Source organism: Ixodes scapularis, unplaced genomic scaffold (assembly GCF_016920785.2).
Source record: "Ixodes scapularis isolate PalLabHiFi unplaced genomic scaffold, ASM1692078v2 PGA_scaffold4__175_contigs__length_147842914, whole genome shotgun sequence".
Lineage (NCBI taxonomy): Eukaryota > Metazoa > Arthropoda > Arachnida > Ixodida > Ixodidae > Ixodes > Ixodes scapularis.
Genome location: NW_024609879.1, coordinates 15719716 through 15780663, shown reverse-complemented (window position 1 = coordinate 15780663; position 60948 = coordinate 15719716). Strand labels below are relative to the sequence as shown.

At 47.0% G+C, this 60948-nt stretch overlaps 1 protein-coding gene across 1 annotated transcript; it reads left to right on the top strand.

The window, feature by feature from the left end:
- Positions 1-17103: 17103 nt before the first annotated feature.
- LOC120846167 lies at positions 17104-21093 on the top strand. Its single transcript, XM_040217850.1, has 4 exons — positions 17104-17176; positions 19609-19900; positions 20635-20838; positions 20910-21093. The coding sequence occupies exons 1-4, from the start codon at positions 17104-17106 to the stop codon at positions 21091-21093; spliced, it is 753 nt and encodes a 250-aa protein (XP_040073784.1).
- The last annotated feature ends 39855 nt before the right edge of the window (positions 21094-60948 follow it).

Here is a 60948-nt window from a genome sequence, read left to right as displayed (position 1 = left end):
GTCCTCGGTGTGTGTTGATGACCAGGAGCTTGCTGGTTTCTTTATCAACGAGTACTTGGTTGTATGCTTCACGGAAGTCTAGTTTCGAAAACTTGACTCCTCCTTGCAGAGAAGCAAAGATGTCTTCCACTTTGGGCAGTGGGTACTGGGTTGTCATCACTGCAGGATTCACACCCAACTTGTAGTCCCGCAAATCCTGACACTTTTGCCATCGGCTTTTAGCACTGGTACGATGGGGGATGCCCAATCAGAGTGGTCTATGGCCGTGATGATGCCTTCTTCTTCAAGTCGTTGGAGTTCCAGTTCCACCTTGTCCCTCAGTGCATATGGTACTGATCGGGCTCTGTAGTACCGTGGTTGGGCGTCGGGTAGAACGTCCACATGCACCGGTGGTCCTTTGAATGCACCGCAACCTGGTTTGAAGACCTCTTCAAATTCCTGGAGTGTTTCCAGTACCCCTCGGTCGGTTGCAGTTTCTCCCAGTTGAGTGGAGTTTACTTGCCGTGGAAGCAGGTCAAATGCTGCCATCCATTCCCTGCCACAAAGGTTAGGGCTCTCGCAAGAAACAACCAGAAGTGTCTGTTGACTTTTGGTCTCGCCGAGACTTACGTTTACAGTCAAAGTCCCTTGTAGAGGAATGGGTCCACGGATGCATTTGAGCTTGATGTCTGTTTCAGCTGGTCTAGGCAAACTTCCCTGATGGCTCAGGTATGTATCCTCGGAGATCAGCGAGACGGGGGATCCTGAATCTAGCTCCATCTCAATTGGAAGTCCATTTACCATGAATGTTACCGTGATTGGTTTCACAGTTGAGTTTGCTTGCAATGCATGCAAGTAGTACTCGGACGGTCCACCAACTGACTCCAGCACGTTCACTTGTTTTGTGGACTGCTTCTTTGGTTTATCAGTCTTTGACAAACAGCAACTTGCCAGGTGTCCAACTTTTTCGCAGTTGTAGCACTTTGTGTTGATGTGGGGACACTCCGGGGGCTTGTGATCCCGGGAAACACAATGAATGCAGGCACTTGCTTTATCTTGTGGTCCTGGCTTCTTTTTTGCTGTGGCCTTTGGATCCTTCCATTTTTGACCTTTAGGTCCCTGTTGACCATTTTTCTTTCTGTGGAACTTGAGATGATTAGTGGTACCTTCTTGGTTTCCCGAAGTGGTCGCGTCCACGTCGCCTCTTTGTAACTCGGTCGCGTTGCGTTCCACTGCTTCCGCCGACCTCGAGATTTCGACAGCCTTCTCCAGGGTTAGGTTTTTCTCTACCAACAGTCTTTGCTGCACAGTTTTGTCCCGTATCCCACACACGAGGCGGTCCCTCAGCATGCGGTTGAGAGCTGCTCCGAAGTTGCAGTGTTCTGCCATCTGCCGAAGTTCGGCGACGAACGTAGCGACGCTTTCGTTCTCGAGCTGTACTCGTGTGTTGAAGCGAAAACTCTCGGCGATTTCGGACGGTGGAGGGCTGAAGTGACTGTTCAAGGTAGTCATAAGGTCCTTTTACTTCTTTTCTTTTGGCTTCGCAGGAGCTAGCAGACTCCGGAGTGTCGCGTAAGTGCTGGTCCCGACAGTTGATAAGAAGATCCATTTCTTCTTCTCGTCGTCTTCGATGCCGTTTGCATTGAAGAACGCGTCAACTCTTTCCATGTAGGATAACCAGGGCTCCTTATTGTCGTATTCTTCTAGCTTGCCAAAAGTCGTCATTTCTATAGTTTCGGAATTCACGCGCGGAAGTTCACGCAGTGTAGAATTCCTACCGGGTCATCCCGTGGTGCTGCTGCTTGGCGGCTTCTCCGGCTTGTCGTCGATCCGTTTCTCATCGTCAGTTGTTATGTACTTCGGATACTTCGGGTTCCGTATAACAATAACACTTTATTAACACAAGCGGCCGGAATGGCAGCAGCCTTCCTGGGTGCGGTTCCCGAGTCGGCTTGATGCCCAAACTCAAACTTGTCTGAAATGCTGGAAACGTACGGATTGGTTTATTATGGAGTAACCAACATGATCGTGTCATACAATGCTGTTCGTTGTTACATGGTCACAAGGCGGCAAGCAGAAAGGGACAAAGCCCGCAGCCATTGGGCGGGAAAGTATTCTGAAACACTGGCACCCTGATGGCCAGATCCATTAGTAAGATTGCATTTATTTTTTTGTAATGAGGTGAAAGCTTTGTAGATTGTTCAGGTGGATGAATCTCAAAGCTTTTCGTCATTCCACGGCATTCATGTTATCTAACTGTTCTTAACAGCTATTTCCTGTGGTAATAGAGATGAATCTAGCAAGCTAGATTCAAACATGACCAGACCCTTAGATGAAATGCTGAACGAAAAGGCTCTTTTTTGGATCCTGCACTATTATATGTGCTATCATAACCAATATGATCTGGAACGCCAGGATGTATACTGTGCCATAATATCGGAGTCGCCTGTGTCGTATTGTTTTGCTAACTTTGATGCACGCCGATGCCGACGAGGTATGGGGGGAAGGGGGGACTTAAAGTGTTAAACTCGCAGCTGAATGCGACCCCTCCTGGCCACTGCCATATACATTTGTCTACTCATCACGTGACCATACAACCAATTTTGTGACGATAACAGCGAAAAGATGGCGGGGCCCAGTATATCAAAAGCAAACTTACTGGGTGCCAAAATATTTGTGTGGCCATCATCACATATTTTGTCAGGTCACATGACAAGTAGTCAAGAAAATGTGCAACATGGTGGTTGCTGGGGTGGGACGCTTTTTTGCCTGATAAACGGGATATCAGTTTATCCCTTTAAGTTTTTCTACCTCGTTGGATGAAACTGAGACAAATCGGCCCCTTTGCTCATTGCACCACTCTATATTTCTGCGCTGTCTGCTAGCAAGGTAGCAGTACTGTTCAGGTGGGCGCATCATCAAGTTGCGGAGATCTGGCACCGAGTGCGAAATATTCAGCAATTTACAGGCCAAACCTTTTTGATTTCAACAGAATTTAAATAAAAGGTTGCGAGAGTTATGGAGCTACCATTTCACTGTGCTTGTGGAGCTCAATGGACATTAGATAATGGGTTAGCCTAGGAACTTCAGTTCGTCATAGGCGAACCGACATTTGGATGGCTTGAGGATGAGGCCGGCGATTTGTATAACTTGGAGAACAGCTCGGAGTTGGCGCAAGTGCTCGTCGAAGTCGCTTGAAAACACTACGACATTGTCAAGGTTGGCGAGATAGCTTTGCCATTTTAGTCCAGTCAGTACGGTGTCCACGACACGCTGGAAAGTTGCTGGTGCCATGCATAGTCCAAAGAGCATCACCTTCAACTCGTACAGTCCATCCGGCGTGACGAAGGCTGTCTTCCCTCCGTCCCGTTCGTCGACTTCGATCTGCCAGTAGCCACTTTTCAGGTCCATTGATGAAAAATATTGAGAGTGGCGCAACCGGTCTAGCCTGTCGTTTATGCGGGGGAATGGGTGGGCGTCTTTCTTCGTCACCCCGTTCAGCTGCGGGTAGTCCACGCTGAACCTAAGCGTTCCGTCCTTCTTAACCAATACGACTGGAGAGGCCCACGGACTGCTTAAAGGCTGGATGATGTCGTCGTTCAGCATTTCTTGCACTTGCTCCTGGATGACCTCCCTTTCTTTTACGAAGGCTCGGTATGGCTATCGATGCACAGAAAGCACGTCGTCCTCGGCAACGATGCGATGCTTCGCAACAGTAGTTTGGCACACCTTCGACGACGTCACGAAGCAGTCGCTGTATTGGGCGAGGAAGTCACTCAGCTGCCGTTGTTTTGGGCCTGGACGCTGAGGGTCAATTTCGAGCTGCGCTGGCGACGTAACGTCTTGCTGAGGCAGCGAGGATTCTTCAATAATCGTGGCGATTTCGGCAGAGTTTCGGAATTCCTCGATGTGGCCCGGAGCTGCACCTTCAGTAAGGTGTTGTGTTTCTTCTCTGAAGTTTGTCACGAGGACCACAGTGCGCCCATCCTGAAGTTTAGCTACTCCTATTGTGACACATATTCCTCTTCTCAGGAGTAATTGAAGATTTCCTTCCAGAACAACTTCACCGCTGGTAGCTGCATCGGTCATGACGGTTACGACAACACTTGATTGCGGCAGCAGGTTAACGTGGGAAGCAGCGACTCGCTGACGCTGTTTGGGGTTTCTTTGAAGGTGGGACAGGTGTCCGCAGCGTCGACTGGTTTGCTCCAAGGTCGATGACGGCACCGTATTCACACAGAAAGTTCATGCCGAGAATTACATCTCTGGCAGTCTTGTAGAATGACGAATTTCACAGGACAGGTCTCGGCGTGAATTTTGACGCGAGGAGTGCACCTTTTGACAGGCGTGATGAGGTGTCCTCCGGCGGTTCGTATCTGTGGCCCATCCCAAGGTGTTGTCACTTTTTGAAGACTGCGAGAGCGCCTCCCACTCAAGACTGAGTTGTCCGCTGCAGTGTCCACGACTGCCGATGCATTGTGGCCGTCGATAACAATGTTTAGTTGTTGGATACCGTTGCCAGAGTGTCGTGATGCGTGGCGTCGAGAGAGTGGGAGCGCTCAGGCGTTTGTGGAGGCTCTTTACGTCGTCCGTCCACGGCACCTTTACCTCCATGAGTTGCCGCGCTTAGTTTTCCCGGCGAAACAAAAGCAACAAGCTCTCACAACGGGGTCAGTGCATCGGCGAAGCTGGATGTTGTGGTGACGGTGACTGAGACCAGCGGCAAGGTGCAGGCGGAGGAAACTGAAGTTGTCGAAGGTGCCCTTCAATCTCCTGTAGTGGCTCATTGTAGCATGGGCATGGGTTGCTTGGGTGGAAGCCATGCAGCCCTTTTTGCTGGTAGGGGCAACAGCGGTAGATATAGTCGGCTTTTCCGCAGTGGTAGCACAACGGACGTCGATCGGCTGTCTCCATACGTCGGTCTTCCTCGGCTCCGGGTGGACATTCTGGACTCGTCCTTCCTGGCGTCGAGGATACTGCGGCATCGGAGGGTCTCATCGGAGTGTGGCCGTGGCCTGGTGGCTAGCTTGCTGCGATAGTCCGGCCATGGCAGCGTAGCTCAACGTCAGTTCCTCAAGCGTCGTCGTGTTGATGGGAACTTCAGGCTGGACGGCTCGGTAAGCTGGACGGCTCAGTGAACCTCCTCTCGGACAACCTTGGTGAGCAATAGTGAGGACGGGCTTATCCGCGGCGGGGAGCATCTTGTGGAACCCTTCCGGACGACTTCACGGATGATGTCGCGATTGCTGGGGATGCTAGGACTGATGTCGTAGCCCAATGCGGAAGAAGCAGCGATGCTCGAGTGCCAATGGCAGTGGCTGGCTCTTGCAAAGAGGGCACGTTCCATGTTCGTGGCTTTCGTGACGAAATCTTTGAGAGTGGATGGGGGGTTGCGAACAAGACCACCGAAGATGTCATCCTTTACACCTCGCATCAGGATCTGCAGCTTCTTTTCATCGGCGGCTTGAGGGTCGACACGAGCGATCAGGCACAAAACATTCTCGACAAAACTGGTGAGAGTCTCGTTTGCGCCCTGGGTCCTCATTCAAAGAAGGTCCTCGGCCCTTTCCCGTTGATATTGGTTGGTGAATGTCCGTCTCAGCGCATCCTTGCAGGCAGTCAACAAGGTCAGGGAAGTTTCGCGATTCTCGAACCAGTTCCTGGCCGTTCCTGGAGCGCGAAGTAAAAACTCTGCAGGCGCTGTTCGTCCGTCCATCGTTTGTGCTGGGTCACTCGTTCGTACTTCTGGAGTCAGTCCTCGACATCTTCATGAGGCTCACTATGCAGGGATGTGGGAGTATGGGCAGCAATGCGTAGAACAACAACGGGTGGAGTGGTCATCGTCGCGGTCTTCTTCTTTAGCCTTTGCGGCAGGATTCCGAATTTCGGGGGCTCTTTGGAACGTTTGTTTGTTGGGGCTTCTGAGTCTTCGGCGAAGGGTAGCCTTCCGGGTCTGAGCACCTCACTTGGCCGGGCTGTCTTCGGAAGGATACGCTTTACGGGCCTGTAATGCTATCCCTGCACCTCCACCAAAATGTCACGAATGAGAAATGATGAGGCAGTGAATTAACTGAAGAATCTAAATGTTTAATTGGGTCAACTTGTGCCCAAAGCAAATTAGAAAAAGGCTAGCGTCGACGGCGGCAAAACAGCACGGTCGAACGCTGGGGCAAGACTGGCTCCGGCTCGTCATGCAGAGTCCCTTATGTACCCGCATAGGTTTCGTGAATATTCGGCGTAGAACGTTCGGTGCATAGAGCATTCATACCTCGATCAGACGACAAGGTTCTCAAACTTACGAGAACGCTAAATTGAAAGGATAATTAAATACACACCATTCCCAGGAATCGAACCTGGGGCCTCCACACAAAAGCCAAACACGGTAACCACTTGGCCACACAGGCGCTTGCTCGGCAACGTGGGTGGCAATATCTGATATGAACAATTGCAGAAGTGCCTATAACATGATGGTAGGCCAGGATTAGCAAGTTTCAACGATGGTGGTACCGCGGTGTGACCATGATGTTTCCTAGCTCCTGGATGATAAACTTCAAAAATAGTCTCACAAGCGCTTCTTTAATACGAAATAAGATGAAAAATATTCAATATCGCTCATATCTAAAAAACATTTTTAAAAAAAGGAGTCGGCCGCACATCTCAAACCCTGGCACTTCCACCTGTACTACGTCGATCATCCAGACGGAAGTCATTTTGATATGTGCCGAGATATCGACCTAGCAAACAAAGGTTTGTTTACACTATCCTGTTGCCGCCTCTCGTGCTAGCATAATTTATCGGGAACTAGAAAGCATAAGTTGGCCTACATTCACAGTCGTAGCAAGAAACCTTCAAGAGTAGTTAGCAGTATTTCCGAATGATGGATCATGCATTCATGTCCTTGTATTTTTTCAGGGTGGGGATGATTACCTAGGCTGGAGTCCCAAAACCTTCTGGAAAAGCTAGAAAATACAGGAGCCTTTAAATGAGCAAACAATAACAAGCTGTTTGTGCAGTGGCTTCGGTAACAGAGGCTGTGCCTTATAGACCACGGTAATGTGCAAGCCCCGTTCAAAGCAATATATAATGCCGAAGACTTTATTAGATAACTGATGTTTCTGAAGGACAAAGTTTGGAGATATCAGTAGCATTTTTGCATGGTGCTAACATAATAAATCTTAATAGATCATGAAAAATTTAGTCAAACTGCAAAAGACAACGCATGATGACAGCAACCTTTAAAGGGAAGTTTCCTTTCTTAACTATGTGCGATTGCGCGGGAAAGTATGGCATGTAAGAACGCATTTTAACATCCGTTGCTCTTGCAAGACGCATGCAAAGCAAAGGATCTGAGGATGTAACCTCGAATATTTTTCCTTGCAAGCATAGAGCTGCAAAGTGTACTCATGTAAAACGGTTTCACCGACCAATGTTCTTTAGCAGAAGACCTGGCAATGTAGAGTGGCATGACAAGAGCAGATGGGGATAGGAAAAATGTGTCTCGGCCTCAGTATGCATCAATGTTTGCAGATAGTTCCTTTGAGCATGCTTGTGGCATTTCAGCTAATATTGGCCTTGATAGTACAGGATAGCCTGAAAAGTTGGGAGTTAAGTGGGTACAGGATAGCCTGAAAAGTTAAGTGGGTACTTCCTCGGACAATTTGAGCTGAAACACTCACTCCAGGCTTTGGCTGGTTCTGCACTTTACACAAGCTTCATTCTACCTCGATTTCTAAAAGATTTGAAGGAGTAAGACCTAAGCTTGTTGTTTTGGCCCCTGTGTGCACCATAGTTTCTTAGAACACTGACAAGTAAGCCTTGCAGCGTGCTTTTACATGTATTTTTCAGTTTGCAGATTACTAAGAATAAATGCATTGATCCGAACAATTCATACCATTACTAAACTTGAGGCGCAGGAAGACAGAGGAGACTCGGAATAAGGGGGACAACATACACCATCTTAGAAAGTGTTGTCACTTTATTTTGTGTCTCCTCTCTTCATGCTTCTCAGGTTTAGTAATTCTTAGAATCTACCATCTTGCCTGTACCCTTACTCTTCCTTTGCATCTTATAATGCATCTTACTTTGTCAAAGTGACTGGAGTAATCACTATCTGCTACATCATGATTAAAGAAAGGGGCTTCATAGCACCTGATTTACATTGACATGCAATAGTGTTTGAAATGTTTTGGACCTGTATATAAGCCACAATCGAAATGTATGAATTATAGAAGGCATATTGTATATTCTGAAATGTCTTTCATAACCTTTACTATGATTTACCTAATTAAAGCAGTAATGACTGCTAAGTATTCATGTTTTTAACTTTCTGTGTTGCATGGCACATAATTTTGGTGTATTTATATAATAACCTTCAGGGCAGCTAGTGACCAGGGTCTTTGTGCTGTGATGTGATATATGTATTAATGCTATTTGCAACTCTAAAGGGACGTCTGGATTGCCAAGCCGACAAAGGTAAGGTTCTCCAACCAAGAAGAAAATGTTGGAACCGTTCACTCCTATTTTGTTTGATAAATTATTATTTAGACGTGTGCTTATATTTTCGATTTTTGAATAACGAATCGAATATCGACCTATTAGATTCGGTGTCTGAATCAAATGGTTGCTAAAAGTTTCTGAATAGCCGGAACCAGATTTGGGACAGTTCAGCACAGCAAATATTGCTTCACAGGCACTTCTGTACGCCTAATATACGTACAGGAAAATGCCATTATTGAGTTGGGTGCCATACTGACCTGACAAAAAGTCTGTGTAGGCTCCTTACTCTTCAGGCATGGTCATTATTACCAGTCCCCCCAATGTGTGTGTATGTGTACGGTGTTGTTTTATTTGTAGCTGCTCACTTTTCAGAAAACTCCTCCTGTATGTTTTGGATCATAATCTTTAACTGCTTCTGTCCCCATCTGGTCTGTGGGCAGGGAGATGATTAAAAGTAACACTCATTTTTTTGCTACAAAGCTTTTTGAGAACTGATATAGAACTTGATCTCACAATCTGCATTTTAAAGCTACTGGTTTTCCTGTTTCACTCGCATAGTTTCTATTCATAATAATAATAATTGGGGTTGTGGGGTAACTCGCTGTAGATGAGCAATTTAGCCAGTGCAGCACAACCGCTAGCCTGAGGTCTTTAACGTGCACCCCGCAGTAGTGGTACACGAGTGCACGCCGGTGTGATGCTCATCCAGATCGAAACGTGCAGCGGCGGGCATTGAACCCAGGATCTCCGAGTTCTAGTTTCTGTTCCCTGTTCTCAAGCAGCTGTCTTCATGTACTCCTTTGGCAATTTATGTGATGCCAAGATCCTGCTGTAGCTGACAAACATCCACATTCTGAAAGTTTGTTTATATTTAATAATACCCTTTAATTACTCATTTTCTCCTAGTCTTGTGTTCTTACAACAGCTTCTAGAAAACCATATTATATTTTATTCTTTTTAATAAAGAATGGACTTAATAAATAAACAATATATCAACTATTCGAAAGCTCTTTGAAAATTATTCAATTTGTATTTGATTCAGTATGAAATATCTCTATTTGCACACTCCTAGAATTATTCCTTTTAGCAGAAGAGCCCTCGAAAGTAAACCACAGGAAACACTAAATACTGTGGACAGGTTTACTATTTCCACTAGGGCCGATTTTGGTGGGGCACGTTCCATATATAGTCTGTCTGTTTGCAGCGCTTTGGAGGACGTGCCTATCTTCATCCCGGCATTTTAGTTCTATGAGGTGTCTATAGGACAATGGCATACTTGGAGTCTAGTGAAAAAGGAAACGAAAAACAAGGCACATGAAAGCTATGGGACACTTAAGGATGCCGATGGTAGCACTCGAGATGAGTATATTAGCTCATTCAGTAGCCTATATTAGACTGGTACTCGTTTGATACTGTGTGAGCTATGTAGTAATTCTCTTCCTCTCAGAATATGTTGTGTACCTTCTGTGAATGACTCAAAATAAACTTCTGTACTGGTACTACTGTGTTTTTATTTGTGTGGCACTGCTTCATACTGCCACACTGCATTCTAGACTGGCAACATCCTAACACTCAGGGCAAGGCACTGGGTATGTACCGTTTTTTCAAGAGCCAGGAGCACATTTTTCATGGAGGTGCTACAAAAAATGTCTGCCACTAGGCATGTGTTAGTGGAAAGTTACCAGCCCATCCCGCCTTTTGGACAGAAGGCAAACGTAAAAGGTAATTAGGAAATGAACTGCGCAACTTCCAGCACATGAGAGTAAGGTATTCGCACTATAAGAAAAAGGGTAAGACATCTAACACAAGCCTCTTATTGGCCTAAGCAAATTTAATTTTCAGTCTGATATGCAAATATGTGGGCTTTGTTCATGTTCAGTTTGTGCAAGCACATGCAAATAATACACCAGCTAAATATGTTGACTGCTGATAGTTAAAATGTTTTATTGCAATAGCAAATAGATACATTCTTCAGTTATTACATATATTGCCATTAGCGCCACAATCTCGTAACCTATACTATTTATGCTGCTGTGCACCCAGGTTGCCCAGGTGTTGAGATAGCAGTTCGAACTCTACACTGACTCAAAGATAAGAGATTTTTTTTTTTTATTTATATTCTAAACGGTAGAGTGCCTTATTGGTGTAACATTTATGCAAAAGTTAATCTTTAAGGGACTATAACTAATTCCAGCTTCTTTGCCCCAGGTTTATTCGCGCAAATAGTCTGCCGAACATAATGAAAGCAGTGTCATCGTAGCATGCGAAAACGGCTCTCATTTCAAGTGTATAAAGCCTGAAACAGCTCCATAGGAAGTATGCCAAGTCGGTCAATGCGTCAGAAATATAAGTCTGTAAACAGCAAATTCTGTGCTGGCACATCCCTTATATTTAAACAAAACGAGAGCAGCCGGATGACCCCTGGCCCAGTTGAAACTGCGTAAATTAGACGGGACCAAACAACAAGCTTGTGTGACTCCATTTCTGGTACCACTCATCCGTGCGTAAACAAGTTCCGTGATAGACTCTCCTCGTTCGCAACAGAGAAGCCAGACAGTTCGCACGGTTCCTAGCTCGTTGTTTCTTCACTTGCCGCTCCGGCAAGCAAGAGAATCACGCAACACGGGAAAATGGTATTTATACTTCGACCAAACATGGACTAACCGCAGAGACTGCAAGTGCGAGCTGGTAGCTTCGAAAGATTCTTCCCCAGTACGAACACTTGAGCGGCGGAGCAGGGAACAGAAGCGGGTGCTCACACTCGCAGGATAGCATGACACCAGTGAGTTGCATGTTTCTTTTCACTGCGCTCTGCGAAACCGGGTGTCAGCGAAGATCCCGACGTCTTCTCTTCGATTAGGTTGGCGCTCCCTCACCAGTCGTATTTTTATCCAGAAAGAAGCTCGGAAGCGGGACTACTGTCTCGATTATTAGCTCGATTTGAATAGTTCCTCGGTATTCTCAGTCAAGGCGTCCACGCCTTGGTCACCCAACGATCACTGCTGCTCACTTGCGATTGACGCCATTGTCAACGAGACGGCGAGATTGAACGATTCTATTTCCCGATTTGAATGTCGTTTTCAATATTGTGACGTCGCGGTTCGCCGATTGGTGAACGTGTTGTCACAAATTTAGTTTACGCTCTAAGCGCGGGGGGGATATTCGGCGCTGGCGGCGGCCTTTGCTCCGCCTATTGGCCAAACTCTCCCAATAAACGGCTCTGGGCAAAGACGGCTCGTAGCGTCGGCTGCGGTAAATCGGCGCAACGCGCTCCTTTGCTACGGAGCAGGGGCTGTGTCCGATCAGCGGAATAGCCTAGCAGACGACGCTCCCCGGAAAGGCCTTTGTTCGCAAGCGCTTAATCTCTCTCTTGACGCTGCATTTCTCCGCGGCACGGCACTGCCCGTCCTGGCTTTCGACGCTCGCGTGATATTATTAAAACATTGGGTGACTGTACATTAGATATTTTAATAAGTTGTGCCATTCGACTATCAAGGCGCTCGTGGAAGTTGGAACCGTCCTTTGACGTCAGTGCGCTGTACGCCAATCTCAAATTTTGGGATATGTGACAAGGGATGTTCGAATATCCCCTTTTTTCCTGAGAGTGTGAAAGACAAGGCCCGCGCCGTTCTCCCTCATATGTAATTACTAGGAGATCCACGTAGCGCCGCCTAGTTTGCTTGAGCACCGCCACCTGTACGTCTCATAGCATATTGAATTCGACACACCGCACAAGAAACGAAGACTAATTCGACACAGGACAAGCGCTTACTCTCAACTGAAGGTTTTATTGAAAAAAAATGTCGAAGTAAACCACAGCATTCCACTCTCAGGGCCCATTTAGCACGTGTCGAGATAACATATCTCTGGTATTTAGAAGGACCAATGTTGGGCTTACACATTGCCCAGTTCCTTCTTTTTGGATCGTGTAGGCCTCGAAAATTTTCTTAGTGAGCTGATCTCCCCTCTTTCAGCAGTTGTGACGAGATGTAAGACGGGGCTGGCATCCACAATCTGCACAATGAAGCGGCAAGTATCGTCCCCGTCCCCGCCCCCCCCCCCCCCCCCACCCTGTCGACCGCAGAGACCAAGCATGCTTACGCAATCTTTCATTTACACATCGGCCCATTTGGCCAACGTGTCCAACTTTGCCGCAAGTCAGCGGAATCTTATGCAGGACGCCCATCGTACATTTCACATATTTGTTCCCATGTTTGACTGAGCAAATAAATGCGCTTGGATTCACCTTTGTTGCCAACTCTTGGGAATAATTGAGCGAGTTTGATAGTTGCAGAAAACAACAATGGCACGTCATATCTCTGCGCCACTTTTTCGACATTGTGGGATAATTTATAAAGGTAGGGAATTACTATCGTTCTCTTGCTTGGCCTATCTTTTTCACTCTGTAGCCCTCCTTTCACTTTTCTTTAAGCAGCGACTCTGCAACAGGTGCCAACAACGATGTGGGGAATACGGCCGCAATCAGTCGCTCCACCTGCCGGCCGTAAGTTGCATGCATTACATGGTGCCACGATTCCTCCAAAGCCACATGCAGGCAAGATGGAGCAATGCCTCTTTTTACGAACTTAGTATCCGAGGAGTCGAAGTGGAGGAGACCCTTTTTCGATTGTGGTTTTTACGACCAACAGATATGACTGCCTGTGAATGTTAACCGGAGGTCTAGAAATTGCAAAAAGCGACCATCCGGAAGTTTGTGCGCGAATAGAAGCCCCTCGGAGCACCCTGCGAAAGCATTCAAAACTGTCGTGACAGTTCTTTCCTCCGAAACACACTCAGACCCTCTTATAACAACCACGTAGTCGTCTATATATCGAAAGACCTTGCATACTTGTTCATCATCTAGGTGGTCGCAGATGGGGAAGTCGCATTTGGATAAGAAAATGTCACATATCACGGGAGCCACACAAGACCCAATAAAAATGCCTTCTTTTTTCGCATAAAAGCTGACGTAATACATAATAAGAGTGGCTTCGAGGTAAAACTGCAGCAGCTCCAAAAACCCAACAACAGAAACGCCGGAAGCGTTCAGGAAGGCTATGGTGCCATTCCTTTCTATACATTCACGCACCGAAACAAACGCCGCGCTGTGGAGAACCGAGTAAAACATGTCCTCTACATCGATGGAGAAATCTAAAGAATCCGCGTACACGCACACCGATACCATCGTGACCAACGGCAACTGGTTAACCAGGTGACGGAATTTTTGTGGCAGCTTGTGAGGGCGGGGATGCCCAAGCAACAAAGTGCATCGGCTTGCTCTCGGGGGGAAGTCTACACAATAAAAAACAAAAAGAAAAAACAAGGGACCTGGTAATGTGTAAGCCAAACATGTGTCATTCTTAATAGCAAAGAGATATGTTACCTCGTGAACTGCTGAAGTGGCAAGATGGTGTGAAATGCTGTTGTAGTAGTTCGGTGTTTGTTTTCTTTTTCAATAAAAACTTCAGTTGAGCGTAAGCGCTTGTCCTATGTACACCCTTCTACTTTGTCTTCTTTTCTTGTGTGATGTATCGAACCACTAAGCATGACCGAAATAGCCCGCATCGCCTCTCTAATTAATCTTATACCCTCTCGCAATGAGCGCGATGTTAGCACGTGGTGACGCCAAGACAGACGCGTCTGCCCTTTGGCGAAATGTCTTCGAGCTTCTGCGTTTTTGCTGCTTCGGGTAGATCGGGGATCCACTGCCGATCACGTCATGTGCAGGCCTCGTTTTCTAGGGGGTATAGTGCTGACACGTAAGAAGCGCTGAAAAAATGACCCTATATGGTTGAGCCTCGATAGACCTTTTTCACAAGGGCGCCGCCATCTTGAAATATCGTCACTTCCAGTGTGGGCGAAAACATTGCTTTGCCGTCGCCACGCCAATAGAATGCATTTAGGAGATAAGCGTAACCGTCACCCGTTCTCGTTTTGTCTTCCCTCTATTTTTTTACTATTTGCAGGTTGAAACATACTGATATTTTTTCGTCGCCCATACCCGATATGCCTACTTGGCGGTCGGGGGCGAGAGTAAGCGGAAAAGGTCTATACACCGTTCCAACTAGGTCGATGCAGAAAGAGAAAAACACTCTCAAACCAGAGCGCAGCGCCAACGCTCCGCTTACCCTTTCCCTCAAAACCTCGTCTGCCTCACGAAGTGGACTGTTAGAAAGCACGCGCGCGACATGGCCTATGCAAGAAAAGAATCGGCCGGACAGCACTGCGCTACAATTGGTTGTACAAATACCCCCCCCCCCCCCCCCCCCGCCCAAAAAAACGTACAATGAACACCGATTTAGTGTACGAGACCCACGCTGTCAAAGAGGATGAATGTGGGTGCGGCATGTTTATGCTGCACCCGTTCCCCGCTGCTCCGGACCTACGACGCCGGTGGCTGGCGAATTTAAACAGGAAAGACTTCTTGCCATCGAAGAGCAGTCGTGTGTGCTCCGACCATTTCTTCGACGGCCGGCGAACTGCGGAGAACCCCGTGCCGTTCCTTCGCCTGGGCTACAACCGAAAGGTACGCGGAGGGCGGCTTAGACATTGAAAAAGAAAACAGTTGCGTGACTCCTGGTCTACTGATTTAGTAGACGCCGCGACACAGTTTGCGCACAAAAAATTCTCACACGAGGCGATTACAGGAAGGCACATCAATGTGCCAATATTGTGACAGTAGATTCCAAATCAGAAAAAAAAACGGATCCGTCGCACTTGCTATTAGTAATCGGTATTTATATATCGATTCATATTTAAATTCGATGTTTCTACTATTTGAATTAAAGCAGACGTGGCAGCGCAGGTCTGAGCCGCTAACCGCGCAGTTCAAATGTTCCCGGCGCCCCCAAGCTCTGACAACTTGAGTTCAGAGCAAATTCACATGCCGTAGTTCGTGCTATCCTGGCTTCGTCCACTCCTCAATTTCACTAGCGATCCCCAATTTCGCTAGCGATCGAAGCGCCGAGTTCGGTTTGGGAGCGACGACTGCCCCAGAACCGCGCTAAAAATTACCGACAAAAAGATGCCAGGAAAGTCATTCGGGCGGGTTCAGATTCTCCCAAATGTCCGGATGAGGGTAGGCAGCGCTACACTCGTTAAAATGTCGCCGGCTAGGAAGCCCAACTTGGAACGGTGTTGCACAGTTCCTGCGTGTGAACACAGGAGGTCCGTGCTGCAAGTATAGGGTTTGCTACGGTCCTTTTACCACAGATGTTTGCGCACGCTTACGGAAACTTTATTCTTTACCCGTAGATGTCACCGACGTAGTGTCACTCAATGCTCTTCAGTGTGCCCGAGCGGGTGTACGGCAACTTTTCACCTAATTATTGGGGACGCATACTCCATCTACGCAATTTCCGTGGATGATTCTGCCGCCCTAAAAAGGACAAGACAAATAAAATACTGTTACAACCATATGTTGAGTAAAGTACTCCAATGTCTAATAACCTTTTGCAGAACTCAACGGTTCTTTGCCATTCATCAACAAAAAATTGCGTGTAAAAGAACGCCTTTTATCACTCGATATCCAAAAAGCATGATAAATGCATTTTGCACTTTGACACAAAGTATACAGCATTGTCAAAGTGACTGGCGCATTGTTAATGTGGGGACATGGAATGAAAATCTACCGATATGGTTCATTCTTGCTTCCATATCCGTGGCATGCTTGTAGGGAGTATTCAGATGGCGTCATGATGCAGTCCAGACCTGCTATCTGCATTTCCGAGTTCTACGTTGGCTGTACGCTTGGTTTCCGCTTCTAATCGTGCGGAAACACATTTCTACCTGCCCTTTTTTTTTTGTTTGTTCCCGTGTTTCTCTCTTGGTATGCATATTTATTTAGGAAAGTAGTCACTGCGCGTGTTCTAACGTCCATGTGCTCGATGAGCGAGCGTGCCTGAGTACGGCTCTCTGAAGGCGACCAACGTTACTAGATCACTTTTCATTTGTCAAACTCCGGCGTGGCGTGTGTAGCATTTCCGTGGCGCGCTGTGAGGGGCGCGCGCGACGGACTTTGCCCGGTTTGCTCCTGCTCGCCCGATCGTCCAGCCCGACTCGCCGCCCGTTGTTCGCACGTTTCGGTCTGATGTGACCAAATTTGTGCGCATTGTCATCGAGAACTTCTGGAATGTGCTGATCTGCCATGCCAGTGACGTTAAAGAAAATGCCGAGTTGCTTTGTGCCAGGATGCAAAAACGGTTACCATTCCTAGGAATCTGCTTCTGCGGTCGAAAAGAGGCATTTCTTTAAACCACCCGACACTGAAGGCCTTCGGAAGTGGCAACGTGCTATTCAAAGAAAGGAAAAGGAGCTTTCAAGCCCTTGTTCAGTTTCTGATTTGCATTTCCGTGAGGATGATATCACGAAGAACTTCGTGCACAGCATTCGTGCTGACGTGGTCGTGATCCCTCGCGACAAGTGGGCCCTGGAAGACGACGTCGTGCCTCGTTTGTTTCCAAATTGCCCGAAATACTTATCAAAACCGACACGGAAACGTAAGCCACCTACTGAGCGACCGCCCAGAGGGAACCAAAACGTTGTAAAGGACAAGGCGAAGGTAACCAAGGAGGCACAGACCCCAACCTCGACGATTTTAACGAAAGAATCTGTTTCGCGGACGGCAGCATGCTACCCGACGGTGCCCCACCGCTATACGGCGAGATTTTTCTCATGGCTCAAGCGGGCCAAAGGTTACAAAGTAGGTCCATCAAAGGTATTGATGCCGCAATCGTCTTGTACAGACTCGAAATGAGAAATGCTGTTCCTTAAGTCAAGAAGGCTGTGTCAGATCTCCAGCAGCTTTAGCTTGTCTGTCGGTGCTAGGGGTCGGGTAGTGCCGTCAAGCGTGTACGCCAGGGAATTAGCTGTGGAGTTAACGTCAATTGATGACTTGAAATGTTTCCTTGTATACACAAAAAAGCTGACACTTTGCGAGGGTTGTCCCGTGAAGAACCGAGCGGCCGTGCACGGAGCGGCCGAGACCACGGGTAGAGGCGATGAGCGTCAGATAAGCGAAACGGAAACCGGACAAACCGCGACACGCGTGCCACACGGTGAGCGGAAACTGAAAGGGACCATGTCTAGCGCCGATTTGCGGCGGAGTTTGACCACTGAAAAGTGATCTAGTAACGTTGCCCTCAATAAACTTCGTAGTTTCAACCAGACTTGTACGTAATCCGTTACTAGTAACGAAATTACTTGTAATCCGTTACATTTATCTGTAATTTTGTAACGGATTCGTTACATATTTTCTAGGGTAATTGTAAAGTAATTTTAGTTACTTATTTCTGTAAGGGATTACTTGTAATTCGTTACTTTTTTTAATTTGCGGCGGAAAAAGCGGGAAATTTGAACGCAGGAAAAAACATCTTCAGTTTCTGGAAAAAAGAAGTGTTCCGGTAAGCTCAACTGCAAACCTGCCGTCGCTCGCGCGCGCACACCCACATACAAAGAGCTGTCGAAGCTTTTCTTTGCATTGCCTAAACCCTAAAAGCCCTTTTTTATCTTGATTCTTTAGATTGCTTGCCTACGACGAGGGGAAGCACACTGATGGGTAGAACCGGACTCGGTACGAAAACAAGACATTCTAAAACCTGCATAAACGCATAAAAAAATGAAAAGAATATATTACTTTTGCCACTTTGCTCACGCTACTGTTTTTTGCTATTGAAAATCCATCTTCTTTCTACTTCCCTCCAACTAGAGCCACGTCCGCCTTTCCTTCCTTCAATCTTTCTTCGCTATCCTCAATGAAGGGGAGAGGAACACATACTGCCCTCCAGAAGCTGGAGTTTGTATGAACATAATAGACAGCAATTACCAACGTCTCAACGCCGGAGAAGCGAGACGCTCCTTTTTTCGTTCAACCCGGAAATTGACTAAAAGCAATGTTCCAATAACTGGAGGTGTTGCAGTAACAAGCATTCTCGCTCCATGCTGTTTGAAAGATATTAGTGGGGCACTTCCTATCTTTTTATCGAGAAGAGGGTTTTGACTCGTTTTTGTCCTGCTTTTTGCGGAATCCTACCGCGACCGAGTTTTTTTAGAAGCTTTTCCGTTTTTTTTTTTTTAGTTACGTTTTTAGCGCTGGCTCATATGAGAATAACCACATACGGCCTGTGGGTGCCATGTTGCCTACATCCGTGTCGCATCTTTTTTATGCATAAGGTTTCTTAGAGCTCTCCGGAGCTCTTTGGTCTTTTGTGCTTTTTTTTTTTTACTTGCTGTTTTTATTATAATAAAGGACAGCCACTTACGCCTGCAGGTGCGATTTTTGTTGCCTACAACCAGTACTTTTGTTTTTATTTTTGTATTTCTGCTTCTACAACAAAAAAATGTATTATCACTCCAACAAGGATCTCAAAATAAAACTTACCGCTGTTTTTTTTTTTTTTTTTTTTCTAAAAATATCTAACCAGCATATGATGGCTCAACTAGGCTCGTAAGCTGTGACAATAGGAGTGGAGATTCCGGACTTGAGGCGAGAGGCCTGCTGGTTCTACAGTGAATCACCACCGATGGTATATAAACCGGGGGTGGCGTCATGAACCCTGTCTTTTGCGTTCGCCATGGAGGACCGCTGCCCGAAATCGCCGTGGCCTCAGCTAGTTTCTATGTTTTCAGTGAGCGAAATGAGGAGTGACGGTAACATCACCTTTGAATGTTTGCTTTGCAAACCAAAACAGAAGCTCTTGTCATGCGCGAAGTCGACCAACGCCAACTTGAGGAAACACGTTCAGGTAAGTTCACCTTGATTAGTTTCATAACGAATATCCTACACACGCATCTCATTTCCCTTGGGTCAATATTTATTGTAATTTGGAAGGTGTCAGTTTCGCGAATATTTTGGTAGCACTAAATGTTTTCAGGGGGGTGCTATGCAATGTATTCAACATTGTAAACTTGTTTTTTTTTTTTTGTAATCGCTTTTAATTGCGTATTTGCAAAAATTAGGACCTTCTAATATTAATCCTGTAGAAAGTAATCAATTTCCCACCTGCAATTTGGGGTATACTGATGTAGTGTTGTTTTTGCTCTTTTTTTTTTCTTTTTAGCGGCAACACCCTAGCCAGCTGTCTGGCTTTGAAAGTCTCCTAAAAAAAAGGAAGGCACCCGAGTCCCCATTGACAGTTCAGAAGCAGCTGACAATTGGTTTTGAGAGAGGTGCAGTGTCGCAAAGCAAGCTTGACGACCTTATTCTGACATTCGTTGTGGACACGTCACAAGCATTTTCAGTTGTTGAAGCACCGAGCTTTGTGAAAATGGTGAAATCGCTGGCGCCGAAGTGCAGCGTTTTGACTCGAAGAATGCTTATGACGCGAATGGAGGCCAGCTGTGACGCAATGAAGCTGCGGCTCAAGGCAACTTTGGGAGATGTGACATACGTGACGGTGACAGCGGACTGCTGGACGACCTTTCGACGGTAAGGGTTTTTGGTCACCTGCCTGTAGAAAGCGCACACATTTTTATAGCACTGATTCTTGCTGCTGTGTTGTAGGCACAACTTCCCAAATGACAGTTATTTACTGAACCCTGAATTTTAGTATGCGTTGATCGATTTTTAACAAGCAGTAGCTGCTTTCTAATAATGCCGTATGTCTTCAGCTTGTTTCATAATAGCTTGGAAAACAGTTCAAGCTATCAGCGTGAGCTCAAATAATGTGTTTCTAAACTGCCTTTAAAGCAGACGTGACATATGGTGTCTTCCCCAAAGCACCGATCACTTTCGTCGTTTTCTGAGTCATACGGGGGGCGTGCCTTTACAGTGTTTCACTACTTATCTAAACCGTATTTCGGCTATGCCTGAGCTGCATGCTTTCAATTTGAGGCCTCGTGTAGCTCCAGCACTCGCTAGCTGCCTGCAGTAGTGCTTAGGCTGTGCGTGCCAGCTCGAAGGTCACAAGACTAAGCGTTACAAGAGGTAGACAGCCCTTGCTAAAGGTTGGGCAGCTGGACGGTCTCCCTGACGTCTTTACCACCTTGAAGCAGACCAGTTTTTGGCCAACTGATCTTGTCGTTTTTGACAATTTTTTTTCTTTTTTATTTGTGCTTCTGTAGTTAAATGCTATTAAAACACGGCGTGTCTGGTATTGACTTGACGGAGCAAAATTGGCGACATATACGGGTTATCTTCTATACACCATTTCTTCATTACAGGAGCTACCTGGCGGCTACCGTTTCCTGGCTTGAGCCCTCCCTCAGCAGGAAATCCGCCGTTCTCCTCTGCCGTCGCATGACTGGACGAGTCACCTATGACAAAATTGCAGACACCCTCCAGAAATCCTTTGACGACTACGGTCTGCGAGGAAAGGTTACGAAGGTGATAACGGACAACGGTGCAAACTTCGTCAAAGCCTTCAGGTATGTCAATCGCACTTTAATTTTGTGGGCGCAAGTTCGGTTCAAACATTTCTGTTTACTTTTTTGTGCAGACTTTTTGGCGAAAAGGATGTCGAAGACGCGCATCACGACGAAGATGACGACGCCTTCACCGAGGCCGTGGAGGTGGCGCCTTTGCTAAACAACGTACCCGCAGGCGAGGCCCGCCTTCCTCCTCATCATCGGTGCTCTGCACACCTTGAACTTGGTAGCGACGGCGGATGCGTCGGAGGCTGAGCGGCACGAGATTTTTTCAAGGCCCCTTAGATCGGTCCTCGGCACGTGTCGTGCATTATGGTGCAAACAAGGGCAGTCGGCCATCGCAGCGGAAACCATCATGAAGTACTGCGGGAAGAGCCTCCTGAGACCAGTCTCTACGCGGTGGAATTCGTTTTTTGACGCCCTAGACTGCCTTACTGCCCAGGACTGCGATGGGAAGGACATCGACGGACTGTGCAGGGCGCTGCATGTGCCGCAGTTCCAGCGACCGCGAGACCTTCTGTTCATGAAGGAATACTGTGAGGTAAGAAAAATATTCTTATTTAATTTTTACCAGTGTACGACATTGAAAGGCAATGTACGACATCGGTGTGCCACTTGAAAGCACGTGTTTTTCAGCCCACGTATGTTTGAATGCACAGGTTAGCCATAGCGATCAGCTACGTTTCGTTTGTGCGCAAACGCCTCTCAAAGCGTTTACAAGGGAAATCGGTGGCCGAGTGGATTAGCGCACCTCAGCTCGGAACACGTAGTGAAAACTCTCGCTGCAGAATTTCTACCCCTGCCCGTTTCGATTTGGATAGCATATCGTGGCGGCGAACGGTCGTGTATCACTACTGCGAGGTGCACGTTAAATACCCTAGGCTAACAGCTGTACTGCACTGGCTAAATTGCTCATCTACAGCTGATATACCAGATGTCCATTATAATGACTAACTTCCGACTGCATAAGGATACATACAAGACAAGCAGGCACGTAGCCAGGATTTTGTTTCGGCGGGTGGGGGGGCTCGCCCATGGACAAAATGTTGTATGAGGGGCACGTAGCCATGGGCCTTTCCCCTGGCTACGTGCCTGAACACAAGTATTATTTTCAAGGCACCTTGAAATGCTGCAATACAATATTTCTAAGCAAATCCATATGCGCGTTTACGTCCGCTGGTGCGAAGGAAACCGCGGTGTTGCATTCTTGCGTCTGGCGCGTCTATTGCATGAGAGCTAAGGGTGCATAATTGAGCTGTGAAATATTAATGATCAGAACCGCTCAAGGCTGCATGCTCACAATAGAAGCCCGTATCTCAGAACATATTTTTATAACAGACCGTAATCTCGATTATATAATATATAGGGACCTTTAAATATATTTTTTCGGCGGGAAGTTAACTGGAAATATTAATCTCGGCATCCAGTGCAGGTTCCCTTGAATACTAATTTTCGTGAACGCTAGGTTTTATGAACAAAAAATTGCAGTGCGAAAACTAGAATAAATATATTGTGGTCACAATTCGACATGCACTTATGAATAATCTATATGTGGTTTAAACTTATTACTTAATATTTGGTACTCTTGGGAAATGGCGTTACCCCAATGTCGGCTTAAATTGTGAAGATATATTTATTTGTGTATTCCTACGGAGTAAACAGGTCCTGAAAGTAATGCGGATTGAATCCGTATCGCATAATGCAAAATAAAACAGCGCAACAACTAAGAAACGGAGACAAAATTAACAAAAAGGCCGAGACACAGGGCTGTGCCTGTTAGTGCCTTCCTTGTTTCTCCTGTCTCATTTTTTTTTTTTTTTTTGCGGTGTTTTAATTTGTAAGATGATCAACCAACTCTCACAACTTTCTGCCTCGCTGCCGTATGGCATGCTTAATAATATGTTTTTTACTGCTACGTAACTCGTGCAGGTCATGAAACCTCTGGCGTGCGCCATAGACGTGATACAGAAAGACGAGAGCATGTACATCGGGTATTTGCTCCCAACAATAACCGTCTTACAACTGCGTCTTCGCCACCTGGATAACACTGGACTGCAGTTCTGCCGGCCCCTGGTCCATGCGCTTTTAAACGGCATAAAGAAGCGGTAAGTATGGCATACGTGCGCCTACATTTACTTGTTTTAACATTCGGTCTATATGTGGGAGCGCCCTAATGTTTGCATTGGTTGTGTGTAATAATATTAAAATCAGATTTTTGTTTCACATTTGCAACGCACATTTTGAAAACAGCTTCGCTACCGGCGTCTTGACCGAGGTTCATTCTCTTCAAATTGGCGATATTTGTGAAATGATTTATATGTAGATGCACATATTGGTCTTCCAGGTTTGATCACTTGCACGGCGACCGGGAGCTCCTGCTGGCCTCAGCGCTCATCCCGCGCTTCAAAGCGAACTGGGTCACCGACCTCGCGAGGCGTGAAGCTCTCGCCGAGCAGCTGACGGACGAGCTGAGTCGCCCTTGCTATAGGAGTACCACTGCGATTGGCACGCCATCTACCCAGGAAGACGGCGCGGACCACTCCTCCGGCGATTACTTCAGCTTTGCAATGACAACGGCGTCAAGCTCCATCTCCCAGAATGAAGCTTCGCGTTTCCTCCGGGACGCAGAGTGCACTTCCATCGCCTCACTTCAGAGGTACGATGCCGTGCGTCAAGCATTTGTGCGCTATAATACTGCGCTCCCATCCAGTGCCTCAGTGGAGAGGGTATTCAGCGTGGCGGCTGACATCTTTACAAAGAAGCGGGGAAAGATGTCGGATGCAACTTTTGAGAGTCAGCTACTGCTGAAGATCAACAAAGTGTGACTTGATCAAACAATAAACAATTTTATAATCTATAATGTTCTTCGTTTGTTTCCTATTAATAGTGCAGTAAAGTTGAAAGTAACGGCCGCGAAAGTAACGGATTACTTTTCGGAGTAACGGTCACTTACTTTTACGGAAGGGTAATTGTAATTGTAATAAATTACATTTGAGACCTGAGTAACTGTTACTGTAATTCCTTACTTTTTTTTAGTAACGTGTACAAGTCTGGTTTCAACCAGCCGGACGTGATAGCACGGAGTGTCGGCAAACCGGGCGTGCAGCTCTATGACATGTCGAAGGTAGAGTAAATCGAAATTAACTATTACCTCATGCGTGAAACGACTAGATTAATATGTAACACTACCCGTTAACCGCCTTCCCATTTGCGATCGTAAAATCAAGACGTGCGCCAAGTGTCGGTTACATACGCATGGCGTTCGCAGTGCAGGCTATTTTACTATCTAACCGATGATACATTTTCTATTGTTGTAGGTTACCTCGTAGACAATAGTATCGGTATGCGTTAAAAATTAATTTAATATTGAAATATTAATATTTGTCTCTTTGAAGTAGGCTTGAGTTCCGAACCCATGTACGTTGCGCAATTTAGGCGTCGTTCTTTCTTTTCGATGACAAATGTAGGAGTCATTGATGTAAAAGGCTATTTACAAGAAGAATGCATAGTATTCTGTCAGGTGCTAGCCATTTGGGAACACAAAATCGATCCGATTACTTGGCGCCCGTTAACGAAGCCTCTCGGCACGACGACCTGCCTATATTTTTATCTTAATTTTTGATTCCGCTGAACAGATGGGACTTTCAATAGGAAATAAAAGTGAATTGAAGGAACGAAATATTGATGTGTTTGCTCTTGTGTTTCGTGTATGTTTTTTTTTTTAATTTATATTTTGTATTACTTGCCCGTTGACTGCTGTGAAGGGGCTGTTGGACAAATGAGAAGACTGCGTGTTCTTTTGCCGCTGCGCCCTACACGCAGGAATGTCTTAAACCATATTTGGTATTAATGTGATTGTTTTCAAACTGCCGCTTGGAAGCTAACCCTGCACAGCACCTGCCTCGAATTCCCGCTTTGCCTATGCCAATGGTGTTCGGAAAACAATTTCTCTTCCCATGACCCATCGCTTCGAGCTGACTGAATAACTCCTATAAGGGTGCGTCAATCCGGCGTTGGGTTTGCGGGATTAAATTAGCTGTTTGTTTTTACACCTCTCCGATTTGAATAGTGTTATTTTTTACGCTAGGAGTAAGTGATTTTTGAGGGAGGGGCAATACTTTTCTTTTCTGTGGTAATTGGTTCGCCGTGATTTCCGAAGTGGTGGACGGCTCTAATTCCGCGAGAGTTGTGTGTTCGGCGGCGTTTACAGTGAGTACTGACGTCACTACACATGCACACTCAATTTGTTGGCAAACTAAGGAGTCGTGTTCTCCTTCGGAACGCGCGAATCTTTGCCCGAACGGTGGTGAATAAAGGAAAGTCACAAGATGGCGGTCATGATGGAAACCTTTCCAGAGCGGAAGTTTAGGACAGCACAATTGTGATAGCCTACACCTAAACACATTTCGTCTCTTCAGGGGCTCCAACATGTCCTATCGAGGATGCCTCGGGATGTCGAGCAATACTGAAGTAAATAGGCACGTTAAGAAAACTGGCCATTGTGAGAAGCTGTGGAATCCCTGCACAATGGCGAACTCCATCACCAACGTCAGGGCACACTTTATGCGTTTAGTTGTATTAGAAGAAGAAAAACACAAAAAAGGTGAAGAACGAAGTGACGTTGCACTTTCGACGTTTGATTGGCTGGTCGGGTCCCAGCGTTGGCCGCGCTTCAGTGTTCGCTATCTTATGAAATCACTCGCACGTTCTACGACTTCAGTTGATCCGCCATTGTGCAGTGGTTCCGACCTTCAAATGATCGGCACGTGACTTTCAAAAAGGGTCCACTGTTACGAGCCATGCTGATTATAGTCTGCCTCAGCCTGATTTTTCAAAGAGCGAAGACTGTGGCCCTATCGAGCCAATCAGAGTAAAGGAGCAAAGTACGCAAGGGCCTTCTCTACGAGAAGGGCCAACACCACTAAGATTAAAATAACCTATGAACAGGCTTCTTTACATGCACGTAAGGTCGTCACACAAGGATGCCGCCATTGCGGCGATTGGGCCCAAGCCCGACGTCGAGGTTACCTCGACGTATTGGTCGGAGACAAGGCCCAGCCCCAGGTTGACGCAACACACCTACCTATTTGTGTCTCCCTCGCGCTCAAAGTTATGGCGCATAAGCTGTACCATACCACTTTACATATCGCAGGTTGTGTTGGAAGGGCACACCGACAATGCGTTGTCACGTGTCCTCCTCCGACGTTCTGATTGGCTGGCTGGGGCCGTAACTTTATCCCTTTCCACTAGTTATGGTGAAATGAAGTAGTATTGACAAGAGGTTTCATTTCCGCCCTCATATGGTTTTCGTCTGTGACGTGACATCCAGGATTTGCCTCGCCATGATGTCACGAGTTATGAGCTTGGCTACTTATTATCAGCAGCGACGACAAGATCGATGGTGCGTGTAAGAAGCACTGTAGAAACTTGAAGTCAGCGCGAGCTTAAACCGACACCGTCAAAGTTGGAAGGCTGATATTTCTGTTATTTCTGTTCATCAACGCAGAAATAATCTTCCTAAACACATCGCCGTGAGCTTGGGGCCAATCTGAAACGCAGCGACGTCTATACTTCTAGTGGCCCACGTCGCTCATTGCCGTGCCACTCGCGAGAAGACTCAGCCCGAGGATAAATGGCTCTTCATCTTCTCCGAGAAACTTCCAAGCGCACTATTCTTTATGTTTCTTCCAATCTACAATTACTCATTTATAAATGTTGTCGGTCAGTGTTCTATACCCATTGTTCGATGTAGGGAAGCGTTGTCGCCTTTATGTTCAGAATGGCACATTGGCCATCATCATATTCGACACAAAAACGCTGGTCTTACGACGCATTAAAAAGGTCACTTTCCCAGAAGGGCTCAGTTAACTTCTAAACATTTTTGGAAGTATTTGCTCCCAAAATGACTCACTAGAACCCTTTCACGAAGAGACATTCCACAAGAAAAAATAAAAGACCCCTCTTCTACGGCTTTTCTTTTTTAGTTATGCGACGCAAGAGCAGCAATAACTATACTCTACCAACTTTTCTGGTTACGTCGATGAATGTGAGGTGCATTTGCTCGCAGAAAATCCCAACTCTTCTTTATCCGCTGACTGAGTCCCCTCTCAGGCTTGAGAGAACTCGACGTCTTCGTAAAATCCATCTCCATTTTTTTTAAGCGCAGCTCTTAAAGGGACACTGACAGGGTATTTATGCACGCCGAGGTTTTTAGTTGTACGTGACATATGAGAGCCCAATTACCCAGAAGAGAATTTGCGGCTCGAAATTCGGTTTCTTTCCAACCTAAAACCGCCGATCGAGAACTGGCTGGTTTGAGTCCCGCTCACCCTCCGGCAGGAAAAAAAAAAAAAAAAAAAAAAAATCGCGCGGTCGGTGTTTGTTACGTGAGTTCCGCCACTCTTTCTCTTCTCTCCGCATCTCCGTGCGCTGCGTAACTTTCGGTTTGAGTTTCGAGCAGTTGCGTTTTTTGGCTTTATTAAAAAAAAAATACGGAACTTTGTAGCAAAATATTGATTGGGTAGTAATCCGACACCATAATAAATCGCCAAACAAAAAATGAAAAAAAAAAATTTGTGGGGGGGGGGGGGGGGGGGGGGGGGGGGGGGGTGTCAGTGTCCCTTTAAGCGCGAAACAGATGTACGACGAAACCGTCCGATCCGACGTCCAATCAGGCAATACGACGGTCGGAGGCAAAGGTTTTCAACGCTCTCCGGTGCTACGAAGACCCTCGCCCCCGAAGGTCATTCCGGCAGTTCTCACGTCGGATCGGACGGTTTCGTCGTACATGTGTTTCGCGCTTTCGGCGCTCGTTCCCGTGTTTCCCGGCGTCGTCGTCGCCGCCGGCTTAACCGCGTGTGTTGCATTATGGGATGCCGCAAACGTATCCACCAAATCAGTTGACCGCTAAATTTAGCGAAGAAACTGAATTGGTGCGTAGGAGTGTGACGTGCCATAATTCAGCACTGCGCATTCAGTTTCCCCGTTAAATTTAGCGGAAAACTGACCTCACATGACATCAACACCAATTCAACTTCCACGCTAAATTTAGCGGGGAGTGGAATTGGTGTTAATGTCACGTGGCGTCAATTTTCCAGCTAAATATAGCGGAAAAACTTAATTTATTCATAGGTGACGTGGCACGAAGTCATGTGACGTCGTTTTTTCCGCTAAATTTAGCGGGGAATATTAATTGGCGTTGAGGTCACGTGGCGTCAATTTTCCAGCTAACTGAAGCGGGGAAACTGTGGGAGGAGGAAGGTTATGAAGGAGGAGGAGGAGGAGGCGGGGAGGGGGATGAGGAGGGGAGGAGGACGAAAATAGAAAAGGAGAAGGTGAAGGTACACCCTCCCCTCCTCCTTCTCTTCGGCTCTCCTCCTCCTCCTCCTCTCGTCCCCCGCCCCTCCTCCTTCCCTCTTCGTCCTCCCACTCATCCCCTCGCCTTCCTACTCCTCCCCTCGTCCTCGTTCTCCTTTATAACCTCCCCTCCTCCTTCTTCATAACCTCCCCAACCAAGATTTTACGTGCAGAAACCTGGAGGCAAGTAAGACTACTTCAACATGGTCTGTAGGTTTGGTGCCGCAAGGTTTACAGGGATGGGAGGTTGGCGGAATGCAAGTTCAGGGAGTGTAGACGCCAAGCCGAAAGGAATACGGTAACGGTTGGAACTGAATCGGATGTGTGTCTTGTTGGTTTCGCGGTACGTGTGTTTTCTCCAACAATAAACCAGTTGCAAGTAGCGCTCTCTGGTGTGTGTCTCTCCTACTCGTCCGCCGTTTTTAGCGCTTTTAACCCCTAAACATGTTCAACCAACTAGCCCAAATCCAAACCCTTCTTCATAACCTTCCCTCGTCGTCCTCCGTACCCTCCCTTCCTCCTTCGTACCTTCCCCTCCTCCTGCGTGCCCCCCGTCACGGTATATCGCAAAATCAAAATATCTCAAGAGCTGCGCTCTAATTTCGCATTACAGAGAATCGTAAACGTCTCAATTTTTTCTCCCTCTTTCTTAGAATCTTAAACTTCAGTCAAATCAAGCAGCACCTTATTTCTACTTGATTTGCCTGAATAAACGGAAGCCCACTCAAGGATCAGTTTCTCCGCTTGACGTCTTGATCCCTAATGGCATTGTCCTACCTGGCGCTAACAGTAGGAGGGCGAATCAACGTAGCACTTTAACAAATCACCAAACGTCCTCCGCCGAAGCTACAAAACGGATCACTGAAAAAAAAAAGCTTCGGGATTCTTTGATTTCCGTATTAGGAACTAAACAAAATATCGGCTGTAGGGCGTTGACGACTTTCAAATGAAGCACGGAAAGGAAGCTGGGGCCCGGCCACCGCAAGGTCTCCTCTCATACACCTTGAGATGTACTCGCCAGTGAGGGGTTCTGAAATGGTTATTGGCTGAAGGCCTGTTTGGACATTTTCCTACATGGTTTTACTTCTTGGCTTACAACGAGATTGTGTTCAACCTGCTTCAAGCACTGAGACTCTACCCACTGCCACAATCACGAGAGCTTCTTTCAAGAGTTATTCTGCAGAGCGAGCGCTTGCGCTAGAAATGCACCAAAAGCGCGGGCTAACTCGCGGTTGTAGGTTTGCCTGGAGTTTCAGCCCAAAGGGACACTGACAGGGTATTTATGCTCGCCAAGGTTTTTATTTGTACATGACACATGAGAGCCCAACTACTCAGAACACAATTTGCGGCTTGAAATTAGGTTTCTTTCCGCTTGAAAACCGCCGATCGAGAACTGGCCGGTTTGTATCGCGCTCACTCTTTTCTCCGTGGTCAAGTGCCGTTTGCTACGGTTCAGACACAACTTGTAAATGTAATCAAAGTCGTGGGTCATCGAAGGCACACACTCAATAGTAAAAATACACAAAAAATATGATACACATTTCTTGTGGCTGCTAAATAACTGCAAATATGCTGATCGGAAAAAAAAGTTGCACAGCCACGTGATTTTTGCCAACGCTCTCCTTCTCTATAATTATTCTGCTTCTCCAGTCCAGTTTCGGTTTCAGCTTTGAGTAGTTGCGTGTTTCGACATTATTCAAAAATATACGTGACACTGTGGCAAAATATTGATCGGGCAGACTTCTGATTTCACGCGCAGAACGACCACCGCAGAAATGAAACTCGTCGCTTTTCTCGCTCCATGAAGACCAGCCTTTGGTGCAATAACAACTGACGGAAGAACAGAACTCTCGTTCGGATCGTCTAAAACAAAGAGGCTAAATATAAGGTTTGTTGGAGAAAAAAGTAGATAGTTCAAGTTGAAGAAAATATTAGACCGCCAGATATTTAAAAGACCGGCGCGTGTAATGAATGGACGATGAGCTTGTTGGTGTCAATATTGAGGAAAAAAATAAGCACCTAGGACGAAGGCGACAAAACCACATATTTCATTTAAATATATCGGTGTGTCGCCCTCCTCCTGCATGTTTTTCTTTTTTCGTGTAAATCATAACGGATACGTATTTCACGACGTATAGCGTAAGCGTTAAGAATTTGTTCTAAGCACTTGCTAGCCAAAAGAAAAAAAAAAGAAGTTTTATGACACTTTCAAGCAACAAACAAAAGACAGTTGGGTTCTGTGTATGTTTATACAGCCTAGAACTTAGTCTGCTTCACCGGGCGATTTCTATAGATATTTAGCCAGTGCAGTACAGCCGCTAGCTTGAAATCTTGAACGTGCACCGCGCAGTAGCGATACATCAACGCACGTGGGTACGATGCTCATCCAGATCAAAACGGGCAGGGGTGTGAATTCAACCCAGGATCCTTGCGTTCTGCAGGGCAAGTTTCGCTCCACGTGCTCCGAGTAGCCCGCTCGGTCACCGGTTCCCCCTAGCAACAAAGAAGACCTACCCCTGTAAGTAGGAAATATTTTCTGCGTACCTTGAGTTGTTTGGTGCAAGTTCTATGCTTTCTCGTCACTCTTGTGTAGGTATTGCCAAATTCGTGGCAAAAAATAACGCACTCGTTTCCTTTGACTTCCTGTAATAAAAACGACACGAGTGGTACAGACATTCAGCTGTCGAAAGTCGCTTTCGTATCTTCTTCTGAAGCGCTGATATTTACAAAGCACACGAACTCCCAAATTTATTAATTTAACCAGGCTAAAAATCATCGTACTGTAAGAAACTGCGGTTTGTTCAGACTCGTGAAACTTTATTCCAATGCGCTTCGAATTATTTTAATAGGAGATGTGCCACAAAATATCGGTTCGACGATGCATTCAAAATGTCGAAGCAGTTCCTTGCTCAGTCATCCTTAAAATCTAGACACAACTGCTTTACACGTGTGAAAGCTGAAACGCATGTGCAAAAGCCCGGCCGCAAATCGCAGAAAATTCAGAACATTCCAATTATTGAGGGACCTCCGAATATTTAAACTTCTATTTGGAATTGAATCGGAATTTACCATATAACTTGTCTCGACTGTCAAATATTTAGTATCCGAGTTCTCCAATAAATCTATGCATTGCATATCAGTATTACTGCAGAAAAGTCAGGGTTTATTCTAGAACGCGGTCCATATAAAGAAAAAGCCCTCGGAGAGCTTCGATGCGTCTAAATCACTGCACTTAGAAGTACTGAATGACCAAGCATTTTCGACAGAAAGCGCTTTGTTTCTTGTATTCCTTGAACGAAGCAGTTGCGCTCGAGCTTCTATGATGCTTTTGACCAAAACCCGCAAATCACACACACTACACATTCGAATTAGAATATTTTGCGTCACACCGCCAACGCTCTGCATTACGAACCTTTTGGCATGCTGTTCATGTTCATAATAAAACGAGCAATTACTGAATTGCGAATAACAACGGTAAAAGAGCACGTTGTTATTTGATCCGCCCTCTCGTCGTTTCAGGTGGCGTCGAGCGAGGTGGATGGCACAAGGCTTCACCGTATCGTACTCGGCCCCCTGTCATCTTCCGGCACGCCTCTTATCGGCGCGTTCACGGGTGGACAGATTGCTCAGCTGCGTCTCAAGTTTGTCGTCGCAATGAGGCCGTGCGTTAACGCCGTTTTTAATCGTGCTAGCCACTTTTGGTTCAGCGTGCCGTGCACGAGAATGAACATGTTAGTTATTTTTATTGGTCTTAGTGTTTTTGTAGTTTTGCACTGAACATGTTTGATATTCCATATTTGATCCGACTTTTCGGCTACTATTTAGCGCTATTGGATCCCAATTCGACTCACGCTAAGATTTCAGCCTTCGCAGACGTCTGAATATAACTTCCCACCATGTTTTCAAAAACCAATGACTCGTTCGTGCTTACTGTACAAAAACCCCAGATACGGTTTTCTTAACGAAACCCTATTTGCGATCGATCTGCAGTAGTCAATACCCTTTTTAAGATGCTAGTGAACGATTTGTTTAATCATCGTAATTTTGTGCGAAGTTTTGTGTGTATTTTGCGCGAATGTTCAGGTCGCAAAGGGTACTTTATTACACATTAAAAAAAAAAAAAAACCTTACTTTGCACGTAGACTATTCGAATCAAGACGGAATGCACGACTTATTCAGCCCCTTCTTCGCACAAGCAGATGTCATTCATTGTGCAAGTTAAGACAGTAGCGGAGACTGACCATCTCTTGATTCTAGATGTCTAATATACGAGAATGTCTTAACTTTCCTTAAAACAAGTCGGGGTTTTTTTTTTGTTTTTTTTTTGAAATCCCGACGAACGTTAGGCTTTGTTTCCGGAGCCTTCAAGAATCGCAGTCTTGCACCACCTGAAAAATTGTACATACCCCTAGTTCTGCCTGTGCTGTAGCACAGGTTTTCGGTCGAGTCTCGTATATCCATAGTAAAAGTTTTCATGTATGGCCAGATGCGCTGCCTGACTGCGTGTAAATAAAACGCAAGAAAAAGCGCAGCAACGCAGATGCATCGTCACGGAAGCCGTGGAGCAGGCGGGGACGCCGCGCATGCGCAGTGGGGGAGCCTGATGTCACCGCCGAAGCGCCGTGTGAAAAAGAAAGACGTGGTGCGCTGCTTGTAGGAATGCGCTGCGTGTAGGAATCCGCTACATGTAAGAATGTGCTGCGTGTAAGAATTATTTTGCATTCTCACATGTAAGGAGACTTTAGTTTCGTCGGCGTGTTTTTTGTTTTTTTTTTCTTTCGCCAACTGTCAATCCGAGGAGATAACCCACATTTGGTAAGTTAAAGGAGCTGTGCAACGATTTTAACGTTGAAAGAATTGGAATTTTCTGCTTTTGATATTGTTCACTGTGTCACAAATGGCAGAAAACACACCTCCTTTCATCGCAATGTTGCGATTCCGCCGCATAATATCGAGGCAAAACTTGGAATATTTCCCGACCTGCAGCCACGAGCGGCGGCCATGAGAAACAAGCGGCGTGACGTCACTTGGGTCGTTGTAAGAAAGATAGCAAGTTGTGCGAATACCTGCTCGATAAAAGGTAACTCTTTTTACAAATCTTGTCGTTCAAACATATATATAAATGCGTCAACACCCTGGTATCATCGACAACTTTTATTATACGGAGTTTTAGTGGCGCCATCTATCCTAGGTCCACAAAACCGCGAACAGCCGCCAGAAGCCGGAGGGGGAGGGGGACAGCGCCGGACGGGCAAGGACGGGTGGTCACGCGGTCGGCAGCGGATGAGTTCTCGCTGCTCGCTGATGGCTCTAAAGAGAGAACTTTTCCGGAACTCCGCGCCTACTCTAGTGACGTCACTGTGCACGTGACCCGGAAGACGATGCACGAGTTGAGAGGCGGCAAAAACCTGGATCTTTTTCATTTTTTTAAGTAAAAACTAGGGTATCCAGGCAAAATCTGTTTTCTGTAGTTCACTGCAGAAGTGTCAGGCATCAACTTCCACAATTATTTAAGCAAAGCCCTGAAATTGTTGCACAGCTCCTTTAAAGGAGCTGTGCAACAATTTCAGGGCTTTGCTTAAATAATTGTGGAAGTTGATGCCTGACACTTCTGCAGTGAACTACAGAAAACAGATTTTGCCTGGATACCCTAGTTTTTACTTAAAAAAATGAAAAAGATCCAGGTTTTTGCCGCCTCTCAACTCGTGCATCGTCTTCCGGGTCACGTGCACAGTGACGTCACTAGAGTAGGCGCGGAGTTCCGGAAAAGTTCTCTCTTTAGAGCCATCAGCGAGCAGCGAGAACTCATCCGCTGCCGACCGCGTGACCACCCGTCCTTGCCCGTCCGGCGCTGTCCCCCTCCCCCTCCGGCTTCTGGCGGCTGTTCGCGGTTTTGTGGACCTAGGATAGATGGCGCCACTAAAACTCCGTATAATAAAAGTTGTCGATGATACCAGGGTGTTGACGCATTTATATATATGTTTGAACGACAAGATTTGTAAAAAGAGTTACCTTTTATCGAGCAGGTATTCGCACAACTTGCTATCTTTCTTACAACGACCCAAGTGACGTCACGCCGCTTGTTTCTCATGGCCGCCGCTCGTGGCTGCAGGTCGGGAAATATTCCAAGTTTTGCCTCGATATTATGCGGCGGAATCGCAACATTGCGATGAAAGGAGGTGTGTTTTCTGCCATTTGTGACACAGTGAACAATATCAAAAGCAGAAAATTCCAATTCTTTCAACGTTAAAATCGTTGCACAGCTCCTTTAAGGGGTATTCACACAGGAGAGATGTTCCTCCCTTTGCTCCCTGGGATGAGCGTGATGTGGTAACTATGTCAGGCCTCTGTGCGGAGCCGTGCTGATTAGACATCCCACGGGAAGGAAGGAGCTTTTGCGCTGGCCGCACAAACCAAGTCTTCTCTATACTTACGACCACGAAACACGTAAATACAATAGCGCCCGCATAAAGGCCGTACTCGTTTGAATTCGTGCCGAGAGGTGGCGGTGAACCTCAGTTGTTTTGCAAGACAGCTTGAATTAGAGAGTTTCAAACTGCTCGATCGAAGTTACATGGTTTATGGTCCGGATTTGCAATAAGAAACGGGCCAGCCGGCCGCGTCGCTGCGGTCGCCTATTGTTCGCTCCCACCTAGCGGTAGCCGGCGCAGAATCATCCGGAATCAATGGTCACGAACAGCACTGCGGGCGGTGTCCCCGTCGTGATTACGGTGGAATTTAAGGCGGTTACGAATTCGGAAAGCTCCTTCGGTAGCCGGAGCCGCCGGCGCAGAGTCATCGGGAAGCAATAGTGACGAACAGCACTGTGGACGGTGTCTCCCTCGTGATTACGACGAATCCAAAAACGCTTCTTCCGTGGCGTCAATATGATGAAGTTAAAACTCCTTCACGAATCTGGCCAGGTGTACCACGTCAAGGAGGTCCCTTTCGATGGACAAGTGGATTTCACGGCGTGCTGTAGTGCGCAGACGAAATCGAGCGCACCCGCAAGAAACGTCGAGCTTCGCGTAAGTGCACAAGAAAGTTAGTTGGTGTTCAGTGGATTGCGCAAGATGTACGTTTCTTGCTTTCTGAATCAGCTTGACAACAACTGGGCGATCGTTTTCGTGCCGCTCCGTGATTGCACTACTGTCTTCCTGATGGAATCATCCAAGGGTGGGTTCCATGGGTGGGTGACCTCGTTCCCCTTGTAATTTACGGTGAACTATTTGCTGTATCTCTTAAAGTTTGCTGCATACGTGTTCATGTTGTTCCATTGCCGCTAGGAAAAGTGAATTATATTATTCGTCAGCAGGCTTAGAGCTGACCGCGAACTGCAAGGTGAGAAACGCCACTCATTTGCATAGACGCACAAGTCGCATCCATGTCGCGCGGCGCTACGTCTCATACGGCTTTGAAGGAAATCTTAAAACTTCGTGCCGTGCACGTTCCTGTACGTAGCACTGTCATTTCTCTTTTAAAACCTAGCAAAGATCCTTCTTCTGCATCTAGCTATCGCCCTATCGCCCTTACTAGCTGCCTGAGAAAGACTTTTGAGCCTATTGTAAACGAAAGACTTATGTATTATGTAAGAAAACATCTTGGATAGGAATGAATGTGGGTTTCGCTCCTGTCGTTCTAAAGTTGACCATTTAGTTCGTCTTGAAACCATAATTCGTGAAGCTTTTGTGAATAGACAGTTGTGCGTATCAGTGTTTCTTGACATGGAGAAGGCATATGACACAGCATAGCGTCACGCGATTCTCTGTGATTTGTATGAAGTTGAGGTACGAGGTAGGATGCTTGCTACCGTCAAGAGATATCTTTCTAATCGAACCTTTTTGTGAAGTTAGGAGCGTCTTTTTCTAAGGAATTCGTCCAGGAGGGATCCCGGTCTCCTGGTCTTCTGCATCTAGCTATCGCCCTTAGCGTTACTCTATTTTTGGAAAGATGAACTCAACAGCCCGTTCCCGACTTTCCTCTGTGCAATATTCACTCTATGTTCATGACCTTCAAATCTCTGTTTCATCTTGCAATCTTTATATATGCTAACGGAGGCTTCAAGTCGCTATCAACATTCTCCTAAAGTGGGCAGATGAAAACGGCTTTAGTTTCTTTCCGAAAAAGGCGGTTACTGTCTGTAACTCCCGTATAAGGGGAGTCCCTGCGGGTACTCTATATATGCGCCAGACCCCCATCTCTGTAAAAGTAGATCATACGTTTTTGCGCCTTACTTTCGACTGTAGGCTATCGTTTGTGCCTCATATAAAAAGCCTGAAGTTACAATGCCAGAAATCACTGAACCTCCTTAAAGTCTTGTCCCACAAGACATGCGGCTTTGACCGTTTATGTAATTTGCGAATCTATCGCTCTGTAATCCGCTCACGCCTGGACTATGACAATTTTGTGTACGGATCTGTTAGACCATCAGCTCTTGAAGCACTAGACCCTGCCCATCATCAAGGACTTCGCGTGGCAACAGGAGCCTTTAGAACATCGCCTGTGCTTAGCCTCTATGCTGAACTAAACAAGATGTTCTTGACAGACATCGCTAACAGGCTGCTAACCCTACCGAAAAATCCGGTATAACTTTTCACTGTCCGGATTATGGAACTAGAAATTTGTTTCTGAAAACCCGAAATCCAGATTGCAGACAAAGGAATAATTTCTGTAAACCTGAATTCCAGATAGAGTCTAGATAGAATCCAAATAGATTTCCGGTTTCATAATCCGGATGGCGAAAAGTTATACCGGATTTTTCGGTAGGGAAGGGCACGAGTAACCAGAAACTTTTGAAAATAAGCCTAGCATTATCCCTAAATTTGTTATGAGAAACAGGAATGGGGCACAGTCCATTGAAATAGACAGTAACCTGTCAGTTGCTTCTTTTCCAATTACAGTTTCTCGGGGAGATTATAACTGCATGCACTGTGATTTTTTACGAACAAAGTTTAATACGAAGGATACGCCAACTGCGGTCCTGCGTCAAAATTTTTCTTAGCTTCATAAGGAACATGATTGTTGTTTTCACTACTACACAGACAGCACAAAAACGAAATCTTTTGTTGGATGCGCCATGATCGGCCCTTCAGTAAGAAGTGTTCGAAGACTCAATTCAGCCGCGACTGTTTTTACTGCGGAACTGCACGGCCTACTGCTTGCGGTGGATCATATCATTCAGACCAGTAACTCCCCTTCAGTGATGTACACAGACTCGCTAAAAGCCTTACGAACTCTGAAGTCGCTCACAGCCCCCAAAAATGCTCTCATTACTTTAATTCAAAATAAAATAGAAGCAGCAATCAGCAAAGAATGTAACATTCTTTTTTTCTGGGTGCCAAGTCATGTTGCGACCCCTCGGAATGAAGAGGTGGATCGTGCTGAGAGCACCTGTGGTACCCGTGCTGCAAATATAAGTAGCCTTCCATTCAGAGATTACTATGCTTCACTTAATTACTACATTAAATTTCACTGGCTAGCAGAATGGAACCTACAGGTGGAAAACAAGCTGCATATGATCAAGCCTTTTCTTAGTGAAAGGAAGAGCGCCAGGAATAAAGAGAGGTTTTATGAGGTCATCCTCTCTCGTCTGCGCATCGGGCATACGCGTCTTATGCGTGGACAGCTCCTGCGAGGGGAGGAGCTTCCTGAATGTGAACATTGCCAGAAAGATTTGAGTGTTTTACATATCCTTCTCGAATGTCCAGCCTATGATGAAAAACGATGCCTCTACTTCTCGCAGCACTACCGACAACATGTCTCTTTACAACTAGGTGAGCTACTTGGAAATAAGCCACTGCTCCCACATACTCAGGTTTTTAAGTTCCTAGTGAGTATCAACTTTTTAAGCTAACTTTAGGTTTATTTGATTGCAATGTCATGGTCATCTATCACAAACTTGTCATAATCATAACTTTTTTGACTTCCCACTACTAAAGCTCTTTTCCTCCTTAACCCTTTTCCCGCAATAGCTAAGTTTCTTGGCGCATCATAGCCTTAGTTGCTTTTGCGTCATAAAACCCCAATCTACTACTACTACCGTTGTTCAGCGCAAGCTGAACAACGGTAGTAGTTGGTAGTAGTAGTAGTAGATTGGGGTTCTTATGGAAGGAAAAGAAAAAAGGTGTCACGAAGACAAAGTCTCAAACTCAACTAAATGTGTTACATAACGGGGCGAAAGGAAACCATTCATAAACAATTTGCGACTATGCCGTACGCCCAGATGACCATTGGCCTAAAGCCCCTGGATACGTTTACCTAGCAAGTAGCATCAAATGCTCCAGCGTAGGAGGCCCGTGTATAGAGCAGCCCTTGGAAACAAATGATGTCGGAGCACCCGCTTGTAGCACGCGTCTTACGCGTTTCCACAACAATGGTTGGAGTTTCTTGTAAGCGTGAATTTAATCGAGGGACTTTACATTATCCCAAGCATTTAAATCACGCCTCGAACAGCTGAGTAATGGCGGCGTCTAGTGGGACGGCATCGGAGGACCGCACTCCCCGTAGGCGCGCTCCGGGTTACGCGGTCGTAAGTAGATGAGCTCGTGGCACAAACACTTCATACCTTGGTGTGGTATATTTTTGCAATAAACTCCTTCCATACATCCCTCACTGCGTTGCATTCTGGGAGCCTTTGAGTCAGAAGCGGAGGGCGTATGGACTTTTCTTCCCACCACTGATCTATACTATAAGAGGCTGGATGGCGCTTAGCTGGCCTCCGAGCCTGGCGCAAGTGAAGCCACCGGAAGTTCGATGCTTGTCCCGGAAGCCGTTCGCCCGCTAGGCTTCTAATTGCATTCAGTCAATATATTGGTCCATTTTTTTTATTGGGATTTAATATTCCTGTTGAGGAATAAATCCCGAGAATAAGGCATTTGAACGTGGGACATACGGACACTTGATAAACTAGAATCTCAAAATTTTCGCATCGAATGGCTTCCCAGAAGACTTCGCGGGTTTGCATGCACTGTTACCCCGCAACAAGCAAACTCTCTTGGGATGACAAGAAAAAACCCAGCGGCCTGGACGGTGTTCGAACCAGCATTCGGAAGAGAGAGAGAGAAAATGTTTTATTTGTGAAACAGAGGGTGGGGGATGCCTGTCGCCCTTGAAACTAGACATTGATGACAGGAGGAAGGGGAGGAAGGTGAAGGGAGTTATATACAATGTACAAGCCCTGCCGACTTTATGTAGTCGATCAGGGAATCTAATATTGCCTTCCGGTGTTCGGGGCAGCCGACAGGGAGGATCCAATCTTGCAGGCAGCTTGGTCTCACAGGCTGGGAGAGCGACTCCAAAGCATCTTTCTTTCTTCTGCAGAAGAAAGAAAGATGGCCATCATAGATGTGCCTGCGAAGACTCCGCACAGGCACGGCCATGACCCCAGCCAGAATAAACAAGTTTAAATGGAAAGACAACGAAGAAGACCCACAAGCCGGATTATGCGAAGAATGCCTTGTGCCCGCGGATACACAGCATATATTCTAGGATTGTCCACGTAGTGCATGCACTACCGCGGATACACAGCATATATTCCAGGATTGTCCACGTAGTGCATGGCCGTGCCTGTGCGGAGTCTTCGCAGGCACACCCTCTCCCATCGGCTGTACGACGTCGAGGGGAGCGGGTGTTCGTCTTGTTGGAGTTGTTCGTTGAGACGTCTTCTTCTCTCTTCGCGTTCTTGTGCATTAAGTTCAGCCGGGTCGGTCTCTTCGATTGTGTCATTTCTGTCGACGGGGCGAATTGAGCCTTGGCCGGGCAGGGATGCCTGTAGCTGTTCCCGTGCGGCTGCATGCGCCTCGTCGTTCCCTTGGATACTTTGGTGACCAGGGATCCATCGAATTTTAATGTTATATCCTTCAATTCGAAGTTGTTTTGCCGTCGTCTTGATAGTTCGGACGGTCTTGCTGCGACTGTCGTGTTTGCTGCATTCTTGAACTGCTTCTTTGCAGTCTGTGTAGATATAAAGTCTACGTTTTAGTTTGACTTCTTTGAAATCTATAATGGCCTTCTCAATAGCTTGAAGTTCAGCTTCCTTGACGTTGGTTTCGCTGCATAGTGTAGCGGAGAAGCGTTTGTTGGTGTTAGCACAGTAGTATGCGATGGCTGTGCCGCTTTCGTCTTTTGTTGCGTCCGTGTATATAATAGCGTTCTCGTCGTCTTCGAGAAGTGCTAACACCTCGTCTAGGTGTTTACTTGCAGCGTGCTTTCTTCTCTTCACTTCATTCTCTCCTTGATTTTGTGGAGTGGGTCTAGTGTCAACCACTTTTCGTCTTCCCAGGGTGGGGGAGGTTCCGTAAACACCGGGTAGGTTTCTTTACAGTACCCGAGATCTTTGAGGATCTCCCGTCCCGGTTTGGTTTTCTGGAGCCTAAGCACTTGGCCTGTTTTGTTTTCTTTCGCGATCTCCTCGATCGTGTAGAGACCTGCTATTTGGTAAACTGTTTCGATTTTGGTACACTTGGGAAGTCCGGTGATAACTCTTAAGGCTTCCCTGTTTAGTGCCTCCAGTCCGTTCTTCTGTGCTTTGGTGAGATCAAGGTAATTGATCCAGTAAGTTGCTTTAGGCACAAGGAGGGCCTTGACCATGGTCTTGAGGGTGTGATCTTGGGCTCCCCAAGTTTTTCCGGTGGTGCGTTTGATTAGGTTGAGCGCCTCTTTCCATTGGCTTCTGATTTGCTTATACCAACTTCCCGCTTTCCCGTTCTCATCGATCGGGATACCAAGAATCTTGATGGTCGGTTGTTAACGAATTTGTGTGCTGTTGACAAAAAGTTTGATTTTACTTCCCACATTTTCTTTTCGCCCCCTCCGGTCAGAAATGGCGATGTAGTTCGTTTTTTCGGGCGAGAGTTTAAGTCCTGTTCGTTCGGAAAAATCTTGTATGGTGTCGAGTGCTTTTTGCAGCGTGACACTTTGTTTGGAAACGCTGCCGCCCTTCATCCAGATGGTAATGTCGTCCGCGTAAATTGTGCATTCAAAATCTGGGATTAGCTCGAGTGAGAGTGCAAGATCCGCCATCACCATATTAAAAAGTATCAGCGAGATCACGGCGCCTTGCGGGACTCCGATTTTATTTTCCGTCTTCGGTCCTCGGGATTGTCCAATAGCCGTCTCGAATTTCCTTTCATCCAAAAAGGACCGAATAAACTTCAAAGTTTTTCCCTTGATCCCTCTCTTTACTGCGCCACGTAAGACTGCGTCATGTGGTACGGAATCAAAGGCTTTCTTAATGTCGATCGCGACGATCAGCCGGTGATTGTGGCAGGGTCGTTTTGATTTGACGTCTTTGTGAATCATTGCCAAACTGTCTTGCGTTGAAAGACCCGTCCTGAAGCCGGTCTGTCTGGCGCAATATGCCTGGTTGTTGATTTCGAGGAGCCACGTGATTCTCGCCAGAACCATTCTCTCCATAGTCTTACATAGATTCGAAGTGAGAGAGATGGGTCGTAGGTTCTGAATCGAGTCAGTGAGCTTGCCTGGTTTGGGAATAGGAATTACGGTGGAGAGCTTCCACGCTTCTGGTAGCTGTCCTGTTTCCCACACTTCGTTGAACCACTTCAGTAGTTCTGTCTTCTTTTCCTCCGGTAAATTCTTGAGGGCTGTAATGGTGATCCTGTCCGCCCCCGGCGCGGTGTTTTTTGCCGAAGCCAGAGCCGCCATTAGTTCCCCCATGTTAAATGGCGCGTCAGCTGGGGACGGATGGTCGAGTTCAGGGATCACTTCTGTGTAGCGGTGTTGCAGCTGTTGCGGTGTTGGTTCCGGAAAGAAGTGTTCGCCTGCCTGTACGGCAAGTTCTCCCTCCGCAATTCCTAGTCTGATGGCGAGGTTTTGAGCAGTGCACTTGTTTCGTTTCTAGCCGGACATGCCTTTGTATGTCCGCCACATTCTCCTCAAGCTAGTCTTTTCGTTGAACGAGTTGCAGTGTCGTCTCCAGATTTGCCGCTTGAGCTTTTTTGTGTAATATTTGGCTTTGGCCGTGGCGATATTGAGTTTTATCTTGAAACGATTGTTATGTTTTGCCTTTCTGTGTCGCTGTTGTGCCTGGAGTCTAGCTGCCCAAAGGTTGAGCAAATGTAGGTCATGGTTAGGGGTGCCTTCTTTAACTTTGTAGGTCTTTGTTGCCGCTTTAATTGCTAATCGGATTTGTTGGTCTAGGGGGAGTGAGGAAGTGGCCGCCTGAAGGAAAAATCCATCAATGTAACCCTGTTTGGCAGTCAATGTTTTCTAGTGGACCGCTGACTGTGCCTGACTGTACGTCAAGCATGTCTGATTGGCCAACAAGTTACTCTGACCGACAGTCAAACTCCAGTCAGACTCCGCTTGTCGGCTTTCTGATGGTTTCCTGGTGGCAGTCGGCCGCCACGAAATTCCATTAGGATGTCTTGGTGGCGATTCTGACTGTACATCGATTGTCTCTGACTGTACGTCAAAAAGCTTTGACGTGCAGACAGACGTACGGTCAAAGGACGTAAAGTTCGTTCGGATACAACTATTTCGTCAAATCTATGAATACGAAAAGTAATCTATGCACGAGAAAATAATCTCGGGACGTGAGCCCATGAAACCGCTGACGTTAGAGATATGACACGCAACCGACCGACAACCTTGATCAGAAGCCCGCCGAAGCGCCGAACACGACACGACGACCCTTCGCTTCGCCCATAGAGGCTTCGCCGAGCTTTCATGAACGATCGCTCTCGACTCGTTTTGTTTGCCCGCTTGCTCCAACCTGTCGATCCTGCCCGGGCTCTACAATGTCTTATGTTTTAGTAGAATTTCTACTCGACAAGACCCAGCCTGTTGTGAGTTCCGACGATGTAAGGGACTTTAGCGGTGTAGTTGAAGACGACAAGGTGTACCAGGTCTGCTGGGCCGGTGACGCGCGAACAAAAGGATCGTTCTACGACGCGAAAGTACTCTACATGGCAGGTGAGTAGAACTGAAGTACGGCGAGTAATGTACGAGTGCTTTGCATAACATGCTGACGGCTTAACTGCATTTGCAGCCGAAGCATCTCGTTTAAGACGAGTAGTCAAATCGAGTTTCCAAAGCGGTGGCATGGCATAGGGGTTAAGGTAGGGAAAAAAAAAAGGCATAGGAATTAAGGTGTCCGATTTGTACGCAAGTGGTCGCGGGTTCGATGCGCGGTGGTCCTGCTTTTTTTTTTTTTTTTTTTCTCGAACATTTTGTTTTATTGAGGCGTTTGGCGATATTTATGAGTGCGTATAGCTTTACTCTTATATAAATGCTGCCCTTGTTGATGAAATTCCCTTGGCAGTGGCAGTCAGACGTCATCTGATGGACCATCAGATGACGTCTGATGGTCCATCACGTTCCACCAAGGCTGCTGACTGGCAGTCAATGTCCCAAATTACGTACCTTGATGGAATTTTCAATAGGGCGTCTGGATGGTTTCACGAAACTTATCCCATCTGATGAAGGGTGCGTCTCGTTTGTATCGGTCTTTGGTCGGTAGCTCGGTTTTGATGGGCAGGTGATCGCTGCCCATTGCGTCTTGCATAGTTCTCCAGTTCGCCTTAACATTCTTAGTTGCCCAGGTGAGGTCTGGCGTGGTATCTGCTTGCTTCGCGTGAAGTCCGATTCTCGAGGGCGTGCCGGGTTCGTTGATTAAGACGAAACCGAGCTCCTTTGACTTGTACTTCAGCGCCTTGCCTCGAGGGTGTGAGCGCTTGTAGCCCCATTGCTCGTGTGGAGCGTTGAAATCTCCTTCTATTATTATGGCTTCCTTTTTATGTCGAGGTTTCATTTGTGCAAGCCAGCTCATATCATCTCCGCTTTTGACGGCGGGCCTTATATAGGTCGACGACACCGTAAGAGTCGTTTTGTTGTGTTTGATCTGTACTACGACTACCTCTCTCCCTTCGTTGCACAGGTCTGTCGATACTCTTTGCGCGTGCGGAACGTGCCGTCGACTAAAATGGCCACCTGTCCTAAGATCACTGTTTCTTCTCTATCCGTGCCCTTTTTGTGCTGGATCGCTCTCGGTATGGATGGTGAGGTGTATGTCTTGTAGCCAATAAGCTTAACACTTTCGGAGTTGGTTTCTTGGAGGAGAATGACCGCCGGTCTTTTCTTGCCCATTTTTTGAAGTCGTAGTTGCAGCTCCGCTGCTTTGTTTGCGAATCCTCTACAATTCCATTGAAGAATCCAGAGGCGAGGGCTTGTGTCTTTGCTTTGCGAATCGTCCGATTTCACTTTTCTTTTCTGGCTATCGTTCATTGGTGGGTACCGGGTATCTGTCTATTTTTTCCCTGATGGATTTCATTCTGGTGAGGATCTCAGTTGCTAGAGACTCGAATCTTTCAATTCTCCTAGTGTTGGATTAGATAGAGGCCAGGCCTTCCTCAACCTTTTGGCACATGGCAGAAAACTTTGCTTCCCAAGCGGAGGGGTCTCTCGGTAGGATGTTTGCAGGTTGTTCTGCTGGAATCTGTTGCCCCAGTCTGAATTGTTGCTTGTCCGCGGCTGTCGTTGAAGCCATAGGGTGGCTTGGGCGTACGGGGTTGAATGCTCCTTGATTCATTCTTACTCTATCTGCCCATGAAACGCCCGGCCGAGCCGACAGCAGCAGGAAAGGTGACGGCGTCAAAACGATTATATCATCTTGGAGGTCTTCGTCAGCTCGCGGTGCGGGCTTCTTTAGTCGCTTCTTGTGCGAGTCGCTTCTCGGCGGAATTTTCCTTTTAGGGCACTCGTTGCTTGTGGCGACGTGTGCTCCGTTGCAGTTGACGCACTTTGGTGCAGCCTGGCAATCCCCCACCTCTCCGTGTTCTTGTCCGCATGATCCGCACCTCCGGATGTTATTGGGGCACACATCGGCCTTGTGACCAATTCGGTGACATCCGAAACAAACCACCGGCCTTGGTCTGTATTCTGCAACCCTGTAGACTTAGAAAACGTAGCGAACGTGCCGGGGCAACGTTCGTCCCTTGAATGTAATTAGAATAGTCCTTTTCTTGATGCCCAGGGCTCTGGCCCCGATGATCTTGTGTGTGTTGCAGTTGAGTTCATTTACGAGAGTTTTGGGTTCGTCATGTGGTGAGTGAAGGTAGATGACACCTCTCACCTCGTTGGAGCCTAGTGCCTTGTAGGGCTGCACTTCTTGTGGGCCTTGTCGCTCGGTAGGAATTTCCCTGATTTGGAGAATTTTTTCCGCGAGCAAGCTATTCCTGGTTGTAATGGCGATGGTATTCGCTTTTTCGTGTTTATGCACGGTGAAGTCACTCATGTTCTTTACGCCGGTTTTCTCCATGGCGGCGCGAATCTCCTTGGTTGAGAAGTCCTCGACGTTCATTTTACACACTGGTCGGAGAACAACCGTCTGCGTGAGCGGCTTCTGGGTCCTTTCATCAGAAGACTCACGTTGCTGCGTTGATATCAGGTCGTATTTACGTTTCCCTCGTACCGCCTGTCGGCCATCCTTATTACTGTTCATCATGACAGGGCTGTGTTGTTCTTCAAGTTTGGTTTTTTTTTCATAGGTTGTCATCAAAAGATATCCGGGCGAGCTACTCGCGAGCATGGGAAAGTCTTCGTACACAGCAAAAACTTGACTGCAGGGTGGTGATCTTGCGTCGATGTTTTCTCTCGAACCGTCGTCGCATTTCAGAGCTGACAGAAAGGGTTGAAGTCTCTCCCGCTGGTCTATAAATTGCTGAATAAATGCTTGATTCGCCATGCAGGTCCTTACCCATTCTTTGTTGGCGGTGCACGTCCGGAAGTACTCAAAGTCAATGACGAGGCTGCGTTGTGGAGCTGCGGCCGGTATTGCAGCGTTACCGCTGTTCATTTGGACTGCCTGCGCGAGAGCGGCGTTAGGCTTCGCTGTTCCGCTTCCATTGTTCATCGTCGGACCCTTGAAAATCCCCTTTCGAGGAGGTCCAAGGATTCCTTGGCTTGTCGGTTGGTTAGGCGAGGTGTCCGCGTCGGTCCTCGGTGTCCAGGGCGGCAACGAGGGGGTGCTGGGACTCCCTCGGATTGGAGCTCAGGAACGTGCGTCTGGGGGGCTATGTTGCACTTTTTGCACTCCCAGGAGACTAGGGAGAAGGAAGTGACGTCAACAACGCAGCAAATGCAAATTGGATGTTGATTTTGTTTTCTTCTGTCAACATCCAATCTGCGTTTGCTCTAGTCGTTGACGTCACTTCCTTCTTCCAAGTCTCCTGGGAGTGCAAAAAGCGCAACATAGCCGGTCTCCTCGAGAGCTGAGGCCAGAATCGCACTCGGAAGAGTTGAATAGCCTGTCAAGCGCTCACTTCCGGGACAAGCCGCTTACTTCCGGTGGCTTCATACCTTTCTGTTCAATGCGCCTAACGTTGAATGCGCCATCCAGCCCCCTATAGTAGAGATCAGTGCATCCCACTTATTCCCAGAATTCGTGGCATTAGGCCGAAATGAGGCACTTTATGTTTTAGAATAAGTCTATTAACAGTATTTTGTTCGTGTGTCTGGCAACTGTACAAATTTTGCTCAGCGGGATACCAGCGGTGGCTTCGGAATTGCCTATAGTGTTTTGGCAACGTTATTGGATTAGCCAAGTTGCGGAACTGCTATAGAGGCTGCTTGCAGAGGCAGTACCCTTTCACTGATCGCGATTCGCCTTCCGTCGTTCGAAGCGCCACTGCATTCGAGGCGGCCGTTACAGTGAGGCTGTAGTTGGATAGGGCGTGCTTAAAAGGGTTATGACACGAAAATTAAACGGATAGATTATTCTTGAAATGGAATGCTCATAGGCTAGTTAGTATATACACCAAGTTACACGATTTTTAGAGCTCTGGTAATTGCAATGTTCAATTTACGAATTTTTGTCATTTTCATCTGGCGACCAGGCAACACTGCTCAAGTTAGTCACACCATGGTGTCAATAAACCGCGTGACCATGAACACTCTCTCATTCTAGGCGCCCCCATGATTGCCCAAGCTCTTCTCGTCGTGGTACGAACAAAACCGCTCAAACAACTCGGTAAACTGAAAGCTATTCTCGCTCTCGCCACCCGACCGGTTGACTCGTCGTCGCTGGAGCTGGTCGCCAGCGGGTCGCAGTCAAAATGAACAGCTTCCAACATCTCTTGATAGCAATCACTCTCATCGCTGCTGCGACCAATGTCGAACACTTCGACAAGGCGAGCGGTGCCGTAGACGTAATCGTCACAGACCGGATGCTGGAAACGTGGAAGGTAAACGAGGAAGCTGAGAGTCGATATGCCGATATGCCAAGAGAGCCGAGTCTGTGAGTGCGTGTAAGTAGACACCGCGCTGCTGGCTGGTTACGTCATCAGCCTCCAGGTCCGCCCGGATCTGCCCCTCCGACGGGCCCGCATATAAATCGACTTATCCACGAAATTATCGCGCCGTTTTCAAAACAAATTTAGCAGGATTATAGGAACATACAATGGGTCCTGGCAGTATAGTTACGTAATATTTTATTTTTGACATGTCATAACCCCTTTAACACGACCTACTATAATCCTGACCTGCCGACAGACGAGAGCGGCAGCGCGCGGTGTTTAGTACGCACAGAATCCGCAGCGTTTCGTAACGCTATGAGTACATGGCGCCACCTAAAGCTCTTTCTGCTTCCTAAGATATTCGCACGTCAAATTGAGGCGCGCAAGTCGCGGCTGCGTTATCTGGTCCTGACCTGTGCCCGGAATAGCTCTCCTACCGCGATTTCGCCACTGCGCGTGTGAAATATTTTGCCGCTAGGGGCGCCAGCTGCCGTCATAGTTATTGTCGCGCGCCAATTGCAGATGAGGCGTGGGTCGAACACGCACGTACTTATTAGACAGCTTCAATATGAATATGCGACGGAGGATAACCGGTTTCATGGTTAGCATTATTTATTGTACTACAGCGCTTCGGTGCTGTAGTACAATCTCGTTCTACCTCCTGGCATCGGCCCTTTCCCCCTAATCAGTCAGACAGAGGCGATAATATCAACATTGAAAAATGATAATGTCCCGCTACGAGCGAAAACGGTTGGTCCCGCCGCTGGTGCCGCTCTGCGGCGAGGTGGACCCCTGCGTAAGAAAAGGAAGAGCGGTAACACTGATCCCTATTGTAGTAGGCTGGATCGCGGACCGCGGCCTCGACAGCTGGGGCCGAGTGTCGCCACCGGCGGCCATTGATTGACACCAACCAACGCATGGGATTCTATGGGAAGAACGAGAAAAAGTGACGTTTCCCCCGTTTCTAAGCTGTTGTCGGCACTGAAACTTTTTGGATGCTTCTTGATAAGCCCGTCAAATAGCTTGTGTGCAAACATTAAACTTGATAGCCCTCGCAGTTATTATAAATAAATATTTTGTGGTCGAGAGTGACTCCGCTGTAATGCAGCTCAATGAGGCAAAAGCTGCCTAGAGTTACCACGGAGTCGAGGGTGGTTTCGTTGAGTTGGGTTTAGCAGACGACAAGCTCGAAGGCTTTGATACGCGGAATTCGCTCACTCCCGAAAAGCCGCTGTCGAGAGGGAACTTCTTTGTCATTCATCAACTTCTGGGCTTCCCCGAGGACGGTCTCATTGACGACAAATTCCTTTGTTTACTCCACAACGAGAGCAAGCTTGCCAGCTCAGCCGTAGGTGCTCCGGTACGTTTGATTTTTTTAGGCAGGATTCGAACGTTTCACAAATACCGATTCGATCTCCAAACATCCGACATAAGGGTCGCACCACGCCACAATATACTCGCCTCCAAGCACAGCGTACATGCTTCAATATTCTTACTTTTGTGCGTTTCTCCCATAGACTTGCGTGTATTGCTTGGTGTCAAGCAATGGCTGCCGGTGGCGACACCGACGGGCTACCGATCCGCGATCCAGCCTACCAGATCAGTGAGCGGTAATCAGCTAGTGGCAGGGGTGGCAGGCCGCAGGGAAGGCGGGCTGTGAGCTGCGTGTGGGTCCCAGAAAAACCTTTACCGCGCGCCCTCAACGGAGAAACCACGCACTCCGCCGGCGACAGCTGGTCCCATAGGGGGCCCTTCTGTCGGCAGGTCAGGATTACGGTTGGTCGTGGTGTTTAACACCGTGTGGTGAGGACCTGTGAAGCAGGATCGTCGGGATCGTCGTCACATCTGTCCTTTATATAAATTTTGAAAACTATGACAACATGACGGATCGCTCATGACGGGTACAAGGCTAGGTAAAAAGCTAAGTGTCCAAATCGACGCGGGCAAACTAAACACGCAGACGAGGAAGCCAGCTGGGTGTAAGACGTGTCTTTTTTATTGTTAGAGAGCCAGCCGGACCTGTGGTACCCACCATGTCTTCCATCAACAGGGTGCTCAAGCTGCTCGGTTACAAGCTCGACCGCAAGCTGGGAGACATTTAGGCCCGCTTTCGCGAAACCGCCGCCCGGCCAACACCGGCGCCAACCCCTGCAACTCCACCGCAGAAGTGGTGTACTTCCTGCGTCACTGGAAATTTGGCCCGTTCGTCTGCAAGCTGGGCACGCAGGGAGCCCTCGCCAGGCTCTCGAGACTGGCCTGCTGGAAGTCAGCAACCCATGGCGGCCCAGCGAAGACCACCGTCGCGAAGGCCACTGATAGGCCTTACGCTCCTCACCCTCTTCTCCATCACATCATCACAGCCATCATCCGCACAATTCATTTGTACAATACCTTTTCATTATCATTACAAACCGCGTCGTAGGTCTTCAAGGTATGAGCAGTTTGCCTCTCTGCGGCGCCGCGGCTCTCCCGAGCTAAAATAAATATATAGTTTCACACACACACACACACACACACACACACACACACACACACACACACACACACACACACACACACACACACATACACATACACACACACACACACACACACACACACACACACACACCACACACACCACACACACACACACACACACACACACACACACACACACACACACACACGGCGCCGTGTGTGGCGCCGCGTCGTCTTCTATTTTTGCACCCCCCCCCCCCCCCGATTGAAAGCAGCAAAACAAATTGCCTTGTGTGTATGCCCATACAGCCTAGAACTTGGTCCGCCTCAACGGGCGACGAGACTCCCAGCTGTAGATGAGATATTTAGCCAGTGCAGTACAACCGCTAGCCTGGGGTCTTTAACGTGCACCACGCAGCAGTGATACACGACCGCACGCCCGTACGATGCTCATCCAGATTGAAACGGTTGAAAGCAGCAGTGTGTTTAGATTTCAGTGTTTCTAACTGCTCGATTGGGATCTCGTAGTTTATGGACCGCTTTATCCACACGAGCGTCGAGGAGACGAAAACGTCAATCGCTTACAAGCGTCACCAAACTTTGCTTTGCGTCACTGTCCGCTTTCTTTCTTTCTGCAGGCCAATTGACGCACACGCATGAGCAATCAATTTGCGTCCGAGGTGTCCGCCATTACATTGCACACGCTTTCCATGGTCTGAGATGCTCCCTCTTTCAAATCTAGGATCTCCAAGAGCATGCTGATGGTGACGTGGCTTGTTGTTATATGTCCCGCCATGAACCCTATTAGCGGCGAGACGTTTTGGTGGCGCCCTCCTATGGTTCCCCTTGTGACGTCATTACCTTGCAAACAACAAGTTCGATGGTGTTTGTTATTAGCATGGTGGAAGCTTGAAATCATTCCGCTCTCAAAGGAACACTGCCAACACCGTCAAAAATTAAAGTTCTTTCATTCCTCTTATTTCCGTCGATGATAAATCCCCTTTCCGACGTCATAGTCAGCGTTCGGCCAATCGTGGAAGGCCGACCACAGCGACGCTTTCGGTCGCGCACGGGGCTAATAGGCCGCTGGAAAGAGTCGGCGCTTTCTCCGATAAGCTTTATAAAAAATACGAGTCTTTTGACGCGCAGACTCTAGATGGCGCTTCGAACTACGGGAGACAAATTAAGTGAGTAAGGGGGTCACCCCCTCCCGCGGAAATTCCACTACTGATGTAATCTAATAACGTTGGTTGTTGCTTGCTCTGATGCGCGTGTCGTCCGAGGCACCCGAAGGTGTCTTTGATATTCAACACAGCCGTCCTCAAGCCGCTTCTCATACAGCTGGTTTTGGATCACGTTCTCTGTGTTGCATTCACCCATTCAAAAATAGCCTTTTTTTAGCCGAAAGCAGTTAGTTGTTTTTTGCTGCCACAATCGGATATCGCCGTTTTATGTATGCGATAAAGCTATTCTGAGACAGCCCACACGTGGACTGTCAGTTGGTCTACAAATTAATGCGTGTGGCTTTATTTGCACGAGGTGCTGAACTATTTTTTCCTTTTCTGAATATTGGAAACTTACGTGTCGCTTTTCGCACCAGAGGCTGCGAGAGTCTCGACGAGCATCTGTAACAAATAGACTTTTTTACAAGCCATATGCACAGTTGACGTACTACGCGTTCCCAAAAATACATGGCGTAGGGAAACGCGAAGTTTTAAAGAGCCTCCTAATAACATCTTAAAGGGGTCATGAAACGATTTTTCTACTTCTTCCTCCTTAGCTTTAATCTTCAACTCAAATGCGAATTGTGAAATCACGTGGTCGTGACATTCCTTCGGCATCGGTGCGATGACTCCTAGCTTCCACCGTGCTGTTTATGCACACCATAGAACTTGTCATTCCCCAGTGACAATAAGTCCAGTCAGGGCACTCATTGTCCACGAACGCCAATCCAAATATTCGTTCATCCCAACCCAAAATTCGTTTCATGGCCCCTTTAACGCTTATCTTGCACATTGCGAATCAACAGTGAATCTTTAAAGTGGTCACGGTATTGCCTCGATCGAGTTACCGAAGTCCTGTTTTCCTCGCAGACTGAAAGAACTGTGCAGGCGTGAGTCCATTCACCGTCGATATCATGGCCTCAAATTCAAGTCACCCACTTTCTGCGTCTCCATCGATAATCGACCGTAATATTCTCTGCGGTAAAGGGCCAAGCTGTACGATCTGTTTCATGATAATGCAATTAATGGAAAGGTGCAAGCGAGCTGAATAAGAATAACGATAATAATCCCCGGAGAAGAGGACAAAGGTGTTTGTCCTTTGTCCTACTTGCTCCACTTCCCCATGGAATATTATTGTTACTCTCTTTTATCCCTGCTTGGCGCAGAAGAAAAGCTATAAACGCGAGACAAAAGCCACGGCAAACACTCATCCAGTCTGGTTGGTCGTGTGGGGAAAGTATTTTGCGAGGTGAGCAATTGACGAAAACGTTAAAATAGAACGGGGTTCCTCTGGAGCTGGAGCTGATTGCTCGATGTTCCCTGCGACACGTTCGGTCCTAGAGCCTCGTCCTCCTAGACTGGCAAACTGTGCACACCGTTTGAAGACATCGCAGGCAAATTTTGTTTGCGAAAAACTACTTTTGTTAAGTTCCTGGACTTAATTAAACATGAGGAAGATACATAGGAAGAGGGGTTCGTTTTGTACTTAATTCCTGGACTTACCACCGATGCAAAACATCATGATACAGGTGACAAAGAGGATGAGCATCTCCATGTTTCAGACGTCGTAAGGACAGAGTTCAGACTGAAAACATGGCTTTTAAACATTTTGTGAATTGCCGTGCTTTTTTCGTCTTGCTTTTGTTTTTGCGTTTTACAAAAACAAAAGTTCTCTAAATCAAAACTACGGCGTTCCTCTTTTGTCGGAAGACAGAGGCCTCAGGATAAATGATAAATGGTTTCTTTCTGCTCCATATTTAGTATGAATGGGGCAGAAAGTAGTTTGAACGCGTTTATTTCCTACAACAATAGCTCTGGGGTTCTGGGCTCTCGAAGCGATAAGAAATGATGCTTATTCCTCACAAATTCGTGACAACCGCCGGTTGAAAGAACTGTTGGAGGTAATACGCTATTTGGATTCTCGGGAGCTCAAATTCGCTCTCTTTGAAGTTCGTGACGTTTACAGCTGTTAAACATTGGATGCATTGTGACTCTAGAAGATTCCGCTTGTTCCGAAGTCATTGTGTTTAGGGCGTGGAAGACCGCTAACGTTTCACACACGGAAAACATTGCTCTCTTTAGAAGTAGCATCAGGCTCTATCCAGCTGCAAGGAACAAAATGCGCTAAGGTTATCCGTGGTGCATTGAGACCTGCAACAATGTCACTGAGAAAACACTAGCGTATTTTATCTTTAAAGCTCTTTTATATTTTGTTTTATTATGATTCACAATTTGCTTATCGCATGCCGATTCACATTTTCGCACTCCATCGTGTTTCACGTTTCTGCTTATAAATCCAGAGACAAGGGAACAAAGAGAAAGAGAGAAGTGGACAACGCAACTACGCCTCAAAACTCAGCAGTCACGTGTCATATACAGGGTGTCACAAATGAAAATTTACACGGTCTTTTTTACCGCAAAAATAAACTAGGCATCGCCGAACGCTCATTCTCCGCCCAAAGGTAGACCTAGAGGTCACAACCAGATGCCAAAGTTTCAGCCCGATCCGATTACTTAATCAAAAGTTATAACTGATTTTCTGAAAATTTCAATGGGAAAATGGAGCCCATTTTTGCTCGTTTTCGGTTTCTGGTGCCGTAGAGCCCCATGTGTTCGAAAACTCCGTCGGCCACCATTTTCCCATTAAAATTTTCAGAAAACCATTTATAACTTTTGATTACGTTATCGGATCGGGCTGAAACTTTGGCATCTGGTTGTGACCTCTAGCTCTACATTTGGGCGGAGAATGAGCGTTCGGCGATGCCTACTTTATTTTTGCGGTAAAAAAGACTGTGTAAATTTTCTTTTGTGACACCCTGTACAACGCTAAAGAATAACTCCGGTCAAAAGTCGAACGACGTACATCGGACGGTCCGCCGGGGGTCGGCTTGTCCCCTTGGCCTGCTCGCCTGGGCCGTCACCGGGCCTCCAGGACTCGCGCGGCGGTTCGGAGGAGCGGGTTGTCTTCATCATGCATGGTGTCTTCCTCACCGCCGGGCCACCAGGTCTTTCCCAGCCCCAACGCACGGTGGGGCCTGCGGACGCCAACCTGGAGAGCTTGCCAGGACACTTCTGCCAGCTGGACGGGGGACCGGCCCAGCAAGCAGTCCACTGAGAAACACTTGGCCCACATCGCCCGCAACATTGACCCGCGCCCTCACCCGCGGGCTTTATTTCACATCGTCAGCGTCAGCACCTCTCTGTCAACTATGCGTCGTCGTCCTCCCCTTGTACACATCATCTCATAATCGGCATCACTAGACATCGCACCGCGGGCCTCCTTGGTACGGGCTGTCGCCTTTCCGCGGTTCCACGGCTCTCCTGAGCCAATAAAGATTATCATTATTATTATAAAAATGAAAGCTGTTTACAACTCCCTGTAACGCCGAATTAGAGCGCAGCTCTTGAGGAGGAGGAGGGAAGGGTACTGAGGTTCACGTGTTTTCAGGGGGGGGGGGGGGGTCAAGTGACCTCGAGGGGGGGGGTGCTCACGTGACCTTGGTGGGGTCACATCCCCTCCCCAAGGTGACGTGGGGGTCACGTGACCTGGGGGTGTCACGGGGGTCACGTGACCTCAGGGGGTGAACAGACCTTTAAGGTCTGTCCACACGATGCATCTTTTAGGCGCGCAACATTTTCGCGACACTCAAGTTTCGCGAAATGTGCTCGTTCACACGTACCGCTTCATATGCACCAACGATGACGTTTAGACTCGCGAAAATAGTTTGGGTGTTGACCATAAAGTGGCGCTTCAGTTGAAAGCCAACATCATCATCACCAATAGCCATTCAGCGTCGTGTTCTCCATCTCCCGCCACATTCTAAGAGTCAAAACGCAGGCGAGCTGGTGAACAATCATAATTAAGAGACAAGGAAACAAAAAGGGGCATACACACCACCGTCTTAAAACCAGCACAGCATACAGCTGTCATTTACTTCCATTTACTTAATTTACTCTTAAATTGTCATTTACTAGTTGTTGTATTGTCATTTACGGCCATTTACTTTATTTACTGTTGAATATGTATAATTTGGATGGAGGTTGACAAAGAAGAAGACTGTTGTGGAAGTAAATGAGAGCTGTACGCTGTGCTGGTTTTCAGACGGTACTGTGTACGTGCTTTTTTGTTTCCTTGTCGCAAAGTTTTATTTCTTAATTATGACTAAAAATAGACGCGAATTATCATCATCACCAATTACGTCTTCGTCCATCGCTGGATTTTTTTTTCCGATATGCTACTCACTTTTCCTTCAGTGGTGCTTGACGTGCGAAGGAAGCGCCGGCAGTATCCATCGTTCGTGGTTTCGGTGTTTTTTCGGATTTGGCTCGGCTACAACACCGGCAATGAAGTGGTCTTCTCAAACAGCTCGCTCCCCCCTGAAAGGCCACGTGAGAGCGTTTCTGAGCGGCCATTGGCGGCGCCCTCAGAGTGATTGACAGGACTCGGCAAAGTTTCAAGAAAAGATCGCTCCAGAAGCGAGGTGTGCGCGCAACTTTTTTTAGATGCGCGCGTCCTTTTCGGACTCGTTCAGACGGCGCAACCATTTCGCGAAACTATGTTTCGTGACACTAGATGCGCAAGAAAAATGCATCGTGTGAACGGGCCTTTACTCGCTGCTCGCTCAAGCGCGTCGTGGTTCCGAAGTGCAAAGACTCCAAGGGACTCGCATCGTTGTGCAATTCGCAGCTTTCATGGTCAACAGGGGGCGCGCTAGTTCCTATTAAAATAAGAAACGCAGTGCTATGCATGAAATCCGAAGTGCATGCGAGACTAAAAATAAAACAGCGCGGAGTAGGTAGACTGGCTTTGGGGGCACATTGCAAAACGCCAAACCAGGGAGTACAAGGAGACATGGGATGGGCGTCATTTGATAGCAGGGAAGCGGTGAGCAAGATAGAATTTGAGGATAGGTTGAGGCAAATGGATGGGAAGCAATGGGCACGAAAGGTTTTCAGCTATTTATACATGAGGAGTGTAGACACAAAGTGGAGACCGCACACTAAGAAATTAAGAGGAAAGTTTTTGGGCTATAGCGAAGATACGGAAGAGCAAGTCTCAGTTAAGAAGAAAGTTAAGGCCACAGAAAGAGATCGGTGGCTAGAGGGAATGCAGGCAAAGACGGCTCTGGAAAGCTACAGATTAAACAAAACAGTTATTGCCAAAGAAAGCATTTATGACAATTCTAGGGGAAGCTCATTGTTGTTTGAGGCGAGGACGGGTGTTCTGCGAACCAGAACATAGAGAGCGAAGTACTAGGAAATGGATACAGTGTGCACTGCTCGTGGAGAGGAGGACGAGACGGCTGAGCACTTGGTACTCTACTGTAAAGGGCTTCACCCTATGTCTACCGAAGACAACATAGATTTAATAAAGTCATTGGGTTTTAGAGACAGCGAAGGGAGAGTGGATTTCAAGACTGTAGAGATTACCAAGCAAAGATTAAGTGAATGGTGGCAGAAATCGCGAAAAAACTAGGTATTTTCTTATTCACTGATGGCAAGGGGGTTTCATCGCCTCACTTTCTTTGCACTGCAGAGTGAATATAGATTTCACATTTAAATATTCGAAGCTTAAATGATAAAACAAAATGGCTAGGTGGCGTAAGCTACCGCCCGATCCAAAGGACTCGGCCGTATTCATTCATCCATCCATCCATCCATCCATCCAAATAGCTGTCGTCTGGTTGATCACCGTAGAACAGCAGTACGAGGTTGGGTGTCCTGCGCCGTCGAATTTCTAATTTTGTCAAATACGGGCGATGCAGGAGCCGTACCTGATTCTTCTACGTCTGGAGGAGGTAAGCAAGCGCCTTCATTTAGAAGCCGATCATCCATGAGGTAGGAAGCGCGATTCTCATACCGCGGTACCATCAACGCTCAAAAGTAGCGAATGTGCTGTGGCTTTCCAAACAACCCGCGGTGAAACCCGGACGCGCGTTTTCGCCAGTTTACCTAAAACTCGGAAGTTGAGGAAGGTGCGGGTCGGCGTCAATCGCCGGAGAGATTTTAAAAAGCCGTGGACTCGTTAGTCTTCACTCGAAGCCATAGTTGAGTTCGTTTCTTCAGGGCTCACAACGCTTTTGAAATGTGCATTGCACTCCACCAACATTGCAGTTCTTCTCGAAAGATAAGTGGAGATTCGTTGTGAGCCCTGTCCCTCCCAGCTACAGCAGGTGGGAAGGAGTCTGCATACGCAGGCTTCAAACGAAGACGGCAATTACCCCCATCTGGCTGGCGAGGTTTAACCGCCCGTCCACACCCGAAGACGTCGGCCCTGATCCGCTCTGCATGCACTGCGGGATTCTAGCCACGTGCATCCATCTCGTCTGGATGTGCGATGGGGTCGCAGAGCATCGTAACGACGCCATAAACTCACTCGCTGAAGAGACAAGACCAGTTACGTACGAGGACTGGACCTGCCCCAGGCTCGAACACCCGCACCGCAAACACATTCTCGATTCCCTGATTAGTTTCGTCCGCTCATCGGGGATCGCCTGTTACATTTAACCTTCTCCCCCTACCCTTCCCATAATCCCCTTCCCCCGTCACGATTGGATGACTCTATTAAGAAATCGTGATGTATCCCATTCCTTTAATAAATGCGTTTTCTCACTCACTCCTGCGCTGCGAACACCGCGGTGAATACCACTTATTTATCGCCGCGAACTCGCTTTTCAGTCGGCCACGTGTATTATTATTTGCTACAGATGTTTAATATCTACGAAGCAAAGCACTAAAACAGCCATAGCATCTTACCGGACTGATCGGAACTGCTCTTGCGAATAGGCCATTTGTGCATTTTGCGGTAGTGCTGCACATTATGGGTGTCTGTCGCCTGAAATTTAGCTCTATATTTTCTGGTCCTCAAAACTCCAGTTCTCGCCTCGAACAGCAAAGAACTTCCCAGTGAATCGTCAAGCAAATTTCTCTTTCTTATGTTCTGTTTTTACCTGTATATTGTTAGACCTCGTTTTTTCAGCATTCTTTCCACTCACATGTTATTTTGTACCTTTTTCACTCCCTTCTCTACTGAAGTATTCTGCTCAACCCAATCACTAGTGTGAAGGTATTGAAACGTAAGCTTTCGGGTTCGGTTTGTCCATTTCGTGTTGAAACGTTTCATGTATAAATACTTGAATACCTTCCGTGGCCACCGATTATTATCCATTTCGGTCAGCCTATGTTCAAATTCGTAGTTGCATCCCTGCTCTCAAAAGACGACCAGCCCATGTCCCCATGTACTTTCTGATTAGGTGTCTTTCCAGTGCCAATCTGCCTACGTTTTTTTTTGTTTTTTTTTTTTTGTCGAATGTTTAATCCTGATTGAACCTGATTTCACGCACTGTACCCCATTGCCAAAAGACAGTCCTGGTACCATCACTTAGTTTCATGTACCCCTGACCACTTTATATCTACTATAGTTCCATAGTGCCTAGAGCTTCATGATGAATTTATTCTTCCTTTTCCAATTATATTCTCCCCGTGTTCCTCTAGATATTTCCTTTCCTCATTGAGCCAGACTCCCAGATATTTGTGTTTTCCTACATGGTTTATTACATTGTCTTGTATCCTCAGGAGTTAACTCTCCTCGTCATTGAACACCATAACACCAGACTTGTCACTACTAAAACTCTTGCCCAAGGTGTTCCCTTCCTCTGCAAATATTCCAGCTGGTTCCTGTAACGTATTAGGGTTATCTGCCATAACCACTACTACGTCCGCATATAACAGTCTTGGTGTTACTTGTATTACATTTATCCCGCCTTCATATAACACGCATCAAAACATAATTTGCTCTGCTCTAAATTCGTTTCCATTGCACTGAGATATATCATGAAGAGCAGAGGTGACAGTGGACAGCCCTGCCTGGGGTCTCTTTATATTGCTGCTGGTTTTGTAGTTTCTGCTTTCCTTGTTATCACTACCTTATTGTCTGTGTACACTTGCTGAAGAAACCTAACCAAATTCCCATCTAAGCTATACTTCCTGAACTGAGCCCAAAGGTTTCCTCCTTCACATTATCGTACGCTCCCTTGATAAACAGAAAAGCTAACCATAAAGGAGTTTGGTTCTTCACCGCTATTTCTATACGGTCGATGACGACGAATAAGTTATCTCCAAGTCTTCTATCTTTTCGGAATCAATTTTGGAGCTCACCCTGTATTTGAATATCTTCTGCCCATTCCTCCATTTTCCGCTTTGCTATCTGCATAGCTAATCAGTATAGAACTGAAGTTACTGTTATCGGGCGATATGACTTAATGTTGTCTTTGTTTCCTCTGCCTTTATACATTAGTCTTATTTTATTTAGTTTCCGATAATTAGGTACCTCTCCTCCGGTAAATATTTGATTTATCACATGCCGTAAGTTCAATTTGCTTGTTTTTCCTAGTGCCTTATGAGTTCCATGAATATGTCGTTTGGGCCTGTCGCTGAACCTGCTGGAACCTTACATTGTGCCTTGTCCCATTCTTTTGTGGTCGTCTTCATTGTTGCGTAATTCTGCTCCTCCTCTGCATTGCCGCTGTCAATGCTATCCACTGTCCCTCTCTGCTCAAGTTGGGAGAAAGCCTCTTCGAATGTCCTCCTAATATATTCCTGTGCTTCTTTCCCTCTACCCTTCTACTCTCCTGTGTGGTAGGTAAGTCTTGGAAGCACACTGTCTTTCTCTCCCGCGCTTTGGTGTCTTTCCAGTACTTTTTCGCCGCAATCCTTTTTATTTATTTACATCATCCACTGCACCCCTGTACTTTCAATTTTAGCGTGTATTAAAGCTAATGCCTCCTTTTTCCGCTCTTAGAACTTCTACCGTTTTGATTCTGCTTCAGTTGACAATGGTCTCCTTTTCTTTGCCTCCTATGCTTTCTAGATGCCCCTTGGCTGTTTGGTTTGTGTCTTCGTTTTTGCTTTCTTCTTTGTAGTAATTCGGTGCTTGTCTAATTTCCTTTCAACTATTTCTATTAAAGCCTCATGCGTCCTTTCTCTTGCTGGTAGTAGAACACGTGTGCGAGGCAACGACGATACCGGTGAGGGAACAAAAACACGACCAAGGCGAGCGACGGAATCATGTACTTTGAGAGCGTACCACTAGGGGCTTGAGTTGCACTGTATTGAACGGCGATACTTGAGTTTTCTTATTAAGAGTAGATTCAACTACGGAGTCCTGCGGTGTCGATATCACGTGGTTTATGAAATCCATGCGCTGACATATTTTCGGGCGTGGCCTATGGGCACAGAGGATACTTATATGCACTTTTCGGGGTGTGAAACACTTCAAACCCTTGGACTTTTTTATATTTTTTTATGCAATAGTACCTTTTATTGACCACTATTTTTGTTTTTATACGTGAGGTAATCTTCAGACGCAGTAATCAGTTAATTCTGTCATTTTTTTTATTCCAGCTAGCAAAAGAGCGAAATTAGAGGAAGGGATACCCCGCTCGGTAAGGGGAGCGTCTGCGCGTCTGCATGCGGAGACAGTTTCCTTCTCGCCGGATCAATCAATCGTGTAAATTTTAGCGCCGGACCCCACTCTCGGCGCAATAGCATAACCATAGCAAATACAGGACACTCCTTGAGAATACATCGAAAAAGAAAACGACGGTGAACCGCGGAAACACGCATGACGGCGGCAGCGGTACCGTTTTCGCATCCGTGACCCTCTCAACCGCACTGCATTCCGAGGCGTCGCCTGGGGTGCTATGTTGCGCTTTTTGGACACCCAGAAAACTAGGGAGAAGGAAGTGACGTCAACAACGCAGCAAATACAGATTGGATGTTAATTTTGTTTTCTTCTGTCAACATCCAATCTGCGTTTGCTG

Bases quoted from the DNA above. Each gene is read 5' to 3' on its own strand.
- LOC120846167 (XM_040217850.1), top strand. From the start codon at position 17,104: ATGCTACCCGACGGTGCCCCACCGCTATACGGCGAGATTTTTCTCATG. The intron at 17,177-19,608 runs GTAGGTCCATCA...CCCCATTGACAG, and splicing joins AGCGGGCCAAAGGTTACAAA to TTCAGAAGCAGCTGACAATT. The intron at 20,839-20,909 runs GTATGTCAATCG...TTTTTTGTGCAG, and splicing joins AACTTCGTCAAAGCCTTCAG to ACTTTTTGGCGAAAAGGATG.